This window comes from Rattus rattus, chromosome 8 (assembly GCF_011064425.1).
Source record: "Rattus rattus isolate New Zealand chromosome 8, Rrattus_CSIRO_v1, whole genome shotgun sequence".
Taxonomy (NCBI): domain Eukaryota; kingdom Metazoa; phylum Chordata; class Mammalia; order Rodentia; family Muridae; genus Rattus; species Rattus rattus.
The window spans coordinates 32,241,487-32,302,434 of NC_046161.1; the positions used below are offsets into that span (position 1 = coordinate 32,241,487).

Sequence of the window (60,948 nt, forward strand, 5' to 3'; positions counted from 1 at the left end):
TGTTGAGTATTTTAAAGTTCTCAATAGCACAGTTTTCCAACATTCTGTTACACTCAGTACAATTTTTTAAGGGACTATACATGGGTATGTTTTATTCATTAATTTGATGGTATGCATCAATTAGAAAAGTTATTGATTTTTCTGGTATTTTTGCATGTCGTCAACTTACCAGACTATAGGGTTGTAGGTCTGTGTCTGCTCTGTCACTGGGCACACCTGGAATGCAGGGAGTTCTTATCCCATACCACATCTGGGGCAGATATTATACTGTAGGGAAGCACCATGACACCTCTCTGGGGGTGGAAAAGCACGGTCTGATATATGGGAAAGCCAGAGCTGGTTTAGGGGTTCCCAGGCCAGCAACAAGGCCTGGGTGCTACTAGGAGCCCTGGAAGAGCCAAGAATAGAGTCAATGGCCAGTGGGATGGAGAGAGTGACTAGCCCCTGGGCCAGAGGGAAAAGGGGAGTTCCTTGTTGTCCCAACAGAAATGATTATCCTTAGTTTGGTGGATAAAGACTTGGTGAAAGTTGTAGCTGGGAGCAGAAGGAGGCCTTTTATGGTAGATTAGGTTGCTATGGCTCTGAGGAAAAAGCCTTCTTTACGACTTACCACAGAGGACCTTAGAATAGACAATCCATGGTTCTAAACAGTTTATTGTCATGGCAAAAAAAAATGGATGTGTAAAACCATACCCCATCTCTCACGATGGGCCTGAGATTAAATATCTTTGCAGGGAGGAATATCTGCAAGGAAGCTGATTAGCAAAGCACTCCTGGACTTTTGATACCTCTTTAGCATGAAAAACTCTCATTTAAGCCTACATAACCACAGGTCACATCTGTTTTATTTGAGAAGTGTGGCATGAGTTTCAAGTCAGGAATCTGACAGGGAGTCACCTAAGCCTTGGGTATATGCCCATCTCTGGCTACTGTTTATGAGACAAATCTCACATAGACCCAAACTAGTAGGCTTTATTTTCACCTCAAGAACAAAACAAAAATGAAATCATATGCCTACTTCAAAATTTAAGATTACAAAGATATGAAAGACTGCTCTCAGTCAAACTAGTACTATAGAAATCATCTCCAAAGAAAACTACAGGAATGAATTCAAGGTCAGAAAAAAATTTATTAGTTATTTTACTTATTTATATTTCAAATGTTGCCCCTTCCCAGTATCCTTTTCTCAAACTTCCCTATCCCATCTCCTCTCCCCTTTGTCTCTAAGAGTTTGCTCCTCCACCCACTCATCCACTCACGAAGAACAGGAAAATCTTGTGCTTTATCAAACAATTTAGGGGGATTAATGATGAACTCAAGAGGATAAGCGCAAACACTTGTGTAATGAAAGTAGAATTAAAAACTCAAATACCTAATTAGAATACCCATTGGAAAAATGTGTTAGTAGAATGGATCAATGAAGATAAAGCTGAGGAACCAGACCACTCGCTAAAATGGGGGAGATCTAAAAATTTATTGAAAAATTCAAAAACAATTCAAAAATTACAGAACACCAGGAAAGATTAATTCTAGCTATAGAAGTCATGAAAAATAATCGAAGCTCAAGATTTGCTACTTCATTCCTTGAGTGAGACCATATGAGCCCTGCTTAGTTTATTCTGTGGGTTGTGTTCTCCTGGTGTTCTTGATCTGTCTGACTCATAAAATCTCCCTGCCCCCATCTTCCATGGGGTTCCTTGAGCTTCAGGAACTTGGGCTCTTCCTCCTGTTTGACTGTAAGTCTCATGAGCTACAGGAGCTACTGATGACAATTGGGCTAGGCCAATCTATGAGGATGACAGAATATCACTAGAAATCATCTTATTGATTTTTTTAAACAAATGTTTTACCTACAATAGAAAGACAGGGCATTAAGTAGAGGGATGGAGTTGCCATCCCATAGTCAAAAACTCTGATCTAGAATTTTTCCTGTCTGGAAGAACTTCAAGGACAAAAGTGGAGAAGAGGCTGAAGGAAAGGACCCTCACTGACTTACTAAAGTTGGGATCCATCTCAAGGGGAGACTTCAAGGTCTGTTTGATGCTTTGGTGTGTTTACAGACAGGAGCCTAGCACGGCTGCCCTCTGAGATGCCCAACAAGCACCTGACGGAGACAGATGCAGATACTTACATGAAACTAATAGACAGTAGCTGGGAACTCATGTGGTTGATTTAGAGAAAGTCTGGAAGAAATTGTAGAGGTGAGTGACCCCACTGGAAGACCAATACTAGTTTCAACTAACCTAGATCCCCAAGATCTCTCAGACACTGAGCCACCAACCAGGCAGCATGTACTAGCTTGTTCCTGGTCCCCAAAACATATATAGCAGAGGACTGCCTGGTCTGCCCTCAGTGAGAGATGATGAATCTAACTCTTAAGAGAATTGTGGCCTCAGGGAGTGGGGATGCCTGTTGGGGTGGGCAAATGGGATGGGGACATCCTCTTGGAGATGGGGGAGGAGGAATGTGATAAGGAACTGTTGGAGGGCAGACCAGGAGAAAGATAATGACTGAACTATTAAAAAAAATCAAAGATAATTTTAAAAAAAGGTTTACATAACATAAGTTGTTCTACCTCTAATATCATTTGTAACTCATTGTTATACTCAAAGATTTACACCAGAAACTTCACATCTCCAGGAATAATAATGAAAAAGAAAAACCTTCCTCTTTTTTTTTTTTTCCTTTTCTTTTTTTTCAGAGCTGGGGACCGAGCCCAGGGCCTTGCACTTGCTAGGCAAGCGCTCTACCACTGAGCTAAATCCCCAACCCAACCTTCCTCTTTCTATTGTCATGATTTTAGCTTTTATGTTTAGTTTTTTCTCTTTTTAATTTCATGTGCATATCTTCTCTCCCACTCTTCTATTCCCACCTACGTACTCTATTTTCTATATGATCCTTTCCATATTTTCACTTGGTTTTCTGAGCCTTCTGGTTTATATGTGGAATATAAATATCCTTCTGGGGAATGGAGACTCAGCAATAACATTTTCCTCTTATTTATAATTCAGAGAATGCCCATAAGTCTCTGAGTTCACTACCATTCACTGACGAAGAAGCTTTGGTTTGGGGTAGAGTACTAAACATTGAGGAAACTGTGATCTACCAACTTAGCAAAATTACAGTCATGGATTCTTCCTCACTGTCAGCCTTGAATATGTACAGTTGATCTTATAGCTAGGAAGTTCTTCAAAATTAAAGTTAAAAATATAAAAACCAAAAATATAAAAGAGAGAAAAGATACCATTTTCAATAAATGAACTTGGAAAACCTTGCCATCAACATGTAGCTAAATGAAACCAGTTTAACTTGCACAGAACTCAACTTCTAAATATAAAACCTTATAATGTAAATATATCAAGGGAAAATTAGGAAGCATCAGAAAATAAGTGTGCATAAAAATTGTTTTTGAATAGATCTGGGAGCACATGAAATGCTACGAACATTCAACAATCAGGATCTCATGGAAAATAAAAGCTTTGGCACAGAAAAGAAAATTATTCAAGTGATGAGGCTGTCACATAATGGGAGAAAATGTTTTCTAGATACACATATTATAAAAGTTACACAATTAGAATATGTGAGGAACTGAGAAAAAGAGCAAACAAGAAAAAGTACCAATGAATTAAAAATAGACTGCTAAACTACACCAAGAGTTCTCAACATAAGAACTAGAAAGAGATAAGAAATACTTAAAAAATTGTCCAATATTCTTGGCTGTATACTTTATATTTTGTTGCTGGATTCTTGGAATGACTAATAGGCTGCAGCCCACCTAATCCAACAATATCTGTCTGTAAACAGAAAGGCCAAGTATCCAGTAATTGCTCAGCCCACAAGGCTGGATGTCTCATTTGACCTTCAGTAAATGCTGGAATCCCAAAGAAGTAGGCTCCACTTCTAGTAAAGAAATGAATGTACCACAAGAACAAGGGAAGTAGCCAAAGAGTCCTTCTTCTTCTAGTATGGACAAAAGTAGTTTCACCTATTTCAAACCGAGGAAAAAGAAATCTCCATGGATGTGACCTCCATTCTTGGATTGCAGTTCATTCCAGATGTAGTCACTTTGACAACAAATGACAAAGAGTTTACTTTGGTTTATGGATCCCAAGGAAGGGTCTGTAGCACTAGGAGAGAAATGGCAGCAAGAAGCTAAAACAGGAAATTGTTTTAATTGGACTTAAGATGCACTCCCAAGGAGAAAACTCATGGCTTGTATTAAATCTGGTCAAGAGTCCCTGAGTGGGGAGCTCATTAGACCGTAGGAGAAAACCAATTACTCTTATTTTTCTAGTTTCTAATTTCACACTACCTTGAAAATATTAATCTCTGCATTAATATATTAGTACAATGAATACAACTCACTATCCTTATTAAAGAAACTTTATGCTATCAACAACAGCTAATATAGGGGCCTACAACTTGTCAAGAGCAGAGAAAAATGTCTGTAGAATACAAACTCCCAAACAGGACACCTATATCAGAGTCTGGGCGCCAAGTCTAAGAGAATATCCTGGAAGTAAGGTAATGGGATTGCAAGAGCCAAAAATTGTGGAGGACTACTTAAAAAGAGTACTTACTGTACATAAAATGGTGTCTCAGTGACCGTGACTGCCTGCTTCTGATCCATACAAGATGATTAGAGTCAAAATCCCAGCATGGGTAATGGAAGAATTCAGTCCCAGCCCTAGCTGAGGAGCTATTGACAAGTGCTCACTGCTGAGGAAGGAGGGTCAGTTTCTCTGTGGATGTAGTTATGAGTGTCATGACCACATCATATTCAGAAGGTAGCATTTCAGAACTCTGCTTTTTCTTCAGGCTCTCAGATTCTTTTTCTTCCTCTTTTGTAATGTGTCCTGAGAATTACACGGAGTATTTGTGTCGATACAGATGTCCCCTAAAAGACTAATCACTCACAGCCATTAATTCTTAGCACTTTGGAAAACTATGTGTCTCTGCAATAACCACCACTTTTGACAATATGAAGCTTCTTAGACTATGCTTGAAACAATGTAAATCTATGGAAATAAATCTATGTAAATATCTAGAAGGTCATTTGAAGAGATGACACTTTCATAAAAGCATCAACACTAGGTTTTCCCTAAGACTATGCCCACCCTACTACCCATGGGTTTGGCTAGATTTACAGTACCCTGTAAAATATCCCTCCTTTGAAACAGAACACAAAGTCAGTAAAGTGAACAGTTGGTTATACCCTTAAATAGCCTTTCCATTATTCCAGCAGTGGGGAATATATTGACTTGCAGGTTGGTATTGTTGTATGTAGTAATATCATTAATGTTTTTTTTGTATTTATCACTCTGCATAATGATTTCCCACACAATAAATGATATCTAGGAGACGAAAAAGAGGCGGGAGAAAAGCGAGAGGGGAGAGAGAGAGAGACTGAGAGAGATTTTTCTTCCTTTCAAGAATGATTGATCTGTCCTAAAACCAAAGTATATTCTTCAGGAATAGGGTCTTTATATCTGGTTTTCATAGGCAACAAAGAGCAGTAACAATACATTGTGTTGTTTTAGGTATTTGGCATGTGCCATCATCTTATCACCAATTTACTCACAGTATTTTATTTAGTTGTCATAGCAACCCCATTGAAACATGTGCTCTTAGTCACCATCCCAACTGTAAATTGTAAAAACAAAGCAAAGAAAACTTAGCTAATAAAATTAATTATACTGAATTCTTGAAAGGACCCTCATATTACAATTCTTAAATATTATAAAGTTAAAACTTTGGAAAGGGAAAATTTTATAAAATGAAGTATCCCATGGGCGATTACTGAACTGAGCTGTTGCAATTACTGAAAAATTTTGGGCAAAGAAAATAAGAAATACAGAATGAGAGCATATAAGACATTTCTTTATAGGATATGTGAAGTGGCCCAGTTATATCTAATGGGAAAAGCAAAAGTCAAAATAGCAATCCTGACAAAGATTCAGCAAAGCTGAGCCATGGGACCCAGTTGCTGTCCTGTTGTCCTTCACTTTGAGTCGTGGTAACCACATATTGAAAGCTGGCTTGCATAGGGGCAGGAAGGGATATTTAGTACTGTACAACTTGGAGATATCGGCTCAATGGGAAATTTTTTATGAACCATATAGACCTCCTTCTTACCCAGACTTCCAACCTTACCCAGGAAAGTCCTGAGCATAATACCCCTCATGTTCTTAGGAAGATATTCTTATCTTACCCTACTTGAAAGTCTTCCTTATGCCCTGAAGGTTGTGACTCAAATAAAGACACCAGAGATCGTCATATGAGGCTCTGACTCCAAGACACTCTTGGAGCATCTGCCCCTGTACTTATAGGGGAACAAGATAATCAGAATAAAAGAAACTTTTAACATTGAACAAGATTCAGTGGGCTAGAGGAGTTGACAGAAGATGAGATTAAAGGTGTCTGCCTACTATATGATCAGATGATTACATGGCATAGAAGATCGGGGGCTGCATATGGAATGCCCGTCTAGGGAAAGATACAGCAGCAAAATTAGATTGCTGGAATTAGTACTGCCCTCCCTATACAGGAGCTTAAACTGATGGATGAAGAAGGGTGTGGGTAAAGGATAAAGGATGAAGTATTAAGACCTCTCCTTCACAGAAAAATTATCTAGTGCAGGGCCCCTGCAGTATTGTATGTCCAAGCTACAAAATAATACCAAGATTACACATATAAATAAGTTCTACAAAGACATAAACATTTCATTATGGCAAAATTGAATAATAACTGTAGCAGCTTTGACCTGAAATTTTTTCTTGGGCCTAATGATGATACTCTGACCATGAAAAGTTGATAATACATTACTTAGAACGTGGCAATTTGTGTAGGCTGGCTTGGAGATTTTCTTTCTATCTAGTGCCCTTGTAAAAATAAGAGCTACAAGCCTGTCTGTCACACTTTCTCAAACTATGCTTGTAGATTGTTTAAAGTTGTAGGTAGGGTTGATGAGGAAAAATGTTTGCAAAAGATATCTCTGTTCTTCACGTTTTATCAATGATGACTAAATTTATGATCAAGAGGAAGTTCAAACACATGTCCGGGGACAAAAATGATATGATACAACATGAATCCGTCCTAGCTACTGGGTTTTGTAAAAATAAAGAAGCACTTCAACTGCCAGTCAGTCAGGCTGCAAGAATGACTCAGACCCACTGTGCCTGACTCACTTTTCCTTTGACCACCCCCTTATCTCCTTTGAGGGACCTGGCCTATGCTGGTACTGTGCCCTGGCAGAGAAGAAATGAGATAATAAAACATACTTCCCTCAGATATGAATATAATGTGGAGATGGGATCTTGTTTTGGGGCTTATCTTGGGAGTTGTACAAGCCCAAGGGTGAATGAAAATCTTCAGTAAAAATTTAAGTCCCTTAGGAATTAAAGGTAGATCTTGGCTCATGATGTAAACAAAATCCTCATACTTCCTTCAGACATCATAGGTCTGTTCTCAAGGGAAGGGAATGTGTTTAAAGCCTGGTATATTATATTCATATTGTTATACTCACATCGAGCTCTTTCTGTTCTATAAAATTGCAAATAGACCAACATGAGGACCTTTTCTCTGTTATGAAAAAGTAGTAAAAAAAAATCCAAGTCAGAAAATGTACCAATTCATAAATATATCTGAGATACTTTAGCAATTAAGTAACAACAACAGCAACAACAACACCACCACAACCAACAAAAACGCCATGAAATACAAATCCTGAAAATTTCATTTCAAACAAGGATAAGGAAACACCAATATTTTCTGGCTCAACAAGGGTGAGTTTGTGAAACCTGTGTACTCTTAATGGTTTTTTTTCCTTTATAATAGAAGTTCAGACATATAAGACAGGTCCGTTTCTTTCTCATTTATTAAACTTTGAGATGTTAGTATAGCTGATATAAATATGATCCAGATAGAAAGTAGAGATGATTTAAAAATACAGTACGAATAATTCTTTCTCCAAGTACAGAACTTTTAAAAGTATATTTACAATTTTAATTCTGTGGTTTACAGTAGTATTAACCTTGCCTGTAATCAGAGTCCTTACTTGTGAATGAAAAAAAATTGACTCCTTTTCAAGCCCTGTCTAATCTGAATAGAGGTCAGCACCGCTTGATAAAGCTTCTATTGCTATTTTTCTTCCTAGAAGTCAAGTAAATCAAGTAAAGGAATAAGTAAAGGAGATGAAAGTTGTTTCTGTACACTTCCAACTTCCTTATACCTTGGGTTGTGAGCAGTCACATTTTCATGGAATGGCCCAGCCTTCATTCATTCGGTTAAATAGCTGAGGAACAATGTCACATTTAGTTTGGAAAGACTGTACTAATGGAGAATCTGTGCCACTCATGGTCATGATATAGGTGAATTCTACAGTTTTAGATTAAAATAGACCTGAAAATTTCCTGGGAACCTATATTGGTGGCGAGAGATATATACGTGAAGAGCTAAATTGTCATGTAATGAGTGTAACATATTGTCCTGTGCCTACAGATTCCAATTGAAAGGAATGGCTCTTGGAAACTGGTCTTTTGTGACTGAATTCATCCTGATTGGTTTAACAGAACAGCCCAACCTCCAACTCCCTCTCTTCTTCCTGTTTCTTGTAATGTATGTGGTAACAATAACAGGGAACTTGGGTTTGGTCATTCTAATTGGGCTGAATTCACACCTTCATACCCCCATGTACTTTTTTCTCTTTAACTTGTCTTTGATAGACCTCTGTTACTCTTCAGTTTTTACACCCAAAATGCTGTTGAACTTCATATTAACTAAGAATATTATCTCTTATATGGGGTGTATGACCCAACTCTATTTTTATTCATTTTTTGTTATTTCTGAGTGTTATGTATTAATGACAATGGCCTATGATCGCTATGTGGCCATCTGTAATCCACTCTTATATAATATTGCTATGTCTCCTAAAATATGTTCCTATCTTTTGCTTGGTTCATATTTGATGGCATTTTCTGGTGCCATGGCACACACAGGATTCATGCTCAGACTGACCTTCTGTGAGGCAAACACCATCAACCACTACTTTTGCGACATCCTACCAGTGATGCAGCTGTCCTGCACCAGCACCTATGTCAATGAACTGGAGGTTTTAATTGTTGTGGGCATCAACATCCTTGTGCCCAGCATCACCATTTTTATATCTTATGGTTTCATTCTCTCGAGCATCTTCCACATCAACTCCAATGAGGGTAGATCCAAGGCCTTCAGCACCTGCAGCTCCCACATTATTGCTGTTTCTCTCTTCTTTGGATCAGGTGCATTTATGTATCTTAAACCTTCTTCAGTTGGGTCTATGGATGAAAGAAAAATTTCCTCTGTCTTTTACACCAATGTGGTTCCCATGATGAATCCCTTAATCTACAGCTTGAGGAACAAAGATGTAAAAGTTGCCCTGAGGAAAACCTTAAGTAGGTGGAAGCTATGATAAAGAGAGCATCTGTATTTGCCTTTAGTTGTGTGAAAATGTATCTATTTTAATAAAATATTAGAAGATGAAATGTTTTTCTATTTGAGTATTGTGTAATTATTAGGTATACTTTCAATTTGTTTGCATGTTTTGTTAGTAATAGTTACTCTTTCTTCCTTCATTTATTATATATTTTATCTTGTTAAAAAGTTTTAATCCATTGAATTTTAATTTTGTTATCGATATTTTTTCTTCTAGGAAAGATAAATTATTAAATGATCAAACAAATGCTAAGGTAAGAGTTTGGTACTATAATAAAAGTATTATACTTTTATTATATTTTAATGAAATCACAAGTGAGGCTATGTCTATTTTTTATCTCATCATCTAACTTCACAAATGAATATCTCAGGTATAGACAAAGTTCCCATAAAATTATTAATGCAAGACATTGTGCTGTTGTAAACTGTAAAGGTTGAGATAGTATGTGGTATTTTTTCATTCATCATTTTACCAAAAACTCATACTAAGGACTTTTCTCATATTTATCTAAAATATAGATAGTATACTGATATGCACCAAGGTTTATAATTAAACTGTCATAATTGTTTGAACAAAACACCTCAAGTAAAAGAATGCCCTCTTTCTTACTTTCTAATAAAATATTTATTAGTTTTCTTTCAGTAAATGTGAAAAATAAAATCAATCAAAACAACTATTGCTTGTTTAGAAAGTCGACTGATTTGGTTTTAGATAATTAACACATTTTCTGGGATAAATGTTGATTTATATTCTGTCAGAAAAGAGTTAAATGGCACATTCTGTTGTGATTTATAATAGTTTGGAAGTGACTGCCTAAAGAGACAGATTTTTGTACAAAAACAATCAAAAATGTGAATTTGGAATATTTTTAGGTGTTAGATATTTAAGATCAGTAGGAAAGGAAAGAGCATAATGTGACCTCATATGATAACAAACGCAAAGCCAAAGTGTGTGAGTTCCCTCCCTCCCAGAGTGTAGGGCTTCAGTCTCAATACATATTTGTTATGTGAGACACTGTATTATCTTCTTCTTTCAAAGTTTTAAGAAAAGCTACAGTCTACAATGATTAGACAATGACTATATTCAGATGTAAAAGGAAAATGACTACATTTAGATGGAATAAGATACTAAAACAGTGACCAGGTGAGAAGGTTCATTAGGTAAAGGCACCTGCGACAAGGCCTGATGGTCTATGTTCAATTCCTAGAACCCAACCTGATGGAAGGGGAAAAAAAACTGATTCCCAAAGGTTGTCCTCAGACTGCCACATATGTAACTTGGTACGCATATAACACATGAATTAATCACTAATTAAATAATTTAATAAAGAATGAAAGAGGAATGTTAATTAGAAGTCAAGTCAAAAATTTAGAAAATTTTTAAAAATTAAAATTATAGCACCCTACTATGCTCCATCTCCAAACTAAAAGGTCTTAAATATATTGGACTTTCCGACTTTGCTAAGTACAACGGATTGAAGTTATTTAAAATGATAAAATACTAATTTCTGTCTGTCAGAATATGTGGGAACAATTAAAGTTTTTCTGATATCTGGACATTTTTATATGCTGATAAAGTGTAGATGCATCATCTCCCAAGCACCTTATTTCCCTTGGAAAAGCTTAAACATCTGAACGCAAATGGATAAGTCAAGTAATTAGAAAATTTGTTCTCAAAACCAAACTATTATATTTCTTTTCTAGAATAGAAGGTTGTATTCTTTCTACCTTTGGGAAAACAGACCAAAAGGTGATTGTGCTGAAGATAGTAATCAATTAACAGTAGACTGTTTTGTACTAAAATAATGCTCAGTATTTTGGTGTTTTTATTATAGCTTTTTATTTATGTGTCGATAAGTTTAGTAGAAGTAATTGTTAGTTTGTTCACTGTGATTAGATGTTAGCCATTGGCAGCACTCATTTTCATTCCAAAATTTATATTTGTAAAAGAGTTGACCTCTCTTTTAGTTTTTCTTTCACCTGTAGATTTCCTACTATTGGATGAGAGACTTTCATTATAGAATGGGCAGAATTTATAATTATGCAAGTATCATTTCTATTATTTCTACTTCTACAGAGTTGGGGTGCATTTACATTATTATACATTCTAATATTCAAAATTATATCACTAATGTTTTATCCACCAAATCTCAAAATATAAATAAATTTTGTTATAGCGTTAGAAAATATATTTGTTTTTGTTCTTTAATGGAATTTGGAAAATATTTTTTAAATAAAAGACTAATTAAATTATTACAGTTGCTGAGTTTAAGATGCATTTATCTGATTTTCTGTTCAAAGAATGGAAACTCAAAATACATAATGTCATTGAAATAGAACTGGTGATGGAGAGAATGGTCATATAGTGTAAGCATTTGCTACACAGGCATAATGTTCTGAGTGTGGATCCCAGTATCTTCATTATAATAAAGCCAGGATTGGATATAACAAAAGAGCTAGAGTATGAACAGACAGGTGGAACACTGCTTCTGCTGGCTGGAGAGTACCTCCATATTTAATGAATAGAACTAGATTTCAAATGACTAGGGCTGAGAGTGATAAAGCAAGGAACTTGACCTCTTTCTTTGGTACACATGTGCATATACCACAAAATTAAATACAGCACATACAAACACACACACACACACACACACACACACACCAGAGAGAGAGAGAGAGAGAGAGAGAGAGAGAGAGAGAGAGAGAGAGAGAGAGAGAGAGAGAAAGAGAGAGAGAAGAGCTAAGAATTGAAAGAAAAGCACGGGGCTCAGTTCTTCCTACTTTTAATAAAAAACATGTTTCTAAAACAATATTAAAACTTGGACATACAAAGTAGACATAGAAAGGATGACATAGAAAGTAGATTTTTTCTTAAAACATACAAAGGAGATTGGGTGACTTTATCTTGAAATTACTTAATGTGACTCTTAAGGAAACCTCAAAAATAAGGTATTTAGAGTATATTCTGGTTAGGGTTTATGAAAGCACAAATGGAGTTTTGAGTCATAGCTTTTTTGTTTCTCATCTTCTACACTTTTGGGAGCATACTTTTGCATTTCTCTTTACCATATAACCACCTAGCACAAACAATCTGTACTAACTGTGTAACAGGAAATGTATGGCCATACATTTTGTACAATGATAATATGACAGAAGTTTAGTAAAAGAAAATGAGAAAGGTAGAAGTCCATAACATTTCATGCTGATGTGTCTCATGTACAGAAAGATAGTGGTACAAGACAAAGTGTTCTATGACCACAAAACTTAGAGTTACCTGAAGAAAGCCTACATCCTGAAAAGAGAGATAAACACACATAAGCCTGGACAAGAATAACCTCTATTAAAACAGTCAATAAAATGGCAGCAATTGATTTTCAAAGATAAGGATGAAAGTGGCAATCTCAACTCTCTAATTAAAGACACACGCTAGCAGACTGGGTTAAAAAATAAATCGCAGTTTTTACATGCCTCCAAGAAATGCCCATTAATGGTGAAGATGAAAAGAGAGTGACAAACTAGAAATCCAAGTTCCAAGCGAATGTAAATAAAAAGCAAACCTGTTTATTAGTATTGATATCTTAAAAATAATCCAAGATTATTCAGATGGACAAAGAACATCCATTCCTACGGACAATCATCAGTCTAGAGGCTATTACATTTTTAAATTATAAATTCATCAAACCTTAGCACACCCAAGTCATAATTTCAATGCCTCATTCCTATCAACACGTGCAGGATTCAGGCAACAAAATAAAATCCCGAATTAAATGACAACATAAAACAAAATAACTTCTCAGAAATGAAAGGGATTTTTGTGTAAAAACTACAAAACACATCCTTCTCAGCAGCCCATGGACCTTTTCTAAAAAGAGATGACATTTTAGAACATAAAAAAGTTTCAGCAAGAAATAGAAAAAAACTGAAGTGTTTTCTGGAGGCTTATCTGATTACAGTGGGTAAAAACTGGAATGAAGAATATGAGACTATATTATGTCATAGAGATTGAACAACACAACACATATCTTAATCATGAATATTATGTAAAATGCGCCAGAAAGGAAACATTTGTAAAACAGAATGAAATGAAAATGTAAAATACCAGGCCCTGAGGCTGTAAGAAAAGCATAAGTGACAAGTTAAATGCTTACATTTTGAAAATTAGAGAAAATTTAATAATGTTACTGAATAAAATATACTAAGATTTAAAAAAAATCAATTAAACCTGAAAGAAGTATGTGGAAAGAAATAACAAATATTAAGGCAGAAGCGAAAGAAATGGAAGGATTGTTGGGAGGGTGTGACTGTGAGGGGAGGCAGTGAATAGCTGGATGTAAAGTGAATTAAATAAGTAAATAAAGAGAGAGGAAGAAAGACAGAAACAAGTAAACAAAGACAACAACAAAAGAAAGATAGAAATAGAAATGAAAATAGAAATACAAAAAAGAAATATGTAGAGGATTATTTAAAGATAAATAAGACTTTCTATTCTTTATCCATATTAACAAAAGAGAGAAGGGACAAATTAATAACATTAAAGATAAAAATAGATGACATTATAATATAGTTTGATGAAATTTGGAGGATCTTTGTGGCATATTGTAAAATCTTGTATTCTAGCAAATTAGAGAATCTAAACTACTATTCTAATTCTAAAACTGCAAAATAATAATAAATTATGTTTATCTTACTAATAAAAGGGTATGAAATATTTTTTGGTAAAATACTAGTAAATCAAATTCACAACTCACCCCGAAAAGCATTCACAATGATAGCTTGTCCTTCATCACAGGGATTCAAGGGTAGCTGAATATAAGCAGTTCAACAAAATATTAAAAATCTTATTCCTCATGATCAAATTACCTCTATAAAATATTATACCAAATAAGAAATGGTGGGTCTGCAAAATGGAATAACATGATATCACACATTAGTAGACTCAATGATGAGAATTATGTGTTTATGTCTTTATTCATTATCACTTCACTCATTTCCAGGCCAATTCCATTTTCTGGTAATTGTGAATAGAGCAGTGGTCAGTGTGTATGATTATATATCTCTGTATGGATATAGAGTCCTTTGAGTATGTGTTCATGGATGGTATAGCTCAGTCATGGTATGTCTGCTTCCAGCTTTTTGAAGATTCTGCATACTGATTTCTATAGTAGCTACACCAGTTTATATGCCACCACAATGAATAACTCTCCCTTTTTCTCTACATCTTCATTGGCATTTGTTGTAATTTGATTACCTGATAACAGCCATTCTGACTTGAAAAGGATGGGATATCAAAGTGGTTCTAATTAGCATTTTCTGCTGGCTAATATATTGAATACACTCAAAAATGTTTAATATTTTGATGATAATTTGTGTATAACTTCCCTTTCTACTTTAATTTTCCACCAAGCTGCTAGGGTATGGCAGCATAAAAAATGTTGAAAATTTAAAAAATAAAAAAGACACATGAATAAACAAAAGGAAACCAAACTATCATGAGATTAAATTTTCACTATTTCCACTCATGCTTAGATATTACGTTTTATGTATTTCATTTAAAGAGTAGTCCTAGTTTAATTTTTAACCACCAAATAACAAGTTTGTTGACTGGAAAAAATCTTTAGCTTTTTACTAATAAGTTAATGACAAAGCAGAACACCAATGAGAATATGTCAATTATTTGTTTAAAACATTAACTTGAGTTGATGTACCATAAAGGTGATTTTGTTTGTTCATTTGCTTTAAGAAATATGATGCCTTATTATGTAGCCCTGTCTGGTCTGGCATTTAATATGTAGAGTCCAGCTAGCCTTGAACTCACAGAAATATCCGTGCCTCCACTTCTTAAGGGGTGAAATGAACCGAGTGCACCACTACACACAGAACAGGAAGTGTGACTCTCAGTTTGGGGGGCAGGGTCTGGATATATTGCTCAGTGGAGGAGCACATGCCTAGCATGGGTAACTTCTTGAATTTGATACAGATCTATAAAAACATAACATGACAGTGAGAAAAATATTTTCCAAAAGGTGACTTTCTTGAAAGAACACAAAAATAATGAGATAAGTAGACAATAATCGTAGTAGACTCTGTGGATATGGTAACAAAGAGAAAACAAAAGCAGCAGATTTCCCTTAAGAGGTGAAGATGACTGGCAGATGGGAGTTCAGTATTGGCCCAAGCAGGGACGAAGTACATTCCCTAAAGGAGAAGTCATAACTGAATAGGAACTGCTCCCTAAAGGTCTAGATATACATCACATGCATACAAATGAAAATCCCCATTTCCTCTTTATATCTGAGGTCTGTGACCAGAGAAGCGACTGAGAAAGCTACTTCCTTAACCACAGTCACATGTAGGACAGTGTAAATTCTGTATAATATCTGGTGTCTTGCCTAGTGGCCAGAATGACAAGAAGAGCTGTATGTCTTTTGTGGTTCTTCGCAGTGTTAGGGAATAGCTTTATGATTATGATCATTAGTTCATAAAGATTTCCAAAGAGGATGGGATATTAATTTTGTACTGCATCATATTAGAATAAAGGAAATCTAAGTTCTTTTCAGGATACCAGGGTAAATAAAACCCATAAGTAAGCAAAAAGTTTTCTCACCAGAGGAGGGTAAGTTTTGAATTAATGCTTATATTTTACTTTTTAATAGACACTCTCGCTTAGCTATCTCTAACTCTAAAATGCTAATGTGGGATGAATTTGTTTTAACCCACGTGTTTATGAAGCTGATTAAAATGTGGCTTTGTTGTGCATAGGCCTGCTTTTGTTTGGTTTTCATGTACAATGAGGTGACCTTAAGACATACACTCTTAACTATTCAAGTTGTCGGTCAGGCATAATTTCTGTTAATATGTTAAACAGAAGATCTCCAGAGCTAGGCATCTTTCCCAATTGAATGGATTTCTTTTTAACACATAGTTCTTGTATGTTTAAAACCAACATCTTTTTTTTTTTTTGGTAGCTTTTTATCTTATTCAGGGGTTTATACAAGTGACATTTGACGTCTCTTTACTCTTTAATCCTGAGAAATTTTTCTTCCATTTGCTCTAGCAACCAACATACTATGTCCTGTGTGTGTGCCCTATGTCCTCTATTTTATCACAAACTATGTTATCACACATATAATATAGGTCATAAAGTGTTTTCCGTTTGTAGCTTTGAGCTTATCACTTTTACAGTAAGGTTTTGTATCTAAGATCTTCCTTTCCTTTCTAATTGGTAAAGTCATAAAATTCAACCAAAATTCACTGGGAAACATACTGAAAACTGGGAAGAAGATGTCTATAGAGTTAATAGAATAGGAGAAGTTGCTTTTGGTGTCCTAATCAACAAGTTCTATTTCAATAGATAGAGTTCACTTCTGCATTTAAGGGTTTTGTTGCGAGAGGGCTGGTAACTAAACTGGAGAGGGATCCATCAATAAGAAACTGGAAAACGAAGGTAGTCATCTCTAGGGAATTTTTTTACAAACACTTAACATCAGGAATGCTGCAGCTTACTTCAAAGAGCTGCATGCTAGAAACAGTACCTGACTGGAAGCCCCTGAGGATCTGTTTTTGGATGTCCTTGATTAGCGTGGCCTCTACTTTCTTGATGAAAGTCCCCTCAAACCATCAGCATAGACACATATTTTTCTGCATAAACTATCCCTAGAATTAAGTTATTTAATGTTTCAATTCTACAAGGGTCCAATTTAGCTCAGTACTATGTTATTCTAGCCTCTTCCATCATAAGGGAGAGGATGAATTAAAGAAACAATGCTAAAAAAGAAAGGACAATTTGACTTGGCACAACCTGCTTCGCCCTTCTCCTTAGATTTTCTAATAGTTATATTGTGTATGTTTAGAAGGGAATAGCAGACTTTTTTGGTAATGTGTTATCATGAAATGTGGTTGTTTTATTTTTTTCAAATTAATAACCTTCAGACATTTCTAATACATATCTTGCTTACATAGGAGAAGTTTTGGTGGTGTGTTTTTAATGTTACCTAATTTCATGTTTTTTCTTCCTATAGATTATTTTAGAGAATAATGGCTCTGGAAAATGCTTCCCTGGTCACCGAGTTCATCTTGATGGGGTTAACAAACCAGCCTGAGCTAAAAATAGCCCTGTTCCTACTCTTTCTGGGGATGTACATGATAACTGCATTGGGGAATTTGGCTTTGATCGTACTGATTGTTCTAAATTCTCAACTTCACACTCCCATGTACTTTTTCCTGCTTAACTTGTCCTGCATAGACCTTTGCTATTGTTCAGTCATTACACCTAAAATGCTGATGAGTTTCATAGTAAAGAGGAATGTCATTTCTTATGAGGGATGCATGACCCAGTTCTTCTTCTTTGCCTTTTTTGTTATATCTGAATGTTATGTGCTGACAGCAATGGCCTACGATCGCTACGTGGCCATTTGTAACCCCCTCTTGTACAACATTGTCATGTCTCCTAAGGTGTGTTCTTATCTAATGACTGGTTCATATTTGGTGGGGTTTTCTGGTGCCATGATCCACACTGGATGTATCCTTAGACTGAATTTCTGTGATGGAAACACTATCAACCACTATTTCTGTGACATCCTCCCTTTGCTCCAGCTCTCCTGCACCAGCACCTATGTTAATGAGATAGAGTTGTTCATTGTAGCAGGAAAGGATATTATTGTACCCACTGTGATCATCTTTACCTCTTATGGCTTCATCTTATCCAGCATACTCAAAATAAGGTCCACAGAAGGTATGTCCAAAGCCTTCAGCACATGTAGTTCCCACATAATTGCTGTTTCTCTGTTCTTTGGATCATGTACATTTATGTATCTTAAACCCTCCTCAGTTGGATCTATGGACCAGGGAAAAATATCTTCTGTCTTTTATAACATTGTGGTCCCCATGATGAATCCATTAATCTATAGCCTTAGAAACAAAGATGTTAAAATTGCTCTGAAAAAAACCATAACCAAAAGAAAGTTTTAATCAGAATTTGGTATCCTTTTTACCTTTAGTTATAATTCAAGTTTTATTGTTTATTGGTCAATGTGTGTGTGTGTGTGTGTGTGTGTGTGTGTGTGTGTTTATTTTTGAATTGTTTTATTTTTTATTTCATTTTTATTTGCCATTGAGAGGAGAATTTGTAACATGTTTCATTTTCAGTAAGTTTTCTTTGATCACTGCGATTGGAAAGCTTTCATCTTTTTGAGAACACCAAAAAAATATAGTTTAAGCAAAAAGCTATTTCAGCAATTTAAGAACATCAGTAAGTAATTAACTATTCCTTTCATTACTATCGTACCAAATTCTCAAATGTATTAGTGGTTCTAAGAGGTCCAAATAAAGATTACATAAATAATAGTTGTCAGCATGTCATAAGACAGTATAGTTATTTGTATTTTTTTAAGTTGCAAGCCAAATAGTCTATCTCTAATCCTGATTTCCTTTGGTGAACATATGTCATTTGATTTGACAGTTTCCCCAGCTTTCTTTCTGTACTACCAGACTGTTGCAAAACATGGTTCATACAGGCAAGTTTTCATCAATAATGTATTCTACTTTTCCCACTTCATCCACATCCATTGTTACTCCAAGCTTTGTAATATGTTCATCCCAGTGTGTTATGGTACAATATTTATAATGAAACCAAATAAAGATATATTGAGTGTTGTGTGAATTTTACAGTGACATCTGAAATACTCCAAAAAAACGTATTCTATAATAAACCACAGGGGCTTTCCCATGACTGGCTATAGAATCGGGAAGAATAGTGATCACACTAATCTATTGCCACTGAAAGATATAATGTAAGAGCTTTGCAAACTCAGGTTCTCAGCTCAGGAGCATCACTATCAGTTGGAAACACTAGAAATAGAGTCTGTCCATCTATGTGTTATTAATGATGGTTCTGATGCCTCCTCAAGGTCATTGGAAGTAGAGCTCATTGTAGCACAACTGTTGTAGGAAAGTCATCCTTAATGACTTATCTAGTGGTAATCAATGTGAGCCAAGAATATTTTCCTATTTCAAATAAGACTGTTAACGACACAGGGACGATACTTTTAAATGACAATCACTGAAATGGAAAGACATCATTTTCTAATAACAATAGATGTTTTAAGCATAAAACTTCAAATTAATTTCAGACATGGAAAACTCAGATGTGAGGTCAATAGAACTTTTCCAGTGAATTAAAAGGTATTAAGGTACCACTAATTTCATTCATCTTTGCTTTTCTAAACATTTCTGTGTATTCAAAATTTCAAAAATCATGTTTTTCATTCTTTGGAAGAAATATGGTATAAACATCTTATTGATCAATTACATTAAATTAAAGATGATGGGGGGAAGATATCATAGTAGATAAAGGGGTTACATGCAATCCTGACCTTCTCCCTCTTCATCCCCCCCAAACCAAGTGTGATAGAAGAAAGGCATTTCTAATGACGATACTGGAAACTCAGAGATAGGTGGGTCCTCAAACTCACTGGTCAGCAAGCGTAGTCTAATCGTCAAGTTCTTGGTCAAAGTGAGATACTATCTGAAAACCACCTACTCCACCCCTACGCCCTACTCCTTTGAGGGTGCTCCTCCACTCACCCATCCACTCCTGCCTCATCACCCTAGCATTTCCTTATGCTGGGGCATTAAGCCTTCACAGGACAAAGGACCTTCCCTCCCATTGATGTCAGATAAGGCCATCATCTGCATCCATATGCATCTGGAGCCATGGGTCCCTCTGAGTGCATTCTTTAGTTGGTGGTTTAGCTCCTGGAGCTCTGGGGGGATCTGGTTGGTAGACATTGTTGTTCTTTCTATGGGGTTGCAAACCCCTTCAGCCCCTTCAGTCTTTCCTCTAACTTCTCCAATGGGGTTCCCTTGCTCAGTCTAATGGTTCACTGCAAGCATCTGCATCTGTATTGGTTAGGCTCTAGCAGAGCCTTCCAGGAGACATCCATATTAAGCTCCTGTCAGCAGTTCTTGGCATTAGCAAAAGTGAATGGTTTTGGTGGCTGCATATGGAATGGGTTTCTAGGTGGGGCAGTCTCTGGATGGCCTTTCCTTCAGTGTCTGCTCCACTTCCTCCCCTGTGTTTCTTCTAGACAGGAGCAATTCTGGGTTAAAATTTTGAGAAGGTTAGGTGGCCATATCTCACCCGGGGGAGTGTTCCTAACCTTTGAATATTGTTTCTATAGGTTCTTTCCTCTTTGATGGGTATTACAGATAATGTCATCCCCATTGGGTCCTGAGAACCTCTTCCATTATGGCATCTGGGATCATCTGTTGGCTACGGCTAGTTCCCCATCCCCCATTACTGCACACTTCTGTTCAATGTCCTCTGTGTCTTCCCACTCTTACACCTTATGAATGCCCTGCTTGGCAGTGCTATAATTTCGCCCTATATTTTACATTACCCTGTGCTTTGCTTTTATAAGTTAGGACCAGGGAAGTACAGGTATGAAATATCTATGGCAGGTGGGGCATTTAACAGTTATGATTTAGTACTTTCATAGCTGGGACATTTGATAGTTACATTTTATGAACTTCTATTATGGATGCCCTAATTTACATTTGCAGCAGTGGTAAATAAGCATTTCACTTTTTTCCCTATTCTCCACAACGTTTTCTGCTATTTGTTTTTTTGTCAATAAAAGTTCTGGCTAAAATAAGGTGGTATCTCAATGTAGTTTCGATTTGTGTATCCACTGTGATTTTACACACACACACACACACACACACACACACACACACACACACACACACACACACAGAGAGAGAGAGAGAACTATATATCATTTAAAAACTGAATTATTTGTTCATTTATCCATTTATTGATTGAATGATTATTTTAACATTTTTCAGTTTTTTCACAGTACAAATATTAGTACCTTCTTACAAATACAATTGGCTAAAATTTCTTTCATTATGCAGCCTGCCTCTTTTCTCTTGATTGTTTTATTTCCTGAGGCAGGGAATTTTGATTTCATTCAGTCTTACTGCTGTAATTCTGCAATGGACTATCAAGTTCTTTTTTGTTTTTTATGTTATCTTGATACTTTAAATCTTTTCTATTTTTTTTTTAATTTTTTATTGGGTATTTCTTTATTTACATTTCAAATGTTATTCCCTTTCCCGGTTTCCTGTCCATAAGCCCCCTATCCCCTTCTTCTCCCCTTCTATAAAGGTCTTTACCTCCCCATCCACCCTGCTTACTGACTCTCTGCCCAACAATCACCTATACTTGGGATCAAACCTTGGCAGGACCAAGGGCTTCTCCTTCCATTGGTGCCCAGCAAGACCATCCTTTGCTACACATGCAATTGGAGCCATGGTTCAGTCCATGTATAGTCCTTGGGTTGTGGTTTAGTCCCTCGAAACACTGCTTAGTTGGCATTGTTGTTCTTAATGGGGTTGCAAGTCCCTTTGTCTCTTTCAACCCTTTCTCTAATTCCTCCAACGGGGTTCCCATTCTCAGTTCAGTGGTTTACTCCTAGCATTCGCCTCTGTATTTGACATGTTCTGTCTGTGTCTCTCAAGAGAGATAAATATCCATTTCCTGTCAGCATGAACTTCTTAGCTTCATCAATCTTATCTAGTTTTGGTGTCTGTATACATATGGGCTACATGTGTGGCAGGCTTTGACTGGCCATTCCTCCAGTCTCTGCTCTAAACTTTGTCTCCATATCCCCTCCTATGGATATTTTTGTTCCCCTTTTTAAGAAGGAGTGAAGCATCAACATTTTTGTCATCCTTCTTCTTGAGCTTCTTGTTGTCCGTGGATTGCATCTTGGGTAATTTGAGCTTCTGGGCTAATATCCACTTATCAATGAGTGCATACTGTCGTGCCCAACCTCGACCAGCAAGGAAGACACGACCAGAGAAGATCTTCTTCAAGCAGTTTACTCAGGAACCCTGATACAATCTTCTGACCCCGGGGAGCCCCCGCACCACACTTAAATAGCTAGCGCTGGCCAATCCTAGCAAGCCACATGGGTCATGCAGATAGGCTGTCACTATGCGAACGTTAGCAGGCCAGGCAGTCATAGCCAAATAAGGACTTGCTTGCTACAAGGAGCACTCACCATTGGGAGGGTGGAAGGCAGAAACCAGCGCCATCTTTGAGGCGCGGCACGTCGCAGCTCCCTACAGCATACCATGTGTGTTTTTCTGTGATTGAGTTATCACACTCAGGATGATATTTTCTAGTTCATTCCATTTAGCTTTCATGAAGTCATTGTTTTTAATAGATGAGTAGTACTGCATTGTGTAGATGTACCACATTTTCTGTATCCATTCCTCTGCTGAAGGGCATCTGGGTTCTTTCCAGCTTCTGGCCATTATAAATAAGGCTGCTATGAACATAGTGGAGCATGTGTCTTTGTTAGAGCATCTTTTGGGTATATGCCTAGGAGAGGTATAGCTGGGTCCTCATGTAGTGCAAGATAGTTTCAGAGTCTTACTACTTCGTGTGTTTCTTTATCTGTTCCTCTAGTGTTGTCAAAGCTTTAGAATTTACATTAAGTTCTGGATCCAAATTAAATTTATTTTTGCATAAAGTGACAGAAAGCCTCTAGTTGTTTTTGTATTGTTTCATACAGATATACAGTTTTTCTCACCCATTTTATTGAAGATGCCATATTATCTGCTGTGTCTCTTAATACTATTGTCAATAATCAGTTGCCTAGATCTAAGTCAACTATTTATTTCATTGGTCTAAATGTCTGTCGCTCAGCAGTTCATGCTGCTTTTGCTATGTGGATCTGTATTTTGCATTGACAACAGGTGTTCTCACACTACAAACAATGCTCTCTCTATTTTTTTAATTGGATATTTTTATTTACATTTCAAATGTTATTCCCTTTCCTGGTTTCCTGTCAATAAGTCCCTTATCCCATGCCCGTCCCACTCTTCTATAAGGGTATTCCCCCCTCCCCAACAATCCCTGCTTCCTGCCTCCCAACCCTGACATTCTCCTACAATGGGGGGTACAGCCTAGGCAGGACCAAGGGCTTCTCCCATTGGTGCCCAACAAAGTCATCCTCTGCTACAAATGCAGCTGGAGCCATGGGTCTGTCCTTGTGAACTCTTGGGGTAGTGGTTTAGTCCCTGGGACCTCTGGTTGATTGGTATTGTTGTTCTTATGGGGTCCCAAGCCCCTTCAGCTCCTTCAATCCTTGTTCTAACTCCTTCAATGGGGACCCCATTCTCTGTTCAAAGGTTTGCTGCTAGCATTCACTTCTGTATTTGTCATGCTCTGGTTGAGACTCTCAGGAGACAGCTATATCAAACTCTTTTCAGCATGTACTTCTTGGCTTTATCAATATTGTCTAGGTTCGGTGGAGACATATATATATATATATATATATATATATGTAAGAGAGAGAGAGAGAGAGAAGAGAGAGAGAGAGAGAGACAGAGAGAGAGACAGAGACAGAGACAGAGAGATCCCCAGGTGGGGCAGGCTCTGAATAGCCATTCCTTTATTCTTTCTCCAAATTTTGTCTCCATATCTTCTCCTATGAATATTTTTCTTACCCGTTTTAAGAAGGACTGAAGTATCCACACTTTGGTCATCCTTCTTGAGCTTCATCTGGTCTGGGTATTGTATCTTGGGTAATTTGAGCTTTTGGGTTTTTGGTTTTTTTTAAGATTTTCTTGGAAACTTAGAATCTTTTATGCTTCAATGCTTATTTAAGACTTTCTCTTTCTGTGAAGAATATTATAATTTTATGATAGTTACATTGAATCTGCATATCCTTATTGGTAGCATAGTCATTTTGAAGACATTTCCTCATCTAATCCGTGAGCCATTAGTCTGCCTTTAATTTTTTTTATCCAGAGTTTTCTTTCTTTTCTTTTTTTTTGGTTCTTTTTTTTCGGAGCTGGGGACCGAACCCAGGGCCTTGCGCTTCCTAGGCAAGCGCTCTACCACTGAGCTAAATCCCCAACCCTATCCAGAGTTTTAAAGTCCCAATTATAGTATTTTCACATCTTCACTTAGGTTTATTTCCATGTTTCTAATGTTGGAGTGAATGGTATTTTTTTCCTAATTTCTTTATTAGTAAGTTCTTTATTTGTATGTAGAGAAAAAACTTATTTTGGAGTGGTAAGCTTTCATGCAATGACACTAACCACGGTTTTCAGATCTAAAAGTTTTACAGTGATTTGTGTAAGGTATTTTATATAGGATGATATTATTTGAAAATGGAGATAACTTTGTTTTTAAAATTAAAGATTTAAAAAAATCTTTATGTATGTGTGTATTTGTATATGGTTGTACTGATTCAGAGGCCAGAAAATCCACAGTTTTTTTTTTCAGAATATTTTATATTAGCATTCGATTCTTAATTACAATATGGCTTAAAAACCTTTTCTACAAGCCTATTTTAACGTAATAATTTATCATTCATGAATTATACTTTCAATACCAATTACAAATGTATGGGTATTACATGTATGTATGTGTAATATATGTATAGACACACATATGTGAATGCTCATGTACTCATGTAAATTTGTAATGTGGAAGTCTGAGTTAATAGACTATCTTTTTTTGCCATGATATCTCCTCTCTCTCTCTCTCTCTCTCTCTCTCTCTCTCTCTCTCTCTCTCTCTCTCTCTGTTTTATTTAATGAGGCAGTGTTGCTCAACTAAACCAAGATCTCATTGAATGACTAGTGTATTGAATGACGTTGCCTGAGGATTACCAATCTTTGAAACCAATCCCATGTAAAGATTCTTCACGATCTTCATTCACTTATAGTCTGCCAGAGCCACACTTGACCACAATGTAGATGTCACACAATGGCTCCTTGGTAAACCATGCTTTCATATTAAGAAAGACAGCGTTCTTCTCAAGTGATAAACACAATCACAGCTCCCAGATTAGTTAAGTTCCATCAGTATTTTTATTTTGCATCTGTTTCCCTATCTGCTTTTCCTAGAGACACCCCCGCCTTTTTCTCTTCTAATAACTCCTCCCACCAGGAAAACTTAGAGTCAGTGATGAGGAACTGCTCCACACCCCTTGTTCTAAGACCAGAATTAAAGGCTTTCTAACTCTTTTTTTTTTTTAAGAAAAAAAACGAAAAACAAAAGAAAAAAATTAAAACCAAAAAACCAAAACCAAACCAAATCATACAGACAAAAACCAATGAAACAAGCAAAAGAATGTTCAGTGTTTCACCTTAGTCCCAACTCACAGGCAAGATACTTTCTCAATGCAGTAATTCTTAGCTGCTCTGATCCTGTAAAGGGCTCTGTGCCATGAATTCACTATCTTGGTTTCTGTTAATGGTTTGTTGCTGATGTTATTTATTTCAATTATTTGTTTCTTTGTTAATCAAAGTCATTGTGTTTATCTATTGCTTTTCAAATTTTACTTACTCTTTGAACATTAATTCTATAGTCTGATAACTTTCATTTAGAGAAATTTTGTCCTCTGTTATCAAAGATGTCTCATGTCTCTGTGGTTTGCTGCATATTAAAATACATTATTTTTAATTGAACGTGATATATATGTACTGCCTTAAAAAAAGATGGTTTCTGTGTTAAATTCACCTTGGTTGTAGACAGGGTTACAGCATTAGTACCCATGAGTTTCATATAGACCATCACCATTTTTATTGTTGTTCAAGTTACAGACAAATACACAGAGCCTCATGCATGCCAGCAAATGCCTACACTCTTAATATCTGCAAATAAATCTTATTAGAATTTACTGGAACACCATCCTCCAAAGCCCCCTACCCACTGAATACCATCCCCTTCTTCCTGGTCTTATCTTCTGGGACTGACTGCTAGTTCCTCTGCTCTGTAGAAGATGCTGTGTCCTGAGGCATACCAGAGGGTCCACTGTACTCAGCATTTGGTAAGAACCCTACCTCCTGAAATCCTAGAGGAGCCACTGGGAGTCCAGTGGACTCGAGAACCCACCATCCCCCAAACTCTCTGTCCACCGAATACCAGCCCCTTTCTGCCTGGACAATAGATGGAAAATTTCAATACAAAGAGTGCAACTACAACCTAAAAAGAAAACAAGAAAGTAATGTCCTTGCAATAAAATGAAAAGAAGAGAGGCACACAAACATATTTTCACCTTTAACAACAAAAATAACAGGAAAAAACAATCACTATTTCTTAATATCTTTTAACATCAATGGACACGATTCCCCAATAAAAAGACATAGGCTAGCAGACTAGATATGAACAGAGGAACCCACATTTTGCCTCATATAGGAAACATACTTCAGTGAAAAAGACAGACACTACCTGAGAGTAAAATGATGGAAAACAATTTTCCAAGCAAATGGTCTCAAGAAACAAGCGGGAGTAGCCATTGTAATATTAAATAAAATCAACTGTCAACCAAAAGATATCAAAAAAGATAAGGAAGAACACTTGATATGCATCAAAGAAAAAATCCAACAAGATGAGTTCTTAGTCCATAATATGTATGCTACAAATGCAAGGGCACCCACGTTCCTAAAAATACCTTACAAAAGCTCAAAGCACATATTGAACTCACACAATAATAGTGGGAGATTTCAACACTGTACTCTCATCAAGGGACAGATCATGGAAACAGAAACTAAACAGAGACATAGAGAAACTAACAGAATATATGGACCAAATGGATTTAACAGATAATTATAGAACATTTCATCCAGAAACAAAAGCATTCTTCTAAGCATACATATACATTCTTCTAAGCACCTCATGGTAACTTCTCCAAAATTGACCATAAAATCCATCACAAAACAGGCCCCAACAGATATAAGGAGATTGAAATAATCCCATACATCTTATCAGATCATCATGGACTTATGCTGGTCTTCAATAACAAGAAAACCAACAGAAAACCCACATATACATGGAAGTTGAACAAAGCTCTACTCAATGATAACTTAATCTAGGAAGAAATAAAGAAAGAAATTAAAGACTTTCTAGAGTTTAATGAAAATGAAAACACAACATATTTAAATATATGAGACACAATGAAGCAGTGAGTGATTACTCAGAATCTGAGTAAATTTAATAAATGAAGCAGTGCTAAGATAAAATCTCATAGGTTTGAGTGCCTCCAAAAAGAAACTGGAGAGAGCATACATAAGCAGCTGGACAGAACACCTAAGAGTTCTAGAACAAAAGGAGTAAATACCCCCAAGAGAAGTAGACAGCAAGAAATAATCAAACTTGGGGCTGAAATCAACCAAATAGAAACAAAAGGAACTATATAAATGATCGACAAAACCAGTAGTTTTTTTTTTCTTTTTGAGAAAGTTCATAAGATAGATAAACCCTTAGCCAGACTAACCAGTGAGCATGGAGAGAGTGTGTCCAAATTAACAAAATAAGAAATGAAAAGGGAGACATAACAACAGAATCTGAGTAAATTTAAAAAATCATCAGATTCTACTACGAAAACCTCTATCAACAAAACTGGAAGATCTGGATTAAATGGACAATTTTGTAGACGGATACCAGGTAACAAATTTAATTTGGAATATATAATCCATCTAAAGAGTCCTAAGGAAATAGAAGCAGTTATTTAAGGTCTCCCTACCAAAAAAAATCCCAGGAACAGATGGGTTAGTGGAGAATTCTATCAGACCTTCATAGAAGACTTAATACCAATACTTTCGAAACTAGTCCACAAAATAGAAACTGAAGGAACACTAACCAATTCCTACTATGAAACCACAATTACACTTATATACAAACCACCAAAATACCCAACAAATAAGGGGAACTTCTGACCAATTTCCCTTACGAATATTGACACAAAAATATTCAATAAAATTCTTGCAAACTGAATTCAAGAACACATCAAAATGATCATCCATCATGATCAAGAAGACTTCATCCCTGGAATGCAGGGATTGTTCAATATACGGAAATCCACCTACATAATCTAGTATGTAAATAAACTCAATTAAAAAAACACATTAGATGATGAGAAAGTATTTGACAAAAATTCATCATCCCTGCATGATAAAGACATGGAAAGATCAGGAATTCAAGGCCCATATCTAAACATAGTAAAAGCAATGTACAGCAAACCAGTAGCCAACATCAAACTAAATGGAGAGAAACTTGAAGCAATCCCACTAAAATGAGGGTCTAGAAAAGGCTACCCACTCTCTCCCTACTTATTCAATATAGTACTCGAAATGCTAGCCAGAGTAATAAGACACCAAAAGGAGAGCAAATGGATACAAATTGGAAAGGAAGATGTTAAAATATCATTATTTGCAGACAATATCATACTATATTTATGTAACCCCAACAGTACCACTAGAGATCTACTAAAGCTGAAAAAAGACTACAGCAAAGTGGCTGGATATAAAATTAACTCAAACAAATCTGTAGATTTCCTCTACTCACAGGATAAACAGGCTGAGAAAGAAATTAAGGAAATGCCACCCTTCACAATAGTCCCAAATCATATAAAAGAGTTTGGTGTGACTGTAACCAAGCAAGTGAAAGATCTGTATGACAAATCTTCAAGTCTCTGAAGAAGGAAATTGAAGATCTCAGAAGATGGAAGATCCCCTGTGCTCATGGATTGGAAGGATTAATGTAGTAAAAATAGCCATTTTGCCAACAGCAATCTACAGATACAATGCAATCCCCATCAAAATTCCATGTTAAAAAAAAGGATTTTGCAAAATCGTTTGGAAAAACAAGAAGCCCAGGATAGCAAAAACTATTTTCAACAATAAAATAACTTCTGGGGGAATCACCATCTCTAACCCAAGCTGTATTACAGAGCAATAGTGATAAAAATTTATGTTATTGGTACAAAGACAGGTAGGTAGATCAACTGAGTAGAATTGAAGATCCAGAAATGAACCCACACACCTAAGGTCACTTGATCTTTGACAAGGTGCTAAATCCATCCAGTCGAAAACATATAGCATTTTTCAACAAATGGTGCTGTTTCAACTGGAGGTCAGCATGTAGAAGAATGCAAATCAGTCCATTCCTATCTCCCTGTACAAAACTTAAGTGCAAGTGGATCAAGGACCACATGAAACCAGATACACTCAAACTAATGGAAGAAAATGTGGGGAAGATCCTTGAACACATGGGCACTGAGGAAAATTTCCTGGACAAAACACAAATGGCTTATCTCTAAGATCAAGAATCAAAAAATGGGACCTCCTTTGTAAGACAAAGGATACTGTCATTAGGACAAAATAGCAACCAACAGATTGGGAAAAGATCTATAGGAATCCTATATCTGATAGTGGGCTAATATCCAATATATACCTAGAACTCAAAAATTATACTCCAGAAAGCCAAATTAAAATTGGGGTACAGAGCTAAAAAAGAATTATCAGCTGAGGAATATCAAATGGCTGAGAAGTACCTAAAGAAATGTTCAACATCCTTAGTTTTCAGGAAAATGCAAATCAAAACAACTCTGAGATTCCAGCTCACACCAGTCAAATGGTTATGATCAAAAACTCAGGTGACAAAAGATGCTGGCGATGATGTGCCAAAAGAGAAATACTTCTGCATTGTTGGTTCGATTGCAAACTGCTACAACCATGGTAGGAATCAGCCTGGATATTCCTCAGAAAATTAGACATTATATTACTTAAAGACCCAGCTATACCACTCGTGGGCATGTATACAAATGATGCTCCAACAAATAACAGAGACTCATGCTCCTCTATGTTAATAGCAGCTTTGTTTATAATTGTCAGAAGCTGGAAAGCACCCATATGCCCTTTAGCAGAGGAATGGATATAGAAAATGTGGTACATCTACACAATGGAGTACTACTCAGCTACCAAAACAATGACTTCATGAAATTCATAGGCAAATGGATGGAAGTAGGAAATACCATCCTGAATGAAGTAAGACAATTACAAAAGAACACAAATGTTATGCACCCATTGATTAGTGGATATTAGCCTAAAAGCTCAAATTACCCAAAATACAATCCACAGACCACACGAAGATCAAGAAAGACAACCAAAATGCAGATGCTTCAGTACTTCTTAAAAGGGGGGACAAAAATGTTCATAGGAGGAGATATGGAGACAAAATTGGTGCAGAGACTGAAGGAATGGCAATTCAGAGCCTGCCTTACCCTGGGATCCAATATATATTTGGAGATACACACACACACACACACACACACACACACACACACACACACACACACACACACACACACATTATTGATGAAGCCACGAAGTACATGCTGGCAGGAGCCTGATATAGCTGTCTTCTCAGAGGCTCAGCCTTAGCATGACAAATACAGAGGCGAATACTAGCAGCAAATTATTGAACTGAGAATAGGGTCACTGTTGGAGGAGTTAGAGAAAGGATTGAAGGGCCTGAGGGGGCTTGCATCCCCATAAGAACAACAAATCCAACCAAGCAAAGCTACCAGGGACTAAACCACTACCCAAATAGTACACATGGATCGTCCCATGTGTCCAGATGCATATGTGACAGAGGATTGCCTTATTGAGCACCAGTGGGAGAAGAAGCCCTTAGTCCTAACAAGTCTGGATCCTGCAGTGTAGCAGAATATCATGACAGGGATGCAGGAAGTGGTCAGGGGTTGGGATGGGGAACACTCTCATAGAAGAAGGGGGAGGGAGGATGGGATAGGGCGCTTATGTATGTGAAACAGGGTAAGGGAATAACATTTGAAATGTAAACAAATAATATCCAAAAAAAAAAGAAATAAACTGGAAAGTAAAGCAAAAATTTCAAGTAAGCACTGAAATGATGTAGCAATGATGCAACATTAAATGTTCCTTAATCATCTAGAGATGTTTCTCAATGGGAGAGCTCATGTTTGGCATTGCTGACTTCCTGAAATTGATTTGAGCACTGAATACAATGCACACTAACAGTAAATTACTTTTACAAAGTGATTTGGGGGTACTTTAGAATGGAAAATAGCTTAGATATTTTGCTACTTTCTATTCTAAAGAAATAATAAAATAATACAGAATACTGGGGCTAGAGTCTATCAAAAGTTCCCATTAAGGATGGAGAAACAATGAGAAAAGAAAGCAACACAATAGATTTCCCAAAAGACAGGAAGGTTATTAGGAGATGGGTTAAATATTGGCTCAAGCACAGAAGTACAGTCCCTAAAGAGAACAACAGCACGCCTCTCTTAAAGGCCAAGTCTCTAAGGAACAAAAACCACATCACCGTCTATCATGCAAGCTCCATCCCCTTGTGTCTTTTTATATCTTGTTCTCTGAGAAGAGATTGGGAAATCTTATACATTGACCTAGCCAAATTTATCATTCTACTAAACTACAACAAAACTTTTCCTGTCTTATCGGGTGGAAAGTAAGATTAAAAAAAAAGACAGCACTTCAAAGAATTAAACAAGATCCTAGGGTATATGAAAATTAATTTTGTGTTATGCCTTCTTCGAATCAAATTTTCAACACTGGCAGAGACTGATACAACACAGCAGGTGTAAGGGAATGATGGGAATTCTTTCAGGATGAGGTTCATGGTAAGTCCTTTATGCCGGTGGCCTCATTTTCCTGTATAATCTTTAGCTATGATTTATGAAATGGCAAGTATGAGTTAAGTTTTGACCCCTTTGTCAACTGTAAAATTCTCCAACAAGGTGGTTTTTCCCAGCTCTTCTTCCTACTTAAAAATATACACACAGGTAGTGATGAGATAGTATTTTTTGAATCAAAACACACACCATTCTTAACTAATTTAACTTGTTGAAGATTATTAGCTCTCCAGGCTAAACTATGTTTCTCATTTGAATGATCTTGCAATTTATCTGGTAGCTTTTGAGTTCAGACTTATGAGCCCCAGCATCCAATACACTTCATTCTGTTTATAAACATAACTGTTTACCTTGCACATATTGAAGACATGACACTATGTTTCCCTTTAGTGTCTTTATGGTCCTTGTGCTTGTGGCTGGTTTGACATTGAAGTGAGGTCCAAGGATCTCGGGAGTATCCTTTCATTTGATATCACGAAATTCTAAAAATCATGAAATTCACAGACGAATGCCCTGAAAAAGATCGCATGAGGTATTAAAAGTTTCAGGAGACACGGTGATACAATAAAATTTCATGCTGAACATCACCTCTCAGATCTTTACAGACTGTAACTCATTCCTATAGCCAGCACAGGTTTCTAATCATTCAGGGACTCTGAATAAATCTAAATTTTATTTAAATTTGAAATAATATTGTTGGTCCTGCAACAACAGTTTTATCTAGATGAGGTTAGCTCTAGGATGGGACAGGTTCTCCACCTAGCAGGTCAGGGCTGAAGCAATATCTAAAGGAGATGAGGGATGGAGGAAATCCTCTAGTTGCCCTGTCTTCTCTTATTTGATATCTGAGTACTCATGCTAGAAAGCAAAAGCAATGGTCATAGCTTTTTAGATTGTTTGTGAATTACTTTACACTATTTAGCCTTTAATGCACTACTATGGGAAAGTATCTTTCTACGTCATGATGGTATGAATGGCAAATTCTGTAAATTCAATTGGTAACTGTAATGCATTTACAGAATCTACTCCCCAAATAATGAGAGAAGCTATTGTAGTAATTTCATGTGCTCTTATAACTGTCACAATTATTTATTATCTATTCACAGATTGTCTTAAAGAAGAATGGGTTTGGAAAATGGTTCTTTAGTGACTGAATTCATTCTGCAGGGATTGACAAATGATCCTGATCTCCAGTTACCCCTGTTCCTACTCTTTCTGCTAATATACACAACAACAGTACTTGGGAACTTGGCTTTAATCACTTTAATTGCACTGAATTCTCACCTTCACACCCCCATGTATTTTTTCCTTTTAAACTTGTCCTTCATTGACCTCTGCTATTCCTCTGTGATTACACCTAAAATGCTGATGAACTTCTTAGTAAAGAAGAACTTTATCTCCTACGTAGGATGTATGACCCAACTCTATTTCTTTTGTTTCTTTGCTGTTAGTGAATGCTGTGTTCTGTCATCAATGGCCTATGATCGTTATGTGGCCATATGCAATCCACTCTTGTATAACATTTCTATGTCTCCAAAGGTGTGTTCCTATCTTATGTTTGGTTCATACATAATGGGATTTTCTGGTGCCATGATCCACACTGGATGGATTCTTAGACTGACCTTCTGTGACAGGAACATCATCAACCACTATTTCTGTGACCTACTCCCGTTGTTGCAGCTCTCCTGTACCAACACCTATGCCAATGAGGTTGAGATTATTGTTGTAGGTGGGATCGATATCATCGTGCCCAGCGTCATCATTTTTACCTCTTATGCCTTCATTCTCTCTAACATCTTTCAAATGAGATCCACTGAGGGCAGATCCAAAGCCTTTAGTACCTGCAGCTCCCACATAATTGCTGTTTCTTTATTCTTTGGTTCGGGTGCATTTATGTATCTTCAACCCTCTTCACCTGAGTCTATGGATCAGGGAAAAAGGTCTTCTATTTTTTATACCATATTAGTGCCTATGATGAACCCTTTAATCTATAGTTTGAGAAATAAAGATGTTAAAGTTGCCCTGAAAAAAACATTTAGCAGGAGGAGGTTGTGATAAGAAATTAATATGTTTATTACTACAGTTATGCTAATGAGAATTTCTGTGTATTTAATCAAATTCTGTGGACTTGATCTTTTTATCTATTTTTAAAAATTCATAGGTTATTGGTAAATCTTTGTTCTTCCACATGTTTTTTTGTATAATTATTCCTTATTTTTACACTATTGACAAAATCTTTCATCATTTTAACTAAGAGAAAAAGCAAACAGTTAAACAACTTTTTCCATTAATTAAATATCATTATGGAATGTATCCTAAAAATAACCCATGATCTGCCAATGGTTTTACAAAGTAGCACAGTTTTGTCCAAGTACCTTGTTGCATCTTGGCTCTCATTTTTCAATGTAATGAAGTGTGAGCCAAATTGCCTTTCATTCTTTCTTGGCTATCAGTGTATCTCTTGGAAATGCCAGACCTTTATGATCCAGATGTTTTTATTAGCTGGCCATTGAATACAATCTAAATTGCAGGTATTAATAATGTGCATTTGTGTGTGTGTATATATACATATATACACACACACACTTACATTCATAGGGGGGTTAATCATAGGCACCAATGTGTGTGTGTGTGTGTGTGTGTATATATATATATATATATATATATATATATATATATATATTTCCCTCTACAGAACCTTTGTGGCTCGCTCTCCACTCTTCATAAAGCTTTTATAGGATTCCTTATCGTTGATGAATGTTGTGTAACAGCTAGATGGAAAATGATTGAAAACATGGGCTCATTTTCATTTGGAGGAGAATGAATACAATTGCACGGGTCAGAGCAATGATGTGTAGCTGAAGTCAATGTAGGAAGAAATTTGCGAAGTCAGATCATGGGGAAGTGGCAAATTATTTCTTCATTTCTCTTATGGAAAGTCTTAGAAACAGTAATGATTATAGGAGTTTTATATTTTGTGGTTGTAATGTTGGATAATGTTATTTGATATTAACAGTGTAGCATCAATAGGGCAATAGTGTCTGAATATAATTAAATTACCCTTGTCTTTCATGGATCTGATGTATTATTGATAGACACAATTTAACAAATCAAAAACTCACAAAGGAGGAAAAGATTAATTTGAAAGTTCTGCTTGGTGTGACAAAATATTTTGAATATCAAAACAAAGATTAATTTTCTTCTGAAAAATCAGGCCAATATATTAGCATAAAATTTATAATCTGATAACAAGTGAGAACTTCATTTTTTCTGTGACAACTTGAGTGATATAAGTATTTTTCTCTACAGCTCAGTCAATTTTATGTTCTTTGACATTTGTCCAAAATAATTTTTGGTTTGTTTTTATGATTTAGATGTTTTTTATAAACACATTTATTTATATTGTAAAGTGATCATTTATCTTTTCAATGGCTTAGATAGCAAACTTTGAAAGTTTTAAAATTCTTATTTATTTATTGATTCTCATATCTGTTTGAGAGTTTTATCTGCAGATAGGTATGTGTATGTGTACCAATTTTGTGCAATGTCTGCAGAGGCTGTAAGCAGACGTCAGATGCCATGTTACTGGAGTTACAGATAGTTGTGAGCCATCATGTGGGTGTTAGAAATTGAACCCCAGTGTTCTGTGGGATCAGTGAGTGCTCTTAAATGTTAAACCATATCCTCAGACCATGGATTCTCTGTTTCTATTCAAAATGTTCTGTTCTCATAGAAGAATTCATGCTTTGGAAAAATAATTTCTTCTCTACATATTGGTTCTTTGGGTCACATTGTTCATTGTGTTGACTACAATTGTACAGTTTGTTAATTAATGTACACTAATTATACAAAATATGTATCATTGTAACATATGAATAAACTCATGGCTAATAATTAATAGTAACTCCAAATAGGTATCATTGTAATATATTAATAAGCTCATGGCTAGTAGTTCCTCAATAGTAACCCAATTATGTGTCATTATAACATATAATTGTACTTATTTATGGCTAGTACTTCATTATTAATAACCCAAGCACGTATAACTGTAATATATGAATGTGTTCATGGCTAGTAGTTTGTTAATTGTAGCCCCTTTATATTTCCTCATAGGCTTTCTCATTCATTTTTAATTTATCTGTGGTATTTTTGTGTCTTTTTATACCACATGTGATATAAAACATGAAGCACATTTTTCCCTTTCTTGCGTATGTGTATTAAAATGATGTTATTTAGTTCCATGCATTTTCCTGTGACAAATGATTTCTTTCTTCATTTCAATAAATAATTCGCTATTATTTGTATATAGTACATTTTAACCATTTATTCATTGGTGAGATCCTATGCTATCTCTGTAATTCATTATTATGAAAAAAACTGTAACATCATGGGTGCATGTTTATGTTATATTCTAGATTGATATTTTTAATTATCTAACAACTAGTAATGGTTATTTGTCCTTTCTTTTTTCAGTCTCCTTTGTAACCTCTGTAGTTACATCTTCTGCAGCAGTATACAAATGTTATTTTAATAACAGTCTGGTTGTTATTTGCTATTTATTTTTCTTGATGATATTTTTATGAGTTAAATGAGAAGGAATATCATTGCAGATTGATTGCATCATATCAAGACATCTGGAGAGAAAGAGAGAGAGAGAGAGAGAGAGAGAGAGAGAGAGAGAGAGAGAGAGAGAGAGAGAGTTACTTCTTCTTCTTTTGAAAAGTAAACAGATCTAGTACACATTCATTGGCCAAATGTTTTGTTTTCATTTCTTTGTTTTGTTTTAGTGATTAAGAGACTTGGTTTCTTTTCATACACCAGATATTGATATCCTGTTGAAGGAATGATGGCAAAAATAACTCCATATTATTTATAAGCACTTCTCTTCCTATGAAGGATTATTTATTTGATTCAAACCTATTGGACAGTGTTTACTTTTAATTACCTATATCATTAATGACCTTCCTAGAAAAGTGTGACATGAATTTGAAAGAGAACAAAGAGGGTTATATGAATGGGTTCAGAGGGAAGAAAGGAAAGGGTTCTGTGATGGTGATTATGATATTAAAAATTTTTAATATTAAAGATATCCATTCAGAAGTTCTTTGATTCTTTGTCTGTTATGGAGTGCTTCCCTCGAATTTGCCTTGTATTTTCAGCTTTCAAGTGTTTTATTAAGATATGCATTTCATTTTGATTTTGTGTACAGTGTGAAAAGTAAGGTTACAATTCCTTTCATTTGCATGTGGCTAGGTTTTTTTTCACCAGTTTGTCCCTTGTTACTGTTATCAGTTTTTTTTTCTTTTTAAAAAATTTGATGGGCTGGAGAGATGGCTCAGCGGTTAAGAGCACCCGACTGCTCTTCCAGAGGTCATGAGTTCAATTCCCAGCAACCACATGGTCGCTCACAACCATCTGTAAAGAGATCTGATGCCCTCTTCTGGTGTATCTGAAGATAGCTACAGTGTACTTATATATAATAAATAAATAAATCTTAAAAAAAATTGATAAATGATATTTTGTATCCAAGATCGGCCTCAAACAAATTATCAAGAATATCTTGAATTCTTGATCCTCCCATCTTAACTTCCCAAGTAAGAAGGTTCCTGAATATGCCACCATGCCTAACTCCAGCAAGTTTAAGTACCTTTACTTTTCTGTGACTAAATATCAATTCTGTCTCATTTATTTATCTACTGACGGACATCCATGCATATTCCAACGGCTGGTTGTAGTATATTTCATTTCAAAGATACCGCCATGTTTAGTAATGTCTAGAAGAGAAATAAATTAATCTTTACTTTGAGGTTAAAATATATTTGGCACAAGCTACTTTAAACTAATGATGACTCAAGAAATGACTCCTTTATATTGCCAATTGGATTTATATTAATCGCTTACATTTCACTATTTACAATTGGGTAAAGATTTATTACAACTAGTTTTATGATTATTTTCTAGTTTATCACCACAATACTGCAATTGATGGAATGACTTTTTCTAGCATGTTTTTTTACAGAAATTCACAAATTAGTTAAACAGTTTGTATTAGTAACACTCTGGGCTCCTTAATTTTATACAACCTTTATAGATATTGTGGAACTCATTATAAAGTGCTATATATAAGAACTTAGCAAGAAAATAAAACAGAAATTTCAGTAAGGTATTGAAATGATGTAGCAATGATGCAATGTGCCTTTGGAGACCTAGGGAAGTTGATCAATGGAAAATGATCTTGAGCACTGAAGACTAAAAAACAACTATAAACTAGCTTTGCAAGTGATTTGGGGAACTCTTAAGATAATATCTTAGATATTTTGCTGCATTCTATCCTAAAGAAATGATAAGGTAATAAGGATACTGGGAATAGTGTCTGTAGAAAATTGCCATTAAAGATGGAGATACAATGAGAAAAAAAGCAACATAATAGATTTCCCTTAAGATATGAAGGTTATTAGAAGATGGAGTTCAATATTGTCTCAAGCACAGAAGTATAGTCCCTAAAGAGAACAGTGTGCTGCTCTTAAATGCCAATTCTCTAAGGAACAAAAGACAAATCATGGTCAAACACCAACACCTCATGTCTTTTTTATATCTTGTTCTCTGAGAAGAGATTGAGAAATCTTCTACTGTGAAATAGCCAAGTATATCATGCTAGTGAGCTACATAAAACTTCTTGTGTCTCATCTGGTGGTAAGTGAGATAAATTATGACAAATTAAGCAATATTCCAGGGTATATGAAAAATTAGTATTTTGTTGTGTCCTCTTAGAATCAAATATTTAAAACCCTCAGAGTCTGATGTAAAGCCTATAACACAGCAGAAGTAAAAACTTTTTTTCTCATGATGAAGTTGTTTGGAATTTCTTTGTGCTGGTGTTATCATTATTTTTTAACATTATTAATTTGACATAGCTTCAACATCTGTAAAGGTTAAATTGTTGGGGACACAAATGTCTTTTTGGCCACAGAACTACGTAAGCCAGATATGTTAACATGCAGGATCTTCTACTCAATGGATGAGATAAAATACCTGTTTTCTTTTCACATGGTAAGGGTTGGATATTATAAATTCTATTGTGAGCAGTTTTAATATCTGTAAAGGCAGATACCACCTAACTTTTGCCATAGAGGCAGACCTCACTAAAATCTGCAGAATGCTTATTCCACTTTCCCTCCCTGTCTTGCAGTTAAAAGAACTAGTCCTTATGGGCCATACAATATAGTTTATAGACTTCTGAACTCTGTCCTATCTCAGTCAGAGACCACACTAGTTTCTAGGCTCTTTAAGCTATAGAATCCACCCTCATGTTCAAGTGACCTTTGTAAAGTAGTTTGTAAATAGTCATGCCTTAAGCTTTACTTTGCACCTGAAATTGGAATGATCATTGACTATAAGTTGGAAATGTGATGATTGTTTCCTTGAAACTTCCCCCCCCCCAACTGTATTATGGATTAGGTATGATAACAGTGAACTGCTCTTGTATCAGACTTCCCAATTTTATCGAGGTTGATGAAATAAATATGAATTGAGTTTCTATTCCCAACTCTTTGAGAATTACTGCCTCCCTCACACATACAAGGTCACCATCAATTAATAATATTATACAACTTGTTTTGAACCATTTCATACTTGTAAAATTATCCAGAAAGGAAATTATTCACATACGTCTCTTCTTTTTATAGGCTTGTTTTTCTGGCTTTAAATGTGCATACAGGAAGTGGTATGATAACTAAACTCTGGTGTTCTTTTGACTGAAAGTTGAAGCATGCACCATTTTTAATTATTTTAACATTTTTGAACATTAGTCTCCACACTCAACTGTGTTTCTCATTGGATTCATTTTGTAATTTAGCCTTTTTCTAATACCATGTACCCAGCCCTTAATATGCTACTTGCTCTTCATGAAAATAACATGAATGTAATTGTATATATTGCAAATATTAGAAATATAATACAGTCTTTCTTTTTATGCTTGTGAAGTGACTTCAGAATGAACTTCAAGGATCTCACAAGTGTTGTTTTCTTTCCATGTTATGCAATTCTAAGAACAAAATGAAATTCACAGAAGAGTATCCTGAAAAAGATAGCATGGGATGTTGAGAATTTTAGGAGACACAAGTGATAACAATGTCACAGTCAGGAAGGTCCATCCTATAGGCAACCTCAGATTTGAGAAAATTTTTATAGATTAAACGGTTTTCATATAGCAGTCACAGGTTTCTAATCATTCAGAGAATCTGGTTAAATCTTAATTTTATTTAGATTTGAAGCAATGATATTGGTCCTATTGCTACCACAGGAGTATCTGGATGAGTTTAGCTCCAGGTTGCCACAGGTTCTATAAGTGTCAGGCCAGGGCTGAAGCAATGACAAAATGGTGAGTTGAGAGATTGAATTATCTGTTTTTCCTGCTTCCTTTAATTTGATATCTGAGTGGTCATGTTAGCAAGTGTCAGCAATGGTTGTCGTTTTTTAGATTGTTGGTGAATAACTTCACTCTATTTAGCCTTAAATATACTACTCTGTGGAGATATCACGCTACATTCTGATAGCAAGAAGGGCAATTTCTGTGAACTCAGATATACAGATAGGCACTCCCATTATTCACTTCACAGGTGTGAGAGAAGTTATGAGTGCAATTTCCTGTGATCTTATGATGTCACAATTATTTTCTACATTTACAGATTATCTTAAAGAAGAATGGGTCTGGAAAACGGTTCTTTAGTGACTGAATTCATTCTACTGGGGTTAACCAATGACCCCGATCTCCAGTTACCCTTGTTCCTACTCTTTCTGCTAATATACACAACAACAGCACTGGCGAACTTGGCTTTGATCACTTTAATTACACTGAATTCTCACCTTCACACCCCCATGTACTTTTTCCTTTTAAACTTGTCCTTCATTGACCTCTGCTATTCCTCTGTGATTACACCTAAAATGCTGATGAACTTCTTAGTAAAGAAGAACTTTATCTCCTATGTAGGTTGTATGACCCAACTCTATTTCTTTTGTTTTTTTGCTATTTGTGAATGTTGTGTCCTGACATCAATGGCCTATGATCGTTATGTGGCCATATGCAATCCACTCTTCTATAACATTTCTATGTCTCCCAAGGTGTGTTCCTATCTTATGCTTGGTTCATACATAATGGGATTTTCTGGTGCCATGATCCACACTGGATGCATCCTGAGACTGACCTTCTGTGACAGGAACATCATCAATCATTATTTCTGTGATCTTTTTCCTTTGCTGCAGCTTTCCTGTACCAGCACTTATGCCAACGAAATAGAGATTCTAATCGTAGGTGGTAAAGATATCATTGTGCCCAGTGTCATCATCTTTACCTCTTACGGTTTTATTCTCTCTAATATCCTTCAAATGAGATCCACTGCAGGAATGTCTAAAGCCTTTAGCACCTGTAGCTCCCATATACTGGCTGTTTCTTTATTCTTTGGATCTTGTGCATTTATGTATCTTCAACCCTCCTCACCTGGGTCTATGGACCAGGGAAAAATCTCTTCTGTCTTTTATACCATTGTGGTCCCCATGATGAACCCCTTAATCTATAGCTTTAGAAACAAGGATGTTAAAATTGCCCTGAAAAAAGTATATAGCAAGAGGAGGTTTTAATAAAAAATATGTTTATTACTATAGTTAGGTTAATGAGAATTACTGTGGATTTAAACAAAAGCACCTCCTATTATTTAAAATATTTGATCATTGGTAGGATATTAGGATATTTTTGTTCTTCCAGATGTTTTTGGTATCGATAGTCTTTAATTTCATACTGTTGGCAAAAATCTTCTTTCATCATTTTAACTAAGCATAACAATAAGTCATTAAACCTATTTTTTTGTCAGTATAGGATATATCCTAAAAGTATCCCATGATCTACCAATGTTTATATAAATTAATGGTACATTGTACATGTTTCCTGTGGCAAGATGGCTGACTCTCATTAGTTTATATAATCAAGTGTGAATCAGACTGTCTTTTACCCTTTATTGAGCAATAGTGTTTACATTGGAAACTCCTGACTTTCATGCTTTAGATGTTTTTATTAACTAGATAGTAAATACAACTCATAATTATGCATTTGACTTTCTTATGTCAGTCAGTTGTGTTATATTTAACCAGATTGTAATATATATATTATTGTTACATATATTATTGTAATATGTATATTACTATAGATATGTATTATATTGTACATGTATTAATATGTATTGTATTAATTGTAATATATATATATGGTTTTAGGGATTATGCTTTCTATCCACTTTTCATAAAGCTTTGGTGGAAATGCTTATCTTTGAATGGTATAGTTTAACAGACAATTGGAAAATTCTTGAAATTTGGATGCATTTTTATTCTGCAATGAGAAGGAGGACAACACCAGGAGTTAAAATAATGATTTGTAGTTGAAAGTGAATTGATGACTTTCTAGGCCACTTCCAGAATATGATATTGCGTATTGTGGTGTAATGATTGTGAGTGTGTCTTTAACTAAAGTCTTTGGTACATCTGATTCCCTAGGTATCGAATGTGGTAGTTATGTACTGTTTTTATGTATTGAGCATATCTTCCTAACAGTTCCCATATCCACATTTCCTACTGCTGTGCAGATGAGTTACTTACATCACAGCTTTGGTATTGCTTATTACTCATTTTTCTTCATTATTTCCAGTGTGAGTTAGATGAGATTGTACATAATTGTAGTTTGGATTTCTATTTTGACGGGTTGAAGGATGTGTGTGTGTGTGTGTGTGTGTGTGTGTGTGTGTATGTGTGTGTGTTTTAGCTGCTTGCACTTATTTTTTTTAAATATTCAGTTCTTATTCCCATTTATTGATCAAACTTCATCTTGTTAATTAATATGCTAAGTTAATATATTTGAGTTTGTTTTCCTTTCCAGTTACGGATGAAGGATGATTGAAGGATGACTTGGCATGCACATTTCTAATTATTTTTTCATGTTCTCTTACTGTGGAGAAAAAGTTTCAATGGAATCCTATTTCTCATTTTTGCTGTCATTACATAGTCATTAAAGATCTATGTAAAAGGGGGCCCATGAATTTGAAAAGAAGCAGGGAGCAGTATTTCTAAGGGCTTATAAAGAAGTTAAGTTTTCACTAATCTTATTATATCATAATCTCCAAAGGTTTTGGCTTGGGTTAAATAAACACTAATAAACAGAACAACAACAATGCAAAATCATTGATTAAAAATTAAGCATTTTATATACATATATATATGCATATGTTTATGTAATATGCTTAAACTTTTTAATATGTATAAATACATAAAATATTATATATAACACCTATAAAGTGTATCTGGTAAGATTTGATTTAATCATAAAAAATAAAAAAATTTATTTTTAAAAATATCTATTCAGAAATCCATTTATTTTGTATCTGTCTTGAAGGTTTTCCTTTAGTTTTGCCAATTATCTTCTAATTTTTAATTGTTTTATAAAGATCTATCCTAAGTTTCACGTTAAATTTTGTACAGAATGAGAAATGTGCACTTCCCTTCATTTACATGTAGATATCCACTTCAGTGTGTCTTTTGATATAACTATTGTGTTTTATGTTTTCTGAAATTGAAGACAACCCTAGATTGTCTGAACCTAGGTAACCTAGAGAAACTTGAACTTGTGATCCTTTAATCTCCACCTCCCAAGGGAGGTGGTTAAAAAAATATGCCACCTTACCTAACTCCAGCAATATAGACTTTGTCTTGGTCTCACATAGTTTTCTGAGGATTTTGTCTTGAATTAAATATTGTAGCTCTGAGATTTTATTTGCATGTCCTATATCCTATTCCACTGATCCATTTGTCTCTGTGCTAGTACTGCATTGTCTCAGAAACTATGCTTCTACAGCCAAGAAAGATATTAGATATCAATATATAAATTATACAAAGTGAGGCAAACCTGAAAATGGAAAACTAGGAAAGAGGAAATCTCAGATGTAAGTATCACCAACCAAGTACAATAGATAGAAGAGAAAATCTCAGGTGTAGAAGATACCATAGCAGAATTGACATAATGGTCAAAGAAAATTTAAAACAACAACAACAATAGCAAAAACTCAAAACCCAAATTATCCAGGAAATTCAGGACACAATGAAAAGAACTAATCTAAGAATATTTGGAATAGAGGAGAAGGATCTGAAAATGTCTTCAACAAAATCATAGAAGAAAAATTCCCCAACTTAAAGAAAGAGATGGTCAAAAAGTTACAAGAATCCTAGAGAACACAATATAAATGGAAACAGAAAAGAAAATTCACTCATCTCATAATAATCAAAACACTAAATGCACAGAACAAAGAAAGAATATTAAAAGCTGCAAGGGAAAGGCCCAAGTAACATACAAAGGTAGATCTATTAGAATCACACCAGACTTCTCAAGAGAGACAATGAAAGCCAGAAGAGCCTGGTCTGAAGTCATGCAGAATCTAAGTGAACACACATGTCAGTCCAGGATACTATACCCAGCAAACCCTCAATCAATATAGATGGAGAAATCAAAATATTCTTGGACAAACCAAATTCAAACAGTATCTTTCTTCCAATCCAGCTCTACAGAGGATCCTAGAAGGAAACTTTCACCATAGTGAAGGTACTTATACCAAAGAGAAGACAATATTTTAAGCATCTCACAGCATAGTGAAAAGGGGGAGAAACACAAGCACAAAAAGCTACTTGCAAAAACAAATGTAACAGGAACTAAATGTCATCTGCTTTTAATATCTCTCAATATTAATAGACTCAGCTCATCTACAAGGAGACATAAGCTAAGAGACTCGATACACAAACAAGATCCAGTATTTTGCTGCTACAAGAAACATACATCAATATAAAAGACAAACTCTTTCTCAAGTAAGAAGGTATTCCAAGCGAATTGTCTTAATCACAAGCCTGAGTTGCCATCCTAATATCCAAAAAATAGACTTTCATCCAAAAGTTATTAAGCGTGATAAGGAAAGACAATTCATATTTATCAGAGGGAAAATCCACAAAGAGAAAGTCTCAATTCTGAACATATATGCCAAAAAGACAAGAGTATCCACATTCATAAAAACAACAATAACAGCAAAACAAAACAAAACAAAACAAAAAACTTTACTAAAGCTCAAAACACACATTGAACCAACACAATACTAGTGGGAGACTTCAACACTCCACTCTCACCAGTAGCCAACATCAAACTTAATGGAGAAAAACTTGAAGTAATCACATTAAAATAAGGGATGAGACAAGGCTGCCCACTCTCTCACCCTACTTATTCAATATAGTTCTCGAAGTTCTAGCCAGAGCAATCGGACAACAAAAGGAGGTCAAAGAAATGCAAATTAGAAAGGAAGAAGTCAAAATGTCACTATTTGCAGATGATATGATAGTATACTTAAGTGGCAACAAAAATTCCACCAGAGAATTTCTAAACCTGAGAAACAACCTCAGCAAAGTGGCTGGATATAAAATTAACTCACATAAATCTGTAGCATTCCTCTACTCAAAGGATAAACAGGCTGAGGAAGAAATTACGGAAATGACACCCTTCACAATAGTCACAAATAATATAAAATAACTTGGTGCAACTCTAACCAAGCAAGCAAAAGATCTGTATGGCAAGAACTTCAAGTATCTGAAGACAGAATCGAAGAAGATCTCAGAAGATGAGAAGACTCCCATGCTCAGGGATTAGCAGGATTAATTTAATAAAAATGGCCATTCTGCCGAAAGCAATCTACAGATTCAATGCATTAAAATTCCAACTCAATTCTTCATAGAGTTAGAAAGAGCAATTTGCAAATTCATTTGTATTAAAAAAAAAAGCAAGACAGTGTAAACTATTCTCAAGATGTAGGGGAATGTCAGGGCAGGGAGGCAGGAAGTGTGGGTGGTTGGGAAGGAGAAACACCTTCTTAGAAGAAGGGGCAAGAGAAACAGGATGGGTGTTTATGAACAGAAAAATCAGAAAGGGAATAACTTTTGAAATATAAGTATAAATATAAAAATATCCACTAAAAAAAGAAAAAGAAAGAATAAAAGAACTTCTGGTGGAATTACTATCTGTAACCTCAAGTTGTATTACAGAACAATAGTGCTAAAAACTGTATGATATTGGTGCAGAGAGATAGGCAGGTAGTTCAATGGAATAGAATTAAAGACCCAGAAATGAATACATACACCTATAGTCCCTTGATCTTTAAAAAAAGGAACCAAAACCATCCAGTGGGAAAAAAAGAAAGCATTTTCAAAAATGGTGCTGGTTCAATTGGAAGTCACCATGTAGAAGAATGCAAATCGATCCATCTGTATTGCCTTGTACAAAGCTCAAGTCCAAGTGGATCAAGGAACTCCACATAAAACCAGATATACTAAAACTAATAGAAGAGTATCTGAGATGGAGCCTCAAACACATGGGCCAAGGGGAATATTTCCTGCACAGAATACCAATGGCTTATGCTCTAAGATCAAGAATCAAAAAATGGGACCTCATAAAATTGCAAAATTTCTGTAAGAAAAAAGACACTGTCATTGAGATAAAATGGCAACCAAGAGATTGCCAATCCTACATCCACTAGGGGGCTAATATACAATACATGCAAAGAAGTCAAGAAGTTAGACCCCAGAGAATCATAAAACACTATTTAAAAAATGTAAGACAGAGCTAAACAAAGAATTGTCAACTGAGGAATATGGAATGGCACTGAAGCACCTAAAGAAATGTCCAAGATCCTTAGTCAGCAGGGAAATGCAAATCAAAACAGTCCTGAGATTCTACCCCACACTGGTCAGAATGGCTGAGATAAAATATTCAGGTGACAGCAGATGCTGGTGAGGATGTGGAGAAAGAGGAACACTTCTCCATTGTTGGTGAGATTGCAAGTTGGTACAACCACTGTGGAAATGAGTATGATGGTTCCTCAGAAAATTGGACATAGTATTCTTTGATTACCCAGCTGTATCACTCTGGCATATACCCAAAAGATGCTCCAACATGTAACAATGCTCCACTATGTTCATAGCAGCCTTATTTATAATAGCCAGTAGCTGGAAGGAACCTAGATGCCCTTCAAAAGAGGAACAGATACAGAAAATGTGGTACATCTATACAATGGGATACTATTCACCTATTTAAAAAAATGACTGTGAAATTCTTAGACAAATGGATGGAACTAGCAAATATCATCCTGAAAAGGTAACCCAATCACAAAGGAACACACGTGATATGCACTCATTGATAGGTGGAAATTAGCACATAAGCTCAGGATATCCAAGATACAATTCATGGACCACATGAAGCTCAAGAAGAAGGAAAAGCAAAGTGTGGATACTTCATTCCTTCTTAAAAGGGGGAACATAAACTAACGGGAGGAAATAAGGACAGAAAGTGTAGAGCAGAGACTTAAGGAAAGGCCATCCAGAGACTGCCACACATGTGGATCCATCCCACATGCAGTCACCAAACCCCAGCACTTTGGGGATGGCAAGAGGTGCATGCTAACAGGAGCTTGATATAGCTGTCTCCTGAGAAGCTCAGCCAGAGCCTGGCAATTACCAGTGCAGATGCTTGCAGCCAACCATTGGACTGAGAATGGTGTCCTCAATGAAGGAATTACAGAAAGATTGAGGTACCTGATGGGGTTTGCAACCCCATAGGAAGAACAATATCATCCAACCATACACCCCAGAGGTGCCGGGGACTGACCTACCAACCAAAGGGTTCACATGGATTGACCCAGGGCTCTATCTGCATATCTAGCAGAAGATGGCCTTGTAGGACATCAGTGGGAGAAGCGGCCCTTGGTCTTGTGATGGCTTGATGCAGCTGTGTAGGCGAATGCCAGGACAGAGAGGCAGGGGTGAGTTGGTGGGTGGGTTTGGGAGTACTCTCATGGAGGCAGGGGTCAGGGATGGGATAGGGGGTTTCTGGAGGGAACCTGGAAGGGAGATAACATTTGAAATGTAGATGAAGAAAATATCCAATAAAAAAGCAAAGGAAAAAAAACTTGAGAAGCTAACTATCAGAAAACCATACCGTAACCCAATCAAAAAATGGGGTATTGAACTAATCCAAGAAATCACAACAGAGGAATCTCAAATGTCTGAGAAGCACCTAAAGAAATGTGCAACGTCCTTAGTGATTTCCAGAGTGGTTGTACTAGTTTGCAATCCCTCCAGCAATGTACAAATGTTCCTTTTTCTGCACATCCTTGCCAACATACATTATCATCTGAGGTTTTGATATTAGCCACCAATTTGGAGGTGCCTCAGAAAATTGGAAATAGATCTACTTGAAGATTCAGCATATAGAACTCTTGGGAATATACACAGATGGTACTGCTCTATACTGCAGAGGCGTGAGTTACACTATGTTTATAGCAGCCTTATTTGTGATAGCCAGAATCAGGAAACAAACCAGATGTCACATCACAGAAAAATGAATAAAATAATGTGGTTTATTCGCACAATGGAATACTACTCAGCTATTAAGAATGAGAACATCCTGACTTTTGCCTGCAAATGGATGGAACTAGAAAATATCGACAGTGAGGTAACCCAGACCCTAAAGACATGCACAGTAGTACTCACTAATACATGGAAATTAGCCGAAAAAAAGTACACAATGTGCAAGATACAGTCCACAGAACTCAAAAAGATCAACAAGCTAAAGGGCCCAAGTTAGGATCCTGAATTCTCACTTGAGAGGGAGTAAAAAGCAACCACAAGGGCAAGAGAGGGAGGGACCTGGAAGGGAAAAGGGACAGAGCAAGTGGAGAAAGGAACACAATTTGGTATTGGATGGGGGAAAAACTGAAGCCCTGAGGGCTACCAGAAAGAGCGGCAACAGGTAACCTAATAAAATAGGTTGGTAGTATGCTCCACAATGCACCAGAGTCCTGGGAGTTCACGACTCAAAGAGAGAGACACTAGACAAAATGCCCTATGGAGGGGAGAGGGAAATTTTAGAGCCCACCTCCAGCAGAAAGTAAGGGCGTCAAGGGAGGGATGAGGTTGTTATCCCAGAGTCAAACTCTGACCCATAATTCTTCCTGTCTGTAAGAACTGCATGAATGGGAATGGAGAGGAACCTGAGGAAAAGAGGGTCCAATGACAGGCCCAAAGTGGGATCCAGTTCAAGGCAAGGCTCCAAGTAACACCTGCCAGTATTACTCAAGCTATGGAACACTCACGGAAAGGGACCTATCATGTCTGTCCTTCAAAAGACTCAAAAAAACAAAACCAAAAAAAAAACCCAAAAAAACCGAAACCCTGAAAGAGTCAAATGCAGCTCTTTTCTAACCAATGAAAAGAAGCAAGCTGCTGACCCCAGTAGTTGAACGAGGAAAAAGCAGGAAGAAGCTGAGGAGGAGGGCAATGCTGTAGGAGGACCAGCAGTCTCAATTATAGTGGACCCCTGAGATCTCTTGGGCACTGGAACACCAACTAGGAAGCTTATATGGAGCCAACCTCATAGAGAAGAAGACTGCCAGGTTCAGTGATAGAACCCTCAACAAACTGGAGGACACATGGAGTTTAGAGGTCTGGTGGTTTGGGTTGGGTGAGGACATCATTGTGGAGACCGGGGGCAGCGAGGAATTATAGGATGTGGAACAGTCACTGGGTGGACCAGGAGGGGAATAAAATCTGGATTGTAAAAAAAAAAAAAAGAATAACTAAAAAAGTAAAGCAAATACAAGCAGGAAAAAACAGATTCTTAAACAAAGCCAAAATGAACCACAACGAAAGATTTCCCTTATGACATGAGGTCAGTGGGAGTTCAATATTGGCATAAAAACAAATGATATACCAATCCCTAAAGAGAAGGTCATACCTTGGTCCCTAAGAACATAAACATAGATCACGGTGCAGCGTGTGAAAGAAGGTACCTCATTTCTGTTTATAATTGGAATCTGTGCTTTAGAAAGAGTCTGAGGAAGCTTTTACTGTGGATTCACAGGTAAGTGCAGTGACGTACAGAAGTAGCTACATACATTTTTCAGGTATCTCCTCTAGTTGAAGAGTGACGATGAGAAAAGCTGTCCATTTTTTATCTAGCTCTTCAGAGGATTAAGGAATCACACTGTACATTCTGAATAGCATTTCAAAAACAATTTTAAGAAATATGAGAAATTATGTTTGTGCTTCAGATTTTTGAACTCCAAGAAACACAGTCTTGTGGATTGATAGCATCCTATGAGATAGCAGGGAGAGGTTAAAAAAAATCCCTGTTTTCTTACCCATGATGAGTTTATAAAGAAATTACCACTATTTGTTTTGAGATTGACATAATTACATTGTTTCTCCTTCCTCTTCCTACTTTCAAACACTCTAATTATAAAACCCTATGCTTTCATTGATGTTTATGGCCTCCTTTACACTAATATGCATACCATAAATACATACAAATACAGATACATATGAAAAACCTTCTCCCTCTGTTATTTGTATGTATGTTTTAAAGTCTATGTTAATGTGTAAGTTTTATGTAAGACCTATCTTGTGACATCCGTGAAATCTGATATAAATGATGTAAGATTTACAACTTGTATTCATTATGAATTCATCATTGTTAAATATTGTTAACATGAGGAAAACTGGATCCCCATAACTGAACGATATTTATAATTGAATTGATTTAGCCTTGAATAAGATTTCTTGACTTAGTCTCTGATGTGCTCCAGAAAGCAGGAGAGTGATGTATAGGCCTTCCCAGCATATATATATATATATATATATATATATATATATATATATATATATATATGAAAACATCAGTTGTATTCTCTGTCACACTTTACTTTCACTTTTCCCTTTTTATCTCCACAGATTCTACTACAGAAGAATGGTCCTGAAAAACGGCTCTTTGGTAACAGAATTCATTCTCTTGGGATTAACAGATAACCCTGACCTCCAAATACCCCTGTTCTTAGTTTTCCTAGTTATGTATATGATCACTGCCTTTGGGAACTTGACCTTGATCCTTCTAACTGTGCTGAACTCTCACCTTCACACCCCTATGTACTTTTTCCTCTTTAACTTGTCTTCCATAGACTTCTGCTATTCTTCTGTTTTTATACCCAAAATGCTGATGAACTTTGTTCTAAAGGAGAACATTATTGGTTTTGCAGGCTGTATGACTCAACTCTACTTCTTCTGTTTTTTTATCATCTCTGAATGCTATGTCCTGACAGCAATGGCCTATGATCGCTATGTCGCTATTTGTAATCCACTCATGTATAGTGTTGCCATGTCCCCTAAAGTCTGTTCTTATCTTATGCTTGGTTCATATTTGATGGGATTTTTTGATGCCATGATCCATACTGGCTGTATCCTGAGACTGACCTTCTGTGATGGGAACATCATCAACCACTACTTCTGTGATCTTGTGCCTTTGATGCAGCTCTCCTGCACAAGCACCTATGTAAACGAGCTAGAGATTTTCATTGTAGGGGGGAAAGATATTGCTGTACCCAGTATTATCATCTTTATTTCTTATGGCTTCATTCTCTCTAGTATCCTCCAAATAAAATCAAATGTGGGCAGATCTAAAGCCTTCAACACCTGCAGCTCCCATATAATTGCTGTTTCCCTGTTTTTTGGGTCATGTGCATTTATGTACCTAAAGCCGTCCTCAGCTGGGTCTTTGAATGAGGGGAAAGTGTCTTCTGTCTTCTATACCATTGTGGTCCCCATGATGAACCCTTTAATCTACAGCTTGAGAAACAAAGATGTTAAACTTGCCCTGAGAAAAACTTTGAGCAGGAAAAAGGTTTAGTACTAATCTTATTATCTTCATGACAATTTTGACATATGTAAGATTTTCTTTGGGTAGTCCCTTCTTCACTCCCTTAAGTTTTCATCACAGTGTGGTAATTTATGTGTTTATCTTCATATTTTTGGCATAAGTTGTTTTTATTTCCACAGTATTGTCATATGTACTTTCAGTATCTAAATGTTTAAAACTAGTCATTATTAATTAAAGGCTTTGTAAAATTGTTGTTCTAGAGTTTTTTCTGAAAGTATAGTCTTCCAGTGATTAAATAAAAATGTTTAGTCAATATCATATTTGACAATGGTGTTTAATTATTTCTCATTGAAATTACTTTGTTCTGATTTAGTAGTTTCTTTATTGGTTAAAAATGCAACTCAAAACCACCTTTAGTCACATTAGTCATATTAATATTGGAAGGATATGAAGGATATGTCATACACACACACACACACACACACATATATATATATATGATGTCACACACACACACAAACATATATGCAAGATTGTAGAGTTTAATGATATTAGAGACCTTAGTGTAAAAGTGCTCATTAAATAAAAAGTCCAAAATAGTCTGTTAGTCTTGAATTTAAGCCTAGCACTTTTTAGTATGGACACAATCTACTGCATTTTAAAAAGATCATCTCACTAAGATAATATTGGGATAACAAGTCCCTTTTGGAATTTGCCTGTCAATTCTTCTTCAATATAATTCTAATTCAAACATCATTTCTTTGTATTCTTTTCTTGATCATGTTCCTTTTTGGATAGAAAACAAGATGACATCTTTCTTTTTGACTAGCAGGATGCATATTTTGCCAGTGCAGCAGGAAATGATTGACCGAATTTTGGTATTTCTTTTTAAAAATATTGCAATGCTTTCAAATGTTTTACTGCTCTGCTGCCACTCCTTTATGCTGTGGTTTCTATTTGAATGACTGATAGCTTCTCCTTGCTTCTTTTCAGTGTCTTGATTTTCTTGCTAAGATTTTTCTCTATGCTTTTCTGTTATCTTTGAAATGTGTTCCTGAGTTGTCTGGGTCCTAAATTGATTTCTATGTTTGACTCCTAGGTGTATTTGAGTCCTTTATGTGGTCATTGATGCCTTTGTAAAGTATGTCTTGGAATCTTTTTTATATCTATGCATTTCTCTATTCTAGATAATTCATAATATATATCTGAATACTATATTGTTTTTTCTGATTGCATATATATATATATATATATATATATATATTTGTGAGATTCATCCAAACTTTATTATGAGTCTGTGCTTTATTACTTCTTACAGCTAAACATATTCTGAAGAAGGGATATAGAGCATTCTGTTTATGTACTCAGTAGTCAATATATACCTGTTAAGTTTATACAAAACAAACCAAATATTTAATTTTGATTTTGTTTGAGAGTTGTTTGGAGGATATTTAACTTTATTTTTTTGATATGACATTCTTTATTTTATTGAAAGTGTTTTAGAAGTTTTTGTCTCTGATTGAGAATGAACGTGAAGCTAAAAAGAAAAGAGGTGGGAGGATCTGGAAAGAGTTGGGGGAAGTTGAAAAATTAGGAAAATTGTGTGTTTGAAAAAATTTAATAAAAGTTTAAAATCAGTAGGTAGTTACTTAAGAATAATGTTCTAAAAATACACTTATGTATTAGAATCAAGTTTATTGTATAGACATATATTTTCAATTCCACTTTTTAGGGAAAAATAAAAAACAACAGGACCAGTTCTCAGGCACATACCCTGGAGGTTGAGCTCTCACTAGTTCCAGCTCCTTCAGGCCCTTGGAACTAGAGCTAACTTATCTCAGCGGCTCCAGGCTTCCCACATGTGCTCTCTGACTTAGGCAGCAATCTCTCTACCCATCTAGTTCACAGGGTGGGTTGTTACCATGCCAGGCATATGCATCCCAGTTCCATGGTGGGCCCAGTGCATCCTGCCGTAATACATTCTCTTGAATTCAAGTCACCTCATGAAAGAACACAGCATAAAATATCCTCTGATCCAACTGATAAGATATAATTTGCCTCTCTCCATAACACAAAATCATCCCTTAAAAATAGTCATAACAAACTGTAACTATGCTTAGAGAAGAATCTTAAAATCTGCAGCCATATTCTCTTAGCTCCACCCACCTCACTCTTGGTCTCTCTCAGTTCTAAAACTTTTCTCCCACCCATCCTTTCTTCTCATCCAGTGGCAGGCCTGTTCTATCCTGTACCGGCCTTCCCCTGCATTATGACATCAACCTACACACTACCATGTAGAGGTAGAACTGCTAACCCAGTGACTGTTTCTAATTTTGTAAACTGTTATCTTAGACTACTAGGCATTTCTGTGTTATCACACTTCTGTTCCAATGTTTATGTTTATAAGCAACATTCGAAAGATGTCAGATCCCGGCCACTGCCAGAAACCCTTATTATTTTCCATCTTTCATATTACCCAGAACAGGGTGTGATGTTGGAATTTATAGAAAAACCAGCTTAAGATGAAGTGTGTATCCCGTGAGGTTAGCAGCAATACATAAAATAGTCTGCAAATATATTTTTGAATCAACTGCAAAACACAGTCCACCTCAGAAAATAGAGATTTTCTGATAATACTCAAGCCATTGACCCGAACCCATGGTCTGTGGCACCTTTCAGGGTACCAGGAAAATACTTCCCTAAACGTTATACTCATGGAAGCAGCATTCATAGGGATAGCAATTTTGAACCATTTTGAAAGAAAATGTGGGAAACCCACTAAAGACATGCTGATGCACAGACTTTGAGAGGCATCTCATCAGTACTGTCCATGAATAAGTATGATTTTGCTGTGTGTTCAAGATGAACAGAAGGTAGAGTTCTTTCCAAGCATCTCCCCTGTGAATACCAACTCTACACACTGCTAGTTATAAAAGCTCTATCACTCCCGAAAGAGGATGATGAGGAAACAGGAAACAATTTTTGAGAGGAATATTAATTGCTTGGTAGGGATCAGCCACTTCTAATAGTGAGACATACATTTTTCATACAAGTTATTAAGAATTAATTTTGGACTGATAAAATTGGCTAGGAGGTAATAAAATTGGTAAAAAGAATTTCTGAGGTTTTGGTGTAATTTCATGTATACTTGCTTGTCTGCTTTGTCTAGAAAATTTTCAAAGAGTATATCATTATTCCATTTTTAGTTAATGGTAAAAGGGAAATCACAGGACTCTCACAAATTAGCCATTTTCAAGAGTAAAGATAACATCATGGAACCATTCACATCAGACAATATCTCTGATATATGTGCAATGCCATTTTAAAAATAATGGAAATCACTTTGTTTTTATTAGAATAGTAAATTCTTTCTTTTATATTTTACAATTGAAAAATCATCTCTACTTTGGCTGCTTGCCCAGAAGTGAGATAGGTGGATCCCTTGGTAGACATAGTTTTACTTTTGAGAAAATGTCTATTTTGCTGTTCTACTTCTTTTCCCATGAGATGCATGGGACTAGATGAAGGAATTATTATTATATTTGACAGAGGCATGCAGTTAAATGAATGAAGACATCATACCTCTGGTTTATTGATGGACCATTATTTGTCATGAAGAGAGACTATACCTTTGTAGAAAACTATTAAAGATAAGCATTACTGTATCTGAAGGAATTATAGTGATTAAATTATTGAACTCCATTCAAATATTGAGAATTTCACTCTAACTTTGTATACTAAACAGGATGATATGTTCAAAAATATAATTTAAAAGAAGTTTCAATGGAGACAACTTTTATGCTGGCTACTTTTTTATATAATGTTGATGTAGGCCAGGGACATCACGAAACAGGAAACCTCAGTTGAGAAAATGACTCCATAAAACTGGACCAAGGACCATATTTGTGATTAATGATTGGTGGCTTAGCCCACTTTGGGGAAATGCCACACATGGACAGGTGACCTTGAGATTTATAACAAGTAGGGTGGGCAATTCATGGAAGTAAGCCTCTAAGCAGTGTCCTTTTCTGGCCTCTGCCAGGTAAATACAGGAGTTCCTGTCCTGACTCCTTTTGATGATGGATCATAAATATTCAAGCTGAAGTAACCCTTTCCTTCTCAAGAGGCCTCTGTTCATGATGTTCTACAACAATAGAAACCTTAGCTAAAACAACATGCAGAAGTAGACAGCATTGCTCCCAGAAAATCACATATGATTGGCAATTGTATGGTACCTCGTGACTTGTGGTTGGATGTACAATAAAAGGCATTACTGATTCTCTTAATTTACAACAAATATTGGATAATGATATCCTATGGATAAAGGCACCATGCATTTTAATCGCAGGACACTGAGAAATCAAGCTAGATATGAGCTAGAAGTTGTTATATTTTCGGCTAGTTTTTGCGATGCTAGAATATATCATGCAGGATGCTGGTAGAGAAACACTTTCAACAATTTTATCCATCTATGAACCCTGGAAGCTGGAATACCTTCCTGCCAGGCACCATGTGCTCATTATCCCAATAGTAGCATGACTGTTCTAGAAATAAACATTTATTATATTTCTGAGGTTCCGTCAACAAGAGGGAACTCTGCATGGTACTGTATGTATAAGCCTGATCAATAGCCCATGGTAAGTGTTTCCCACACACCATGGCAGTGGATGTAATAAATGTGTTTTGCTAATGAGCGAGGTATAAATTGCAGCTTTTAGAAAGATGCTTATATCCAGAAATTAGATTTTCCTAGATTTAGATGAAAGCTTTTTAGTCGTGTATGGCAGAATTAAAGCAGAGACTCATAAAACTGGACAAAGTACGAGAATCAGTAAGAATTGCATGTTCATTTCTAAATGCAACATATCTATCACTCCCATGTCTCAAAAAGCATCAAGAAAGAGAGTGAAGAAAGCATGTGAGAGCCAAAAGATAGGGGGAGGAATGATGTGAAATGTTTTCTTTGAGAAAGGACATAACCATTTCATAAATGAAGTTATAGTAACTGGGGTAACCTAAAATGAGTTGAATGGGATTTGCCAATCATCACTCAATACCGATGGTGGGGAAATCATCAAGGTCCACCCCTTTCTGAAGAATTATTGGCAGTTATTACCTACTAGAGAAGCAGTAGTTTCTTACAGTATAATAGCCACTGGTACTTTCCATGTTCTATTAAACAGAGCATACAAATAGTAATATGGTTATACTAAAGTTTTAATATTAAATATTTAATAAGGGTTGGGGATTTAGCTCAGTGGTAGAGCACTTGCCTAGCAAGCGCAAGGCCCTGGGTTTGGTCACCAGCTCCGAAAAAAATATTTAATAAAAATTTAATTTATTGTATAGAAATCAGGTTATATTACCTATTTTCAAAATATTCATACACACACAACATACTATAAAAATATTGCAACTAATTGTCTATCCTAGTTGTCATCACCAAATACATGGGGTCACATATGTATACTGTCATATAATCCGCAAATAGTTATACATTTATTTCTTGTTTGCAATTTGAATCCCCTTGATCTGTTTCTGTTTTATGTAGCACATGGAGTACTATATGTAATACATATGGGGAGAGTGTGCATCCTTGTCTTTTACCTAATTTTAAGTATTAGATGAGTAAAAGGACTGAAGCCCTGAGGGCCAGCAGAAAGAATGGAAACAGGCAACCTTTGGAGGTAGGAGGTTGGCAGGACCTTCTATAATGTACCAGAGACCTAGGAGGTGAGAGACTCCAGGACTGAAAAGGAAGGGTATCCTAGACAAAATACCCAAGCAGGTGACATATTATAGACCCCAGATCCAGCCCAAAATCAGGACATTAAAGTGAGGGATGGGTTGCTATCGCACAGTCTAAACCCTGACCCATACTTCTTCCTGACTGAAAGAACATCTGGGATGGAAATGGAGAAGAGCCTGAGGAAAAGATGGCCCAGTGACAGCCCAAAGTGGGATCCAGCGCAAGGCTAGGCACCAAGGCCTGACACTATTATTGAGGCCATGGAACACTCATAAGAAGGAACCTACCATGACTGCCCCCTGAAAGACCTCACAAGCAGCTGAAAGAGTCAGATGCAGATATGTGCAACCAAGCAATGAACAGATGCTGCTGTCCCCTGTCCTGGAACTAGGGAAAAGCTGGAAGAAACTGGGGAGGGCAACCCTATAGGAGGACCAGCTGTCTCAATCATCATGGGCCCCTCAGATCTCTCAGACACTGGATCATCAAACAGGCAGCATGCGCCAGTTCATATGAGGATGCAAACACATATACAGTAGAGGACTGCCTACTTTGTTCAGTGAGAGAAGATGCACCTAGCCCTCAAGAGACTGGAGGCCTTAGGGAGTTTAGAAGTCTGTTTGGGTCGGTGGTAGGGGCCGTCTTCATAGATACAGCAGGGAAACTAGGATATGTGGGATGTGAAGCAATCAGAGGGTGGACCAGGAGGGAAATAAAATTTGGAATGTTAAAGAAATAAGGAAAAAAAGAAAGAAAGGAAGAAAGAAAGAAAGAAAGAAAGAAAGAAAGAAATAAAGAAGCAAACAAACAAACAGGCAAACAGGGAAACAAATAGGCAAAAGACATTCATAAACAAAACCAAGAGGATCCAAAACAATGATTTCCCTTAAGAGATAAGGTCAGTGGGAGTTCAATATTAGCCTAAGGACAAATGACACATTAGTCCCTAAAGAGAAGGTAATACCTTGGTCCCTAAGTTCATAAAGTTATATCATGGCCCAGTAAGTTAAAAAAGTGTCTCAGTTCTGTTTTATAACTGCAATCTGTGTTCTAGGAAGAGCCTGAGGAAGATTTAACTGGGGATTCACAGGTAAGTGCAGTGCAGTATAGAAGTAGCTAAATAAAATTTTTGGTGTCTCCTACAGTTCCAGTGATGATGAGAAAAGCTATTTTTTTTACATAGCTCATTAGAGGATTAAGGAATCACTCTAAACTTTATGATTAGCCTTTTATAAATATTTCCAAGCAATATGAGAAATTAGTTTGGTGCTTCAGATTCTTGAAATACTAGAAATATAGACTTGTGGGGTGATACCATCCTTTAGTATAGCAAGAAGATATACAAAAAAACCCCTCTGTTTTCTCTCCTATGATAAGTTTATAAAACGATTTCTACCATTTTCTGAGATTGAAATAACTACATCATTTTCTCCTTCCTCTTCCTACTTTCAAACACGTCTATAAAAATCCTATCCTATGTTTTCATTCATGTTGATGTCTTCCTTTTCACAAATATGCATACCATACATACATGTACATACAGACACATATGCACAACTTTCTCAGCCTATGCTATTTATATGTATATTTTGGAGTCTATGTTAATGGATAAGTTTTATGTAAGACCTTTCTTGAGACATCCCTAAAATTGATATAAATCATATAAGATTTACAACTTATTTTGAACAATATTTTCATTGTGAGATGCCCAAAATGAAGCCAATTCACATATTATTCACCCAACATAGAGTATCTTGATGTGTTTGGTGTGAATATAACTTATATAAAGTGAGAAGATAATTCTAAGATGTAATTTGTTCAGACTCAAATATATATATATATATATATATATGTATATATATATAATCTCAGAGCATTGTTAAGTATTGTTAACATGTGGAGCACTGGGACTCCAGAACTGAATCATATTTTATAATTGAATCGATTTAGCCTTGATTAACATTTCTTGACTTAGTCTCTGATGTACTCCAGAAAGCAGGAGAGTGATGTATAGGCCTTCCCAGCACATGTGTCATATGTATGGAAAAACATCAGTTGTAATTTCTCTGTTCACTTTACTTTCACTTTTTCCTTTTTATCTCCACAGATTCTATTACAGAAGAATGGTCCTCACAAATGGCTCTTTGGTAACAGAATTCATTCTCTTGGGATTAACAGATAACCCTGACCTCCAAATACCCCTGTTCTTAGTTTTCCTAGTTATGTATACGATCACTGCTTTTGGGAACTTGACCTTGATCCTTCTAACTGTGCTGAACACTCACCTTCACACCCCTATGTACTTTTTCCTCTTTAACTTGTCTTTCATAGACCTCTGCTATTCTTCTGTTGTTACACCCAAAATGCTGATGAACTTTGTACTAAAGGAGAACATTATTGGTTTTGCAGGCTGTATGACTCAACTCTACTTCTTCTGTTTTTTTGTCATCTCTGAATGCTACGTCCTGACAGCAATGGCCTATGATCGTTATGTCGCTATTTGCAATCCACTCATGTATAATGTTGCCATGTCCCCTAAAGTCTGTTCTTATCTTATGCTTGGTTCATATTTGATGGGATTTTTTGATGCCATGATCCATACTGGCTGCATCCTGAGACTGACCTTCTGTGATGGGAACACCATCAACCACTACTTCTGTGATCTTCTGCCTTTGATGCAGCTCTCCTGCACAAGCACCTATGTAAACGAGGTAGAGATTTTCATTGTAGGGGGGAAAGATATCACTGTACCCAGTATTATCATCTTTATTTCTTATGGCTTCATCCTCTCTAATATCCTCCAAATAAAATCAAATGTGGGCAGATCTAAAGCCTTCAACACCTGCAGCTCCCATATAATTGCTGTTTCCCTGTTTTATGGGTCAGGTGCATTTATGTACCTAAAACCCTCCTCAGCTGGATCTTTGAATGAGGGGAAAGTGTCTTCTGTCTTCTATACCATTGTGGTCCCCATGATGAACCCTTTAATCTACAGCTTGAGAAACAAAGATGTTAAACTTGCCCTGAGAAAAACTTTGAGCACGAAAATGTTTTAGAGGTAAACTTTTTATCCGTATGACAATTGTGACAAATGTCAGTTTTTCTTGGTGTAGTCCCTGTTTCACTCCCTTTCTTTGTCATCACAGTGTAGTCATTTCTGTTATTGCTTCCATATTTTTGGCATATGTCTTTTATTTCCCCAGGGCTGTCATGTGTACTTTCAGTATTTCAATGTTTAAAGATAGTTATTATTAATTGAAGGCTTTTTAAAATTGCTATTCTAGAATTTGTTCTGAAAAAATAATGTGCCAGTGTTTAAATAAAATAAAAATGTTTAGTTAGTATCATTAGTATCATAATTGACAATGCTGTTTAATTATTTTTTTTTAAAATTCCTTTGTTCTAATTCATTTGTTTCTTTACAAATTACAAAAATTTCTATATAAATATAGAACTCA

The 60,948-nt window shown here is 36.0% G+C and overlaps 6 protein-coding genes across 9 annotated transcripts; all 6 read left to right on the forward strand.

Moving 5' to 3' along the window:
• The first annotated feature begins 8,512 nt into the window (after positions 1-8,512).
• LOC116906823 (olfactory receptor 8B3-like) lies at positions 8,513-9,448 on the forward strand. The gene has a single exon (XM_032909706.1). The coding sequence runs from the start codon at positions 8,516-8,518 to the stop codon at positions 9,446-9,448; it is 933 nt and encodes a 310-aa protein (XP_032765597.1). The 5' UTR covers positions 8,513-8,515.
• An 8,057-nt stretch (positions 9,449-17,505) lies between these two features.
• On the forward strand, positions 17,506-18,438 carry LOC116906873 (olfactory receptor 145-like). Its single transcript, XM_032909785.1, has one exon. It carries the CDS (start codon positions 17,506-17,508, stop codon positions 18,436-18,438), a length of 933 nt encoding a protein of 310 aa, XP_032765676.1.
• Positions 18,439-25,992: 7,554 nt separating this feature from the next.
• Positions 25,993-34,025, forward strand: LOC116906854 (olfactory receptor 145-like). 4 transcript variants are annotated; one of them, XM_032909751.1, is made up of 2 exons: positions 25,993-26,003; positions 33,089-34,025. In XM_032909751.1, exons 1-2 carry the CDS (start codon positions 25,993-25,995, stop codon positions 34,023-34,025), a joined length of 948 nt encoding a protein of 315 aa, XP_032765642.1. The 4 variants fall into 4 exon arrangements, with proteins under 4 accessions (XP_032765642.1, XP_032765643.1, XP_032765641.1 ...); XM_032909752.1 differs by lacking the exon at positions 25,993-26,003 and adding an exon at positions 29,941-29,954 and having other exon boundaries at positions 33,092-34,025; XM_032909750.1 differs by lacking the exon at positions 25,993-26,003 and adding an exon at positions 30,445-30,458.
• Positions 34,026-40,673: 6,648 nt separating this feature from the next.
• Positions 40,674-41,606, forward strand: LOC116906993 (olfactory receptor 8B3-like). The gene has a single exon (XM_032909920.1). It carries the CDS (start codon positions 40,674-40,676, stop codon positions 41,604-41,606), a length of 933 nt encoding a protein of 310 aa, XP_032765811.1.
• An 8,836-nt stretch (positions 41,607-50,442) lies between these two features.
• On the forward strand, positions 50,443-51,771 carry LOC116906859 (olfactory receptor 145-like). Its single transcript, XM_032909759.1, has 2 exons — positions 50,443-50,456; positions 50,835-51,771. Exons 1-2 carry the CDS (start codon positions 50,443-50,445, stop codon positions 51,769-51,771), a joined length of 951 nt encoding a protein of 316 aa, XP_032765650.1.
• A 5,170-nt stretch (positions 51,772-56,941) lies between these two features.
• Positions 56,942-60,546, forward strand: LOC116906838 (olfactory receptor 145-like). The gene is made up of 2 exons (XM_032909726.1): positions 56,942-56,955; positions 59,610-60,546. The coding sequence occupies exons 1-2, from the start codon at positions 56,942-56,944 to the stop codon at positions 60,544-60,546; spliced, it is 951 nt and encodes a 316-aa protein (XP_032765617.1).
• The last annotated feature ends 402 nt before the right edge of the window (positions 60,547-60,948 follow it).

Excerpts from the sequence above, each read along its gene's own strand:
- LOC116906823 (XM_032909706.1), top strand. The coding sequence starts at position 8,516 with ATGGCTCTTGGAAACTGGTCTTTTGTGACTGAATTCATCCTGATTGGT.
- LOC116906873 (XM_032909785.1), top strand. The coding sequence starts at position 17,506 with ATGGCTCTGGAAAATGCTTCCCTGGTCACCGAGTTCATCTTGATGGGG.
- LOC116906993 (XM_032909920.1), top strand. The coding sequence starts at position 40,674 with ATGGGTCTGGAAAACGGTTCTTTAGTGACTGAATTCATTCTACTGGGG.